General features: G+C 38.2%; 3 protein-coding genes across 5 annotated transcripts; 1 reads left to right on the top strand and 2 right to left on the bottom strand.

The window, feature by feature from the left end:
- Positions 1 to 13,119: 13,119 nt before the first annotated feature.
- On the bottom strand, positions 13,120 to 24,074 carry znf217 (zinc finger protein 217). 3 transcript variants are annotated; one of them, XM_084720367.1, is made up of 6 exons: positions 23,837 to 24,061; positions 18,578 to 19,912; positions 18,286 to 18,390; positions 15,993 to 17,381; positions 14,659 to 14,783; positions 13,120 to 14,526 (listed from the first exon to the last, which is right to left on the bottom strand). In XM_084720367.1, the coding sequence occupies exons 2-5, from the start codon at positions 19,872 to 19,874 to the stop codon at positions 14,671 to 14,673; spliced, it is 2,904 nt and encodes a 967-aa protein (XP_084576493.1). In that variant the 5' UTR covers positions 19,875 to 19,912; positions 23,837 to 24,061; the 3' UTR covers positions 13,120 to 14,526; positions 14,659 to 14,670. The 3 variants fall into 3 exon arrangements, with proteins under 3 accessions (XP_084576493.1, XP_084576492.1, XP_084576491.1); XM_084720366.1 differs by having other exon boundaries at positions 13,120 to 14,783; positions 23,956 to 24,074; XM_084720365.1 differs by having other exon boundaries at positions 13,120 to 14,783.
- A 13,809-nt stretch (positions 24,075 to 37,883) lies between these two features.
- bcas1 (brain enriched myelin associated protein 1) lies at positions 37,884 to 59,894 on the bottom strand. Its single transcript, XM_084722052.1, has 15 exons — positions 59,825 to 59,894; positions 58,502 to 58,992; positions 53,193 to 56,947; positions 52,117 to 52,132; positions 49,925 to 50,104; positions 48,897 to 48,953; positions 47,325 to 47,360; positions 46,806 to 47,021; positions 46,609 to 46,689; positions 45,111 to 45,173; positions 44,356 to 44,400; positions 43,763 to 43,801; positions 42,677 to 42,796; positions 40,592 to 40,810; positions 37,884 to 39,106 (listed from the first exon to the last, which is right to left on the bottom strand). Exons 1-15 carry the CDS (start codon positions 59,892 to 59,894, stop codon positions 39,026 to 39,028), a joined length of 5,469 nt encoding a protein of 1,822 aa, XP_084578178.1. The 3' UTR covers positions 37,884 to 39,025.
- A 3,807-nt stretch (positions 59,895 to 63,701) lies between these two features.
- On the top strand, positions 63,702 to 69,181 carry pfdn4 (prefoldin subunit 4). The gene is made up of 4 exons (XM_084720364.1): positions 63,702 to 63,814; positions 64,541 to 64,648; positions 65,359 to 65,499; positions 68,626 to 69,181. The coding sequence occupies exons 1-4, from the start codon at positions 63,785 to 63,787 to the stop codon at positions 68,755 to 68,757; spliced, it is 411 nt and encodes a 136-aa protein (XP_084576490.1). The 5' UTR covers positions 63,702 to 63,784; the 3' UTR covers positions 68,758 to 69,181.
- Positions 69,182 to 72,089: the final 2,908 nt, after the last annotated feature.

Raw genomic sequence — 72,089 nt, 5'->3', positions numbered from 1 at the left:
CATGTTGTCGTTTTTGCATTACACCACCACACAGAATAACAGCGCGATCAAATGTAAATGTACTGCAATCAGATAATGGCTTTAAGGGGCGCATTTAAAAGGGAAATACAGGCCTGAGCATCACGACTTCTTACTTTTTTCATTTTTCTTTTTTTCAAAGAGACACTGTTTGTCTTCCTTCTTACCAGGAATGTGGTGGAAGTGACAGATCTGAGATGGGTTTACTGGAGTGGTGACAGAGCCAGGAGGGGACCTACTGCATGTGGTCTGACTGGGGCTGGGTACCCAACTCAGTACTCTGAGGGGTAGCGAATAAATTGCAACAGTACTACCGAGTACTGATTCGCATTAAATCAATCTGTGCCAAATTTTGGTACCTAAGAGTGCATCTGAGCGAGAGAGGAACTAGAGTGAGTGAGGACAACAGCAAGGCGAAAGCAGACTAGAGTGGTTAAACTTTTCAAAACTCAATGCAGGGAACATTTTCTGAAATATCTGTGATGTGAACTGCAAAGCAGGCAACCGCCTGCAAAGCTGGAACCGAAGTCCCTCCTGTGACCTTTGACCCTAAAAGTGGCACTGCATTAAAAACTGCATTAAAACTGCATTAAAAACCCACATAATTGTTTAAAGGACTCGACATGGGCTTTGGAAAACTTTGGAAAGCTGCTGTCGGTAAACACAGTTTGTTGCTGCATCTACAAATGCAAATTAAGCCTCGAAAGTGAAAGCCATATATCAACAACATCCAGAAACGCTGCAGACTTCTCTGAGCCTGAGCTCATCTGAGATGGACTGACGGAAAGCGGAAAAGTGTGCTGTGGCCTGACGAGTCCACGTTTCAATTTGTTTTCGGAAATCACGGACTTTGTGACCACATGCTAGTGCCCATGGCATCATGGGTAACTGTCACCAGAAATACCGTATATCAAGCAAGAATGAGACAGAATTTCACTCTAAAATGTCAACAATTAGTGTCCTCAGTTCCCAAACACTTACTGACTATTTAAAGGAAGAACATTAAATATCTTGTCTTTGTATTAAACTGAATATAGGTTGAAACGTTTTTGCAAATCATTGCATTCTGTTTTTATTTATGTTTTATGCAACATCCCAACTTTTTTGGAATTGGGGTTGTACTTTTTTTTAATTATTATGAAAGAGAGAGTAAAGTACAGAAAAAAGGAAACGTCGGGTACCGGTGCTGAATTCCAGGTACCATGTATCAGCACAGTATTGGCTCAAATATGAATGGTACCCAACCCTACTTCCCACTCTGATCAAATCATGGGCTACAAGGGGGCTCCTGCAAGACCTCCCATCTGGGGATATTATACAGGCTTGAGTATGGGCTGTGGTAACGGATGACCAGCGCGCACGTCCCCTCATCACCACAGAGGTCAATCTCTCCGGGACAAGAGCAGCAGCTCCCTCCAAGGTGATTATTGATAAAGGATGACACGCCAATGTAGACACAGGAGAAATTATACTCTGGGGCCAATCACTGCTCCTCTCTTGTTTCTGGAGAGGGAGACCTTGCTTAATGTATAAATACTGTGGTGGGACACTATTCCCATACCTATTGAGTGACTATAAAAGAAACGGAGTGGAAACCATCAGGGATGCAGGGAGCCATGTCAGTTTCCTTTAGACACAGTCCTCCTAATATCTTTTAAAGGAAACAATCATCTTTCCTGATGAACCAAAATGTCCTATAGCAGCCAAGGTCAAGTACACTGAGCCTTCAGACACACACACACACACACACATGCACACACACACACACACACACACACACACACACACACACACACACACACACACACACACACACACACACACACACACACCTAGACACACAGCTACAGTAAATGCATCGTGTTCAACTGTGCATTATGTCCTCTCATTTCCCCCTCTTTAGTCCACTACAGGGTACGTTTCGATCTCAAGGTGCTGAAAGGCAGATGCTTCACACAAAAGTGGTGGCTCAAAATATCACATTAACATCGCTTAATATAGCCCACAGGTGGTTCTGTTTCAACCTGGAAACAGACTGTTTGTCTTTGTAATCACATCTTTGGACTGGAGAGAAAATTAACTCCTCCTATGTAGAATTTATTGGAAGGAATGTTTGATTACACAGTATAACATAGTTGTCATTATGTACAAATACAGATGTATTTTTGTACATTATTTGCACATAAAGATGTTAAAACACATGTAAAATTATGATGAATCAATATATAAATATCTTACACTTGGTCATTCATGAATTTAATTAAACAATGTGGTTTACTTAAAGGGACAATTTGGATTTTTTTTTTTTTTAGGTCTGGTTGTATGAGTTGAAGAAGCAGCAGGAGAACCTGTGTCAGAAGCAAAGCAATGCACCGCTTTGGACAAGGTCAGCAACAAAATATATTTCAGCCACCTAAAAAAGGCCCATCCAAAAAAAATCTGTGTCAGTTTAAGAGCATGTTAGATTTCTGATTAGCTAATATTACTCTCAAGATCCGTAAATCCCCATTCAACAGTGATATTGGTCTGTACGACTGGCATTCAGTGGGTCCTTACCCTCTTGTAGTTGCCTCTTTCCAAGATGGTGCCACAGTTTTTGATTTTAATGCATGATGATATGCTTGTTATAGTAGTGGAGACAGCAAGTCTTGAAATGTTTTATAGAATTCGTTAATATATCCATCTGGCCCTGGACTGTTATTGTTTTTGAGTGTTGAGATCACCCGTTTGATCTCGTGTTCCTCAACCAGCTCATCTAACTCCTCAGCCGCTGATCCTGTCAGTTCAGATAATTTTATACAGTTTAAAAATTCTGCAAGTTTTGCATCATTGGAACAAGTGTCCGTATTCTCATATAAAGATTTGTAGAACCCTGAAAAGGATTCTGCTATTTTATCTGGTTTTGTGACAAACACATTGATCTAAATGCTAATAACCAACTTGACCTGTTGCCAAATTCACAGTATCTTTGGTTAGAGAATCTTAAAGTTCCCTCAGTCTTATCCGATAGTAGTCTATTAAGTTCTCTATGAGTTACATTTAGAACATTTATAAGATTAGTTGGCACAGATTGTTCATGTTTATGTTCTAGCTCTTTTATTTTATCTTCCAGTTCTCCCTGTTTAGCTTCTTTCTTCCTTTCCTAGCACCTGTAAATGAAATAATACGGCTCCTAATGTATGCTTTAGTATGCTAGATTTACAATATTTTCACCGCTTTACATTGCCATCAGACAGCCTTTTCTGACAGGAAACCGGTCTTATATAAGCCACCAGACTCCACTGGCAAAAACAGTCATTTTACCTCGCAGAACACAAGAGTTTCCGGTCATCTTTTAGTTGGTTTGTGTTAATTTGCACGTAAACAAACTGATTGAGGCAGAGACAGGTGAGCAACTCTGATGTTCTTTTAGGTAAAATTGCTGTTTTTGTCAAAGGAGATAGTGATATAGGGGTGGATTCATTAGAAAAAAGCTGTCTGACTATGAGGTAAAATGGTGAAAATATTCTAAAAATAGCACACACTGAAACTGATATCGATTAAGTTGAGTTTTATATATTTTAAACACCCATGAGGACAGTCTCACAATAACAATAACCGCTCTTCTGCAGGTAATAAACTGGCAAGTACTTCATACAACCCCACTTCAAAAAAATCTGAACTATCCCTTTAAAGCTCCCTTTTCAACAAGTACATTTACACAACAATAATACATACTAAATGTTGAATGTATAGTGTAACACACTGAAATGTTTACATCATAATAGAGTTCTGTGTAAGAAGAGAACAGCAAAAGTACCGTGTCATCAGTTGCTCAAAGTAAATGAACACTTTCTTTAAGGAATAAATAGATGACAGCTTTGTTAATACAACATAACTTGGCAAGTACTGCATGGATCACATTTTCTAAATGATCTGGATAATGTGGGTGAGTCATGCACTTTTTTTTTTACAGTCCATGTTCTAGTTTTGTGGATTTTTTTAGGTCTTACTCAGCAAAGATTAACTCAGCCTGCTTCTTGGGACGGGCCCTGATTCTAATGTACACTACACAGTTCTGATCAGCAGGAATTACAAACTGATTTTGTTGTATAAATAATCAATATCCAACAGAAACATTCTCTCTATGAAAGTAATTCATAGTTACAGCACGAGAACAAATCAGCAGAGTATTTTGCTTTTCTAAATAAAGGATGATGGATGGATACACGTTTGATTAGAGTTTGGACCGTTCATACATTCTTACATTCAAATTAATGGCATCCTTATGATATCAAGCACACGCAGAAAAACCTTTTCAGGTGAAGTTTAGCATTAGAAAATGAGTTTATAATTTCCTGGTATGGATTTTAAGCTTTCATAATTATTAGTAGTGATTATAAGATATCTTATAATGTGTTATAAAGCATTTTAAGTGTTTACAAACATATACAGCAGGTTTTTAACTGTTTATAAATGTACGTTAAGTTGCTGAAGAACTATGATTGTACATGATTACCAGGGGTGGAAGTAACTAATTACAAATACTCAAATTACTGTAATTAATTATTTCAAGTCATTTAGACTTAAGATTTGATTTAATGCTGCTAAGTAAATATTAAGAATAACAAGAATACTTTGTATTTTTACTCAAGTAATTGAGTTGAGCAATATTTTTGTAATGTAACGGTACTTGTACTTGAGTACAGATATTCAGGACTCTTTCCACCACAGATGATTACAACAAATACTTTAATAAACACTTATAAATGTCCTTATAAATATTTGCTCACAACGACATTATAGTGTGTTATTTTGATTCATAAGCCATTTATTAAATGTTTATATACCTCTCATATAGGCTTAATAGTAAAACGGTGTGTTGCTAAACAGAGTGCAGAACATAACTGAGATTTTTTTAATTTGGAGCGAAACAATTATTTCTTATAGGCAGTCTGCTGATAATGAATATGTCTTGAAAAGCATCTTATCATATGTGATAAATATGCTGTATTCCGTGATCTAAGCTGCAAAATAGCGAGCAGATAATTAGGTGACATTGCATGGATATTTACTGCACTGTAGCTTGTTGATGAGGACTGTATGACGGGGAAACTCAGGAAAAAACAGTTGCTTAGGAGGTGCCATGTCCTACCAATCACTCTCCCCTTCTAAAGGGGCTCCAATGGCACCTGAGGGGGAATCTCATGGCTGTCATCCCAGAAAGCCTGCCGCACTGATGCCTGCTTACCATCTGCTCCCCATATGAGCAAAAACAGGCAATTGTCTCAGAGAAGGCACCTCAATCACACTGTCATTGAACTAATATACTTTAACATGTTTTTCAGGGTAGGTTTGGACAACATGTTGGTGGAATCTGCAATGCTGGAAGTCGCTATTTGGCTCAGGGAGATAACAATAAATGATTGTGTGTGCACGCGGCGTAGGTCGAGTGCGTTTGAAATGTATATCACAGCCCTGCCCTGTCTCAGCGTGGACTTGGCATCTGACAGTGAAAAAAGCAGAACAGTGGGACCCTGTCAGTGTTACACTTCCTGTAAATAACCCCTCCATGCCTTTGGTTTTATCATTCCCTGCAAATGATTCCAGGCCCCTCCAGAGTCGACAAGAAATAGCATTATTTTATGGCATGGAAAAAAGAGGAGATAAAAAGAGGAGCCAGGGAGAGAAAAAGGGAGATGGGGCTAAAAAAGGTCCTTCAGGGAACATGGTGTAAATGAAGTTCCAGGAATGACACAGGCGAGCAATGAGGCGTGGATGGAAAATATACGCTGCACATCATCGGATAGAGATGCCAGTGAAAATGGCTTCATTGAAGTGTCAGCCCTCATCCATCAATCAATCATCCGCAAGAAACAATAACGCTGCGGCGATGGGGCAGCTTTTATGGGGCTTACTCATGGGTATCGGAAACAGCACTTAAGTGTAGTTCTGACACTGGGAGAAAAACAGAGGTGAGGTGCTCGGCTTATTCCACATGCAGGTAGAGCAGATAGGAGGGGGGAGGGACTAAGTATACAGTGCCCTGCTGCCTGGAGAGCGCTGGACAGACGAGTTTTTTATCTCCTCAACAGCTCTGGATTTCACCCTTTGTAACATCCGCTTTGTCCCGATATTGATGTTATACTTACAATAAATGTATTTTGCATTATTGAATCATTTTTAGAATTACTGATCTATTGATAAAGAGTCTATATTAAGACCAAATGTTGCTTTGAGCTAAGCGCTAACATCAAATGTTTGTGACCAAGCTGACACCGACTACGTCACATGTTTTGCTGCCCTGATTGGTTGTAACAAACTTTGAAATCATCTAAAAGATTTTACAGGGGGGCCTACAAAAGCGACATATGGGTAGGCACAATTTGAGTTAGCTAATGTAAGCAAAATGCTAGCTAACTGGCCAGTTAACAATTGATGTAGATTAGCTGGCTTGTTAGCTAGCATTTTGTTAATGTTAGCGATGAGATGTAACTAGCTAGCTAATTATTTTAGTTGATTTGCTGGTGAGTTAGCTAGAATTTTGCTAACATTAGCTAGCTTAAGATGTGACCGCCGTATGTCACCTTTACAGGTCCCTCAGACACAACTTTTATCTTTGAGCTTTGATTTTCTTTTCAACATCGACGAGCCTACATGTAGCTTAAGTACAGGAAACAAGAAGGAGAAAGATGATCGAGGTTCCAAAAGGGGCGGGACTTAGGAAGGGTCAGTTGCAGCCAGATGCATTTAGGTCCCTTGGAAATCAAAAACAAACTGAATTAGTCTGGTGATGCGAGGCCACTCAGGACCGTCAGTGTCCAGATCCATCCAATAGTTGCTGAGATACTTGTGTTTGGACCAAAGTGGTGGACCAACTGACTGTTCACAATATTTGCAGAATACAACAGCTGCCCGTATCTTGAACCAGCATCTTTCAGTTTCACTTCAGCTCATTGTTCTTTTATACTTGAGAATGCTGTGATATCTGCTATATCATGTATTAGCCTGTATATAACAACCACCCAGAATAATCATGTGTTTACTTACAAATAACCTCAGCGCCGAAAATACAGCAACTTTCTTCAAGGCTATATCGATGTTCAGCACTCTGCTGACATAAAAATAAACAAAAAATGCTAAATGGTCCAACAGTCGCTTTTGCTGTATGTGAGCCTTTTGATTTCCCCAAACCAAGTCTCTTGATGGCTTCTCAGCAACATGAAACATGACACGTCATCCATTATTCTGTACATGTGCCTTGCTATCTCAGCCCGCTCCATATGGCCCCTGTTGTCTCCAGACACCCAAATCCCTTTCCTTAGGCCAGGGGCTGTTTTTGTGGGAACCATTACATTGCTCCTCTTCCTCAGAGGAATGGGGTGACGATGATGAGCAATCACAGCCAGAGCAGACTTTCTGCCTCAAATTCTGACAGGATATTCAACAATTGACCGTATCCGCTTTGTTGGCCCAATTGCTAATTCATGCAAGTTGACAATCTGGAGGCAACAATTATGAGTGATGAAAGGACTGAAAATAAGAGGAGAGAGCACTTAAGGGGAAGCAGAAAAAACATGAAGTTTACTTTACAGGGAGGGAGGGAGGTAGGAGATTTGATAGCCATACTCCTGGAGAGAAAGAGGATGGAATTACTAAATACGTCCTCTGTCACAGATGAACGTAGCCACAACTACTAAACATAACCTCTTCTAAAACCAAACACTCTGAACAGATGAATGGATGGCAATGCAAGCATAAAATGCCATTTGTGTACTGAATTGTGCACTAAAATGGCTGCTGCGTGAATCCCTATCACACAAAACCTAATGTGATGAAAGGAACTCGATAAGGAGCTGTGAGGACCTCAGGTGTTTTACGCCAAAGCATTCTGACAAAAAAAAAATAAAATCCCAAGTGAATTTGCATGAAACATGGGTAATTTCTTGGGCTGTCCTTGTCTAAATCCCTGTGCATAATTGGCAATGAGGCATGGTATTGGGAAATAAAAAACTTAAGATGTGTTCAAATAGATTAGGCTCTAATCATCAATAAAATCTGTTTTCTGTAATTTGCTTGAATGTACCCTTTCTTCTACTACATTACTGTATCGAATCAAAGATTGTTTTAGGCCCAGCAATGATGCAGTGTTATGAAAGGAAGGCCTGCAGTGCCATTCATCTGCGAGGACTAAAGACGTAGGTAAAGGTCAGGACAAATGTCTGGCAGACATGCCCAAATTTTAACGTTTCTCGAGGGCCCAAAATTACAGAGAAAATCATCCAGAACTGAAAGCAAAAAGAGAAAATTCAAAGTGTATCTTTGCCTTATCAAAGGGACTTTTGACATGCAAACCCTCGCAGCCTTCTGGACACGGGGATTGAGAGTAACGGGATGCATGTCATAAGCTGTTGTCGACTTTCGTTCTCTGCCATGCGTTTGCACTAAGTTTGCCACAGTGTGGGGGAATATGAGGGTGATGCTAAGTGAAATGCTCATTTTGCGTTTGTGATTACCAAGGCCCATGGGCGATATGCACTAATGTGAGCTAATGCAATAGATTACACAGTGCTGGCCCAGGGGAACAGACAGCAAACAGATGTGGTCTACTCAAAAAGGGGAGGAGGGGGGGGTGGGGGGGTGGAGGGAAAAGAAAAAAATCAAAGTTTAAAGTGTTCGATGTGCTGAAGATTGTCCCTCGCAATTTGTTGTTTACAGAATGCACCGCCGTGATAGGTTTTGTCAGTCTTCTCCTTTTATAGATATGTGAAAATTCAACAATGGTGTGCTCATGTCTCGCAGATGTAAGAAGCTGTTACCAAACTTCCCTCTGGAAGCTTTTTCAAGGAGTAAATGCTCATGGAAGCTCACAAAACAAAAAAAAAGAAGAAGAAAAAAAAAGATGCACTGCTCTGAAACTTTCCACCACACCACCGTCAGTGATGTCACACCAGGTGTGTTGCGTTTGACAGCTGATAGGCAACACCTGTGTCACATATGACCAATTAGAGTGTGACCACAAACGCAGCAAACACAAACATGGCAGTTTGGTCCTGTTTGGAGAGGTGTTCTTTTTAAAATGAAGGTAAATTTGTATTTTAATGTCTACTCAGTATCAAGGCTAATAAACACTCCTGTATTTTGCACTTTAGTTCTGTAATTTCATTCACAATTTGGGCACAATGTAGAGATTTATCATAATTGCACTGCATAGGTCTGCTCCTCAGACTGAACATGCAAAGCTTTGAAACCAGAATCTGTCAGGGCTGTAATCTACACTTTGTAAATACTGCCATCTAGTGGCCAATCCGAGTCATTGACGGGAAAAGACAAAATACACTACAGATTTGTCAGATTTGTACCAATAATGCATTGTTTAAAGGATTTCTGTTGTAATCAGGTTTGGTTCAGATTGCTCTGAAATATAGTCAGTTACTAAATACAAATTACATGGTAATTTTTGTAATTAGTAACATAATCCATTGGTTTACAAAAAAAATGTAATCTAATCTGATTATAATAGGAATACTTCAAAATCAAACACTGAAAGAATTCCTCCCTTTAATAAAAAACTGATCGCGGTCTTAGAGTTCCATTTCTCTTTTTAAAGTCTCAGAACTTTTTCAATACATTTTTGCATAGGGCTCTTTTTTTATGGAGCACTTGTCTACAAAAAAAACTTCTATATAACCAGAAGTGCTTTTTGAGTTAATAGAGTACTACTCATCATCATCAAAAAAAAAAAAAACAATTTTGAAATTGCTATATTTTGAAGACATAATCAAAAAATGTAATCAAGTTAACAATTTAACTATAATCTATTCACACATTTTTCCAAATGTAATCTGGGCTGATTATAGTATAGGACAGTGACAAAAAAAAAAAAAAAAAAAAAGTGAGCCTCCATCTGCTTGCCTGACCAACAGCCCTCAGGTTAAAGGGATAGTTCACCCAAAAATAAAAAAAACAGTCATTATCTACTCACCTTCATGCCAACTGAGGGTCGGGTTTACTTTTTTAGTCCACAAAACACTGCGGGAGTTTCACAGGAAAACAGTGTTGCAGAATCTCCCAGACAATGTAACTGAAAGACGACCAGTTTTCAAATGTAAAACAAAAAAACAGAATAGAAAATAAAATGCCTCCACACTGTCTGAGACTTGGATTATGCCAGACAAGCAGTATGGTGGCGTTTCATGGTTTGTTGTTGTTGTTTTTTATGTTTGAAAACTGGTCACCATTACCATCACTGGTCACTCACATTATTTGGGAGATTCTGCAACACTGTTTTCCTGTGAAACTCCAACAGTGTTTTGCAGACTAACAAAATAAACAAAAATCTCAACTGGCATGAGGGTGAGTAGATAACTGAATTTTAATTTTGGGGTGAACTATCCCTTTAACCCCAAAACTCCCTCCTCATGTGAGCATCAATTAAGGTAATTAAAGGTGTGCAGTTACTCCCAACCATTACAAATATCACAGCAATTACATTTTTATCCATTTTAAATAATTCAAAAACATTTTAAATGATTACATTATTACTTTATTGTAAACTGAAAATATTCCTTCTAATTTCTTCTAAATCAATTAACTTAAATCACTGTTGTTTTACTGTTTCTAAATTAACTTTATTTATTATCTACACCAATTAATTGCATTTAGGCTCCTACAGTATAGTTATTATAGTTATTATTTTGTAACCTGATTACCTAATCATCATAACGGAGGTATGACGCTCATGCATGTCGCCTAAATTGTTTTTGTTCCTCTGAAATTGTTATTGCAATAGCATTCAAGTCACAGTCCATGTATGATATAACTGAAATAGAAAAGGTGAATTTTGGGGGGATCTGTAAAAACAATCTAGTGCTGAATTTATCCAAATCCAGACCAGTGTGCAATCTGCAATTAAAGCATCATTTTCTGCAGAATGTCAAGCAAGAAACCAGGCTAATGGTCCTGACTTTGAACCAGCAGCTCTCTTGGTCTCAACACATAAAACATGCATATAATGTTGTTTAAAAACGGGGAAAAGGAGCAAGCATCAGCATAAGTTGTTACGTCTACGAAAGTATGCGTTTTCCCAGTATTTTATTTCTGGTGCTGAAACCAAAATCATATTTCACATTTCCACCACTGAATACCCAAAGGTAAAAAGGAAGCACACACGGATCTTCAGGACAAAGTTGATTAATCTCAGTTTAACCTATTTATTCCAGCCATGCCCTTTCAGCCCAGTGCAGAGGTTTTCAAAGTGGGAGACGGGCCTCCACGGATGGGGGGTTCCAAACAGCTTCAGGTGAATGAAGTGAAAATATTACATTTACATTAGTTATCAAAAATGAGATTACATAAAATAGCTTAAATGTGTGATTTGGTTACAGAGAGAGGTCAGAGATACAGTATCTGGGAATTTTGCTGTTTTTGCCACTTTCCCAAAGACAGAAACTAATAAATGCCTTTGAACAGACTGTTTTTTACATGTTTGGTGTAGTCTGAAGTTGTCAAACAGCAATATTTGTCTCTGCAGCTCAACTGTTGTGCGCCTGTGGGGTCAAATAACATAATCAGGATCCCCTAAACATCCAGGAACTGAGTGAATCGAGAGCTTCGACATCAAGAACTAAAAGGTACATTCTAACCACAACCAGCCTTTGAGGAAATGACGAGAAATGAAAATCAAAGCACTTCCCTAATGTCACTGCTCACTGAATAAGAAGACCTGAAAAAGCAGGAAATATACTTACTATGGCACGCAGCAACACCATCGTCACGCTCTGATGAAGGCCACGCCGGGTCGAAACATGAGCGTGTTTGTTGATGTGGCCAGAAAACACTGGTGAAATTGAGATTAGTCAACTTTGTCCTGAAAATTCTGCGAGTGCATCGGTTTTCTCCCTTCATCCCTTCAGATGTTACGAACATGGCTGAATCACCGGTTCTAACACGCCCTGAATACTGCTCTGTGGCTCAGATCAGAGCCTTTTATCAGCCCACATCAAATACATTTCTAATCCAAAAAGTTTCAAACTGCAAATGAAACAGTAACATGATGTAATTTACATTTCTCTCTGGGCTTCACGTGTTTTAAAATGAATGTGCCAATCCTTTAATTTTTGTTCTTATATTCCTGCAGTATTTTTATTGTTATTAAACCCTCTTTCTACCAACATATTTAACACACAAGGACTACTGACCCTAAAAATAAACTACTAAAAGCGCTGATTAAAAAAGAAGACATTCATATGATCATGAAAAATGGAATAATGAAGAATAAAGCACCTGTGAAATATGACAAAAACCATACCTCTGGTGTCTGGATTAGGGTAAAAAAAAAACTGTTGATGTATAGTGATGTATATCTGAGTGTGCTAATGAACATCAGGAAGACCAGCAACCACAGTGGCAGAAGCCAATAAGGATCCTCTCAATTATAAACACTGCAGAGCAGGAGTCTCAGACTGCCAGTCCAAGGGCCATTTCCTGACCCCGCTCCCTCCGGCTCGCAACATGATGGCCTGCACAATTATCTTTTTTTTTTTTTTTTGTTATGCTGTTTCATACAATTCGACACTTTATGAAAGCACAAACAAAACCAACAGTGTTGAGCTAGTCATTTTCATCAGGGGTATTAATGATAAATTCCAAAAAACAGAGGAGTTGTTGTGGGTATGTTCGATGCAAAGCTAACTGCATTTTTTTGTTCTCTGTCACAGAAGTGTTAGCAATGGAAATAAAAAAGTAAATATATATAATAATACATTTTCGGACATATTGCACTTTCTTGTCCTACTTGAAGTGACCCTCCTATGAGGTGACGATGTGACACGTGGCAATTGGCCCCAAGTCAATTTGAGTTTGAGAGCAGGATGTAAAATTTGCAGGAGGTATAATACAACACATAAAACAGCTGTTTCAGCTACAGGCATGTGTGATCCATACCTGGCATATGTCCAAATTAAAAACAGGTTTGTCTCTTTCTCAGCAAACATCACCAGTTACTTTCTTATTGGACGCACGTGAGGCCATCAAACTGCAGCCGATCGTGTGTGTTTCGTGCTGGGTGGATAGTGGGTGGTCGGGTGCCCACCAGTGACGTAACAAACGATGCCACAGAGCTTTGTCGCCTCTCACTTTATTATTGAAATGTGTCATACAAATCTCAAACAATATTTTCATTTTTACATAAGTACATGTTATGTGAATACCAAACAACAACAACAAAAAAAAAAGAAATAACTTAAACCCAAGCCTTTCAAAGTGGCAAAAATACTAAATTACACAATAGACTAAACAGCTTGTACACGAGTTAACCTGAGACTTGTTGTTCACAGTGTGTAATTAATCAGTATAGCTGCTTTTGTTTTGTTTTTTCTCCAAACTACACAGCCATACCACGTCTAACTGGCCACTTAATTACCAACCAGGACTGACTGCTGCCACTTTAAACACAAAAACACTTCCAAGACTCTGCATAGTAAAAACAAACTCCTGAATAGTGCCTAAACATCCAAATAATACAGCATTGCCATTTAATGAGATTTGGTACATTTTACAGCTTATGGATCTGAGGCACCATTAAAGCAGTTGATTTGCCTCTTCTAGAGGACAAATATTATCTACGAAATCTGTTCTGTGTTTAAAACTGGGCTTGTAAAATACCGAGTGTATCAAAGAAATCCACAACCCAAGTCGTGTTGCAGTTAATCACGAGCCATCAGTCGATTTGGCCTCGGCAGTAGTTGTTCTGTCACCAGATGAGTTTGTGTTTCATGTGGTGCCTGACAAACACATGTCCATCTAGTTAAACTCCAACTCGAAACATCTGTCTGTAGTCTACGAGACGACCGGGTGTACAGTAGAGGCTCATCTGACAGCAGCTTTACAAAAATAACAGTGTCAAGAGCACAAAATGAGGTAGACCCCTTCAACATACACAGGACTTGTTACTGTGGCCTGTTTGTAAACCACGGGCCTGAAGCCATCAAGTTATTCCACAGAAAAACCCCAACACCCTTCAGTGCCTTGGGAAAGGAGGAATAAAAAATAGACTAGTGCCTAATTACCGTCTGGACATTAACAGTTAAGTGACCAGAGCAGCAATTTGTCGCACAAATTATATTTTTTTAAGTTTTTACTTAATATAATTTTATATACTGAACGCTTTAAGGTGATATTTATGTTACCCCACATATACATTTAACTGTTGTGTCATAGACACTAATAGATATCCGGACATTAGTGTGGGTCAAATATGAAGGGAAAAATATCACAGTGCACACCAGTGGAATAATATCTTCAAATAGAGGTGATCTGCACTTTTTTCTATTCAACAAAAAAGAAAACAAATATACACTAAAGGCCTCTGAAATGTCTATCCAACACAATTTTCCTCTATTGAAAAAAAAGAGAAGCAAATTAGGGGAGCCTAGACCCTTTTTGAGCACAAACCACCTCTCTTAAATACGTACATTAAAGAAACTTTCCAAGAAGTTCTCCAAAATAAGGTAGCAGCACAGTTCAAATCTAGAGAGAAGGAGGGAAAAAATACTTTCAAATATCACTTGATTTATTCATATAAAGACAAAGTCAGGGTTTGAAAATCAAATGATGAAGCTCTAATTGTATGTTCTTTGAATTATTTTTCAACATTTTTACCTTGGTGACACTTTAGTTACTTTTGTCAGTGGTCCCATAGCGCTGATTAGGGAAAAGGCCTGAGGGGTCTCTCCTCTGCAGGTTGGGCAGAGTGGGTAAGTGTTGGTACAGCACAGTTCTGCCCCCTGAGAAGAAATCTTTTAAGTTACACTACAAACTGCAAAGAATATGCAGATATAAAGTAGCCTGGTTTGTAGGGCTGCAACTATTAATTTAATCCATAAAATGTCCAGAAATTGCAAAAAATGCTCATCACAATTTCCCTGAGGCCAAAAGACACGACTTCTTTGAACTGGTTGTGTCTAGAAGGAAACCCCAGATCTCGACAGTGAGCATTTTAACCCAAATCATGATCTTTTGCTAACCCTAACTTGCTGTGCGTTCCAATACCCATACTACCTTACTATTTAGTATGCCACAAAATGATTTAGTACGTCCCAATACATGGTAAGTCAAATGCGGTATGTCGAAAATAGCAGGATGTCCTACTGCATCTGGTAGAATTTTGTGGTATTCATGCCAGCATGCTTTTCTGGCTATTCTAACCCACAATTCTCTGTGATGGGTTTATAGCAAGAAGATCAAAGTTCAAGGCGCAATGTTATGAGGACGTACTATGTCCCAGTCATATGCATACTGCATGCAACAGTATGTACTTTGTAAGGGCAGGTGCAGTAAATGATAAAGTAAAAAGAAAAAGTATGCATTGTGGAATGCGGCCAAATGTTTACCTCTCCTGCACTGTAGCTTGTATTTTCCTGTTGTATCTTATTTTTATTTTCTGTTTAACTCTTTTAATTGTATTGAAATGTCTTTTTATATTGCCTGAAGTTCCTTTTACATTTTGTCTTCTTGCAGTTTATGTGTTATGTAAAGCACTTTGAATTGCCTTGTTGTTGATATGTGCTATACAAATAAACTCGCCTTGCCTGTTTTAATCACAGCGTTGTCACATTATAAGACATAATTAGTTTGTACAAGGTGCACAATAAAGAAACAACGTTCACAAATCTTATGGGAGTTTTTTTTAAATCAGGCATTCCCTTCTAGACACAACCTTTTTAATTGCTTCTTTTGTCCAACCAACTGTCCAAAACCTAAGGACTCTTCATTTACTGCCCTAAATTACAAAGAAAAGCATCAAATCCTCACATTTAAGAAGCTAAAACAAGCAAATATTTCATATTTTTGCTTGAAAAATACAACAACTGATTAAAGGATTATCAAAATATTTGGCAACAATTTTTTTTCGATCAACTAATCATTGCAGCTCTACAAGTTTGAATTTAAAATAAGCTATGTGCCTCTCCTGAACCAGCTGACCTAATACGTACCTGCTCTTGGGTTGGCCAGGCCTTGATGACTGGGGTTGGCTGGTGTGCTGTGATACAGAGATGCCAGATCATTGGGTGTGTAGGAACGCAGAAGGTTCATCATACCCCACTCAGTGTCCAGACCTCCTCCCATAGCCGGAGATGTGGTCTTCAAAGGACCCAAGTTCTCAGAAATTGTGGATGGACCAGACCCTTGAGATGTGGGTTTCACACTTCTCCCTGAGATAAGCAGTCTGTTGGATCCATCGCCTGCTGGTGCTCTAAAACCGGGCTTGTCACCGACGTCAGCTTCCCTACCAGTAGGTACCACATACTTTAATCTCTTGTTTGAAGGTTCACCAAAATCCATCTGAGGGAGGCTCCCAAACCGGCTTGACAGGCACAACCTGGCAGCATCTGAGTGCCAAATGACGCCGCTTCTCGCCGGGTAACTCCTCTCACCGATTCCCACTCTGTCAGGGGGGGCTGGTCGATCCAAAACGTACTTTCCTCCTGTGCTGGATTTCTTCAACAGCTCCATATGCCTGGAGGATTCCTGACTGGGGTGTGCATCAGTGTTAGGTCTATGGCGCTGGGACTCCTGGACGACATCATGGGTGGGTGCATGGATAGGGGAGCGTTTAGGACCATGAGGTGGGTTGACAGGCGTCTTTTCTTGTGGCTTTAGCTGTTGAGGTGGTGGGGACTTGGTCCGACGAGGGTGGCGCCGGTCAATCATCGGAAGTGGGGTGACGTCTTTCCCATCAAGCGCAGGCGGGCAACCCGTGAAACGTTTTTGTTTCAAACTGCCTCCGAAACCACTCTTTTTTGTACTGTCTGACTTGTCTTTGTGGGTCAGCTTTTTGTGCATTATTAGGACCTCTGGGTACATGGTTTTATATGCACAAAACGAACAGGCAATTGGGATTAATGTATTTCTGGGTTCTGCACTGGCAGGGATGGAGAGAGACACTTTTAAGGACAGATTTAATGGGGCCTCAGAATTCTCATCTTTTATCTCCTGCCTTTCCATCTTCAGGTTAACAGGTACGGGGCACTTTACGACATCATCAATCGGGGAGTAAGCAGACTTAGCAATTAATTTCTCATACTCAGCATTCATTTGGACGAGTGGTTTGCCAAGCTTGCTACCTATGCTATCAAATCTGTCCTCTGGTGTTCCATTGATGCACGATCTTGCTTCAGGAACCCAGGATTTAGATCTAGTTGCAGCAGGATTATCGTTGTCATTTGCATGTTTTACATCATTAGGAGAGGGCGCTAAAGGCGCAGGTCTGCTGGGAATGTCCACATAAGGTTTGTCCTTGTGACGCCGATCCAGGTGATATTTCAGCGACGTCTTCTGGGCTGCAGCATAGTCACAGTAAGCACACTTGTACGGTTTTTCACCTGAAACAAAAAAAACAAACAGGTGAGTTTTAACATAGTTATATATAGCATCACTAATTCTGTAGCTTACAATTCAAACCGAGTTAAAGGAACAGTTTGAATTTTTTTGAAGTGTGGCTGTTTGAGGGACTTATTGCTGGTCAGTGTGTTACCTATAGTGTGATGGTGGTTGGCACACCCCCAGTTTTGAGAAACAGAGAGGAGTACCAGCACAGAAACTAAGCAATTTACTGCTGTGTGCAAGGTCAGCAGAAAAAAACATTTTAGCCACCTAAAAAAAATCATTATCAGGTTGTGTACACAACATTTAGCATATTTTCACGGCTTTACCATGCTGTCAGACAGCCTTTCTCAATGTGAAACTGCCAATATATAAGCCACATGTTGCGCTTTCTTTCTAAATATAGTGTAACCTTAAACTGATGAGCCATTTTTAAATGACCAGTGTGTAAGATTTAGTGATATCTAGCTGTGAGCACACAGACTGCAAACACCATGTCTTAGTTTCCCCTTCCCAGTGTGCAGACAAACATGGCGGTGCGACATGGCGACCTCAGTGAAAAAGGACCCACAATGTGAGTAGATATAAATGGCTCACTTTAAGATAACAAAAACACAATGATTCTTGTTTTCAGGTGATTATACACTACAATAATATTACATTACATTTCTGCCATATTCTACCAATGCATGCATATAAATCTTGCACTGTAAACCTTTGAATAACTAAAATAAGTCTTGCTGACCCTGTCAACAGAAGTACATTGTTCCTCTGAGCTGTTCCAAACAGGGGGCGTGTCCCCCAGTGCCTGATACACCCCCACATCAAATAATCTAAACAGTACCTTCAATGGATGCAATTTAATTTAAACTGATCATTCAAGCCAAAATGTGCTGAATATACCTGTGTGAGTCCTCAGATGAACTGTGAGGTAATAACTTGATCGGAATGATTTGCCACAGTAGCTGCATTCTTTTGATCTGCCTTTTGATCGATCAAAATCTTCACCTTTGAAAACACAAACACAAATGCATAAATAAATACATAGAAAGGAAGTGAATAAATATAATCACAAAAAATGTGTAATTATCCCTCTCATCAGCAGAGGGGGCACTTGGCAACATAATTCTTTGTATATAAGAATTCCTAAATCAAAATAAAGACAGTATGAGTGACGCTTGCGCTCCTAAATTACCTGGACCGAGGTTTTCTGTCAGTGCTGCCTCCTCAAAGCCCTCCTCAGAGCCTTCCTCTGCCTGCTCCAGTGATCCTGCTCTTGACAGCTTCCCATCAACAGACGTTGGACTCTCCTCACCACCTCTCTCACGCTTGTGGACTCTGGAGTGAAGGACTAACTGGTGGTAGGTCCTGAAGGTTCTCTGACATTCCTCACAAGTGGTTGGCCTTTCTTTGTCTTTATCTTTTTGCATTAGAGACCGCCGCCGTGGCGCTGGGTTTTCTCCTACAGTCTGAGACCGCAGCTCTTTCGTAGCCTTGTCTCCTTGTCCCTCAGACCAAATATTATTCAGCTCCTCCTTATCAGAGCCGCATTCTTCATTGTCTGTGCTCGCCTCCTGGCCAATATCTTTTGTAGTATTAGGACCAACTGCTATCTTTCCCTTCGTAGCAAGCTGCCAGGCCTGATATGTGTTGAAGGGATCCAGCTGGGGAATCCATTTTGATGATCTCTCGTGTTTCAAATTATTTCCTGTAGACCGAGGCATAAGTCTTAGACTATGAAGAAATGTTTCCTGTTTGGCAAGGGATTCAGTAGTGTCCTCCATGTTCTCCTTGTCTTTTCCAGGCTCCACCTCTCGATTATGAACTTTACTATGTTCAACCAAACTGTCTTGGTCAGGGAAGAAAAACCCACAGACCATGCACATCTTGTAAACTGTGACGACAGGCTCTGGAACAGGGTCTTGGATGACACCGTTGATTGTGCCGGGGGACTCCAGGTCTTGCTGGGCCTTGCTCTTTGCTCCTGGTCTTATATGCATCTTCATGTGATTCTTCAGGAACCACGGCTCTCTAAATCGCCGTCCACAGACGTTACAGCAGTATGTAAAGTAGTCCTTGTGCTTCCTCATGTGGGTTTCCAGCTCACTGGCATCTTGTGAAATCTGCCCACACACGATACAGCTGTGAACCTCCTCTTTTTCAGCAGGGAGACTGCTCGGTTTTGGCCGGGGCCTCTCTCCCGGGATCCTGAATTCTGCTTCGACGCGAAGCACAGTCGGTTCAAAGAAAGTGGTGGGGTGCTGTGATAACACGTGGGGTCCTAGTTCATCCTGATGAGAAAACGTCTGGTCACAGAACATACAAGATAATGGCACACTTCCTCCTGATTGCATCACAGCCTTTTCTGAGTAGGTGGTGTGTGGCGTCATGCTAGAGCAAGGCCCCGGGATGTTTGCATTGTTACTAATAAGAATATCTTGGGCAAGTCCATCAGGGCTCTCCACACACTGCAGTAACGAGTGAGTCGGCATTGTCCTCTGCTGTGCGCACTGTCCAGATTATTAGGAACCTGTGAACAGTGGAAAAAAGTCCCTTTAGGCACAGCAGAATATCAAAACATGATCAGGCACCTAATCAAAGATACAAGCTGTTTAAAACACCACACAGAAAGAATTGCCTTTCCTCATACTGAAACAGGAAATGTATCTTTTTAGCAATCAACTACACAGACAACTCATTTCCTCTGACCACTGATAAAACACATTTAAACCTTAGTATGTTTGTGAGAAATCAACTACAGTATTTGACATATTTCATATCATACTAACTTAACAGGTTCATAGACTCATTCCAGCTCACATTTGAATGAATGTTTTTACTATGCTGTTTCAAAATGTGAATGGATTATAATAGTCACTATTAAATATTAGATAATATGCTGCAGTTGAGCAATAATGTATTCAAATACCACCACATCAAACAATTAAAGAAATATTTTGCATTTTTCTGGACAAACACAACTTTTAACTTCTTGTTTTACAGTTTTCTGTTGATCGCACCCAGAATTCTTAGTTGAGAACTGTTATGTGGACTTAGTTTGATCAATAACGGCAAATAAACAGCCAGACAATATAAATAGAGATTAGCTGATCGAAAGAAACGTAATCGCTAACTACTTTGATTATCAATTGTTTCAAAATGTTTTGTCATCTTTCAGGCAAAAAATTTTAAACACTTGCTGGTTTGAACTGCTTAAATGTAAGGATTTGATGCTTTTGTTTGTCATCTATAAAGGATTTGGATTATTAGCTGGACAAAAAAGCAACTTAAAGGTGTCACTTTGGGCTCCGGGAAAATGATGACAATTTTCTGACATTTTACAGACTAAACAATTAGTACAAAAAAATACACAAGAAGATTAATTGATGATAAAAAATAATCTTTATTTGCAGCCATACACCTAACGTATAAAACTCTGATTTTGTAAGTTAGACTAGCCTATACTGATCTTTGGCTGCCTTGTTGACTCACACATTGCACATTTACAGTTGTTTGCTGTAGGTGTAGGTTTTGTTTTGCTCTTGTCTTGTGACCGCAGGGGCTGCCTCCTTGTGGTTTAGTCATAGTAGCTCTTTCAGCATGTATAATTAACTGCTTACAGAGAGAGAGAGTGATTAAGTTTGAGAAATTCAGATCACACTCTTTGTTTGATTGGTATAAGAGGGGAGTGACTGGAGCAGTAGGTTCAAAAGCTTTCTGACAACAGCAAAATCATACAGCAGCCCACGGTGGCACATCAGTATCTCCATACAAGTTTTTGTTTTTTTACATTAACCTTATCAATCAACAATGCGTCATCAAAAAAAAGTGTTACAACTGATTGATATAGCTGATAAGGGGGGAATTCCAGTGAGGTGGAGTACATTTATTCAAGAACTGTACTTAAGGACAATTCTAAGGTACTTGTACTTTACTTGAGTATTTCCATTTTATGCTACATTATACAATATATCACAATGTTGAAGACTAAACTTGATGTCAAAAAGCAGTTTGTAATCTGGTGAGTTGGCCACCAAATAGTGATTTTTCCATCTAAAGATCTCAATTTGTTTACACAAATGCTCAAATTATCATATGTATCACCAAAGATCAAAGTCTAGAGAAAAGGTAAAAAAAAACAACTTAAAATTAGGCCAGCAACTAACAATTATTTTCATTATGAGTCATTTTCTCAATTAAAATGCCAGAAAAAATGCAAATAATTGTTGAATCAGTGTTTCCCAAAACCCAAGGCTGAGTCCACAAATGTTTTGTCCACAACCCAAAAATATTCAGTTACTGTCAGAGGAGAAAAGAAACCAGATGATATTCACATTTTAAAAGCTTTGATTTTTTTTTTTTTTTTCTTTGTCAAAAAATTACTCAAATAGATTAATCAATTATTAAAATAGTCGACAAATAATCAATTAATTGCTGCAGCTCTTATTGTGTTTAGATATCTTATCAAAATTGTTCAGCCCTAATTAAGGATTTTTCATGCAGCAATTTTACTGTAATGGAGTATTTTTATATTGTTGTATTGGTATTTTGGTAAAGGATCTGAATATTTCTTACATCACTGGGAAATCCCATGTAAGCAGTTATTCATTTCCCCAGTGAATCACCTCTAATCTCAGTAATATAACTTTGTATTTTCCACTCAACCTATCGACCCTGCTACATTGTTTAGCTTGCTATAATTACTTTGCCTTGGTGTACTTCTGACTTAGTCCAGGAAGTTGTTCAAAGAAGCTCCACCTCAGTCAGCTCTAACAGCGACATGATGCTTACACACAGACGCGTCAGTATTTACAGAGTTCAGCAGTAAGGACTGTCCCAGGGCAAGTAAAATGTCATGTTGAGTAAAAAACAATGAACTATTCTCGTAACTGAGAAATGGCCGAAAATGCCATTTCAGCCTGTCAGTAATAGAGATTTCCTGCTTTTATCCATTAAATGACATATTAAACTGTACATCTTTGGGTTTTGGGCTGACAAAACAAGACATTTAAAGACATCACCTTGGACTGTGAGAAGCTGAGATGGACTTTTTTTTTTGCTATTTTCTGACTTTTTCTAGATGTAGCAGCCCTAGATTAAACATGGCAATTAACTTTAGTCTTTGCTCTTATTTGATAACCGGTAATAAATAAAACAACTTTAACATGGGGCAAGTAAAAACTGAGACTGGGCAAGTAGATTTCTGACCCACTTGCACAGGAAAAAACATTAACATTGAACACTGATTTATAATCTAATGTTGTCATATATACCTATACATATATATATATATATATATATATATATATATATATATATATATATATATATATATATGTATCAGTCACAGGGACCTAAACCAGCATTTTTACTTTAATACTTAAATTACATTTTGCTGCTATATATGTATAAACCTACTAAAAGTAGACAACTGTCGATTATGACCCAACTGGATCCGCATGCTTTGTGTGAGGCAGCGTTAGCTCCACCTCCATCAGCTACATCAGTGACATGCTGCTAACACATTGATGCTTCAGTATTAATAATCTAATTGTGTCATATATATAATAAATATATCAATCAGAGGGACCAAACCAGCACTTTTACTTACACTTAAACTACATTTTGCTGCCGATACTTATAAAGTTTTTCTTAAGTAAATGATCTGAATGCTTCTTACACAACTAGGAAATCCCAACTGTTAAGTTGCAAGTCACTTCCCAGTGAATCACACCTATTCTCCTCAATTTAACTTTCTATTTTTAACATAACTTAACGACGCTGGTTTACCATCTGTCGTTCAGCTTGCTATAATGACTTTTTCGTTTTTATACGTCTGTGTTAATCCAGGTGAGCACTATCAACTGCCGATAATGACCCTATTTATTTTTATTTTTTATTTTTTTTAAAGCACACGCATGCTTTGTGTGAGGCAGCGTTAACGTTAGCCACCTTGTTATTTAAGTGGCCACAACCCTCGTTAAAAAACAAGCATCAATTGTAACTTAAAGAAAGTCGATGGAGGCTATTACATTTCTATGTGTGCATAATAAGCAGAGCACGAGGTATTGGTTTCTGTTCTGATCGATATCAATCACGTTAACGTTAATGCTGCTGGCTGTTAACTGCGAGTGGGGACGCTTCAAATCACAAGAAACACATCAACTCAACTGCAAAACACGTTTTTCTTTTCTGTTTGTTTGTTTTTGAGGTCGACAGCGTTATTTTTCCTCAACAACAGACTGGTTCAAATTAATCACCACGTTACTTTGCGTACTTACGGTGCTGCTTTATGATTCTGTTTGACGCCAGATTGAAAAAAAAGTTAAACCACGATAAGAAAAGTTAGCGATACGCCGAGTTGACGCGGGGTCATTCGCACACTAACGTTAGCAGAACTACACCTTCTGTTGTCTCGACTCAACTGTAGTTCAACTCACCAAACAATACCTACCAACTCTCAGTTTCCGGATTAATAATGACACGAGCGACTGAACCCTGTGCGCTGCTGCCGCTTCTTCATTTCGTTACTCGCTGGTTGGTGTTGGTGTTGGTTAGAGGTGGGCAGCTCACCTATTCAATTGTTTGAATCATATTTGTTCTACTTGGCGAGTCCTCACTCCTCACTCCTCCTCCTCCTCCTCACTGTGCAGCTGTTGAGCTCCGAAGGCGCGCGCGCTCCTCCCAACGACTCTCTCAAAGGGAAGATGGAGCGCGTGCACGGCAACCTCAAAAAACCCATAGGCCAGTCACGTGGTCACGAATAACAGAAAAGGATTAGTAGGGGAGACTGGGGACGGTTGCAACTGCCCCCCCCCCCTATTTTTCTCTTCATGTACTTTCACACCTAAAATTCCACGGCTCTTTTTTTTTTTGAGACGGTTAAATGGATAGTTCACCCCAAAAGTGATTATCTACTAACCTTCATGCCGATTGAAGGTCGGGTTTAGTTTTTTAGTCCGCACTACACTGCTGGAGTTTCGCAGGAAAACAGCATCACCGAATCTCCCAAATAATGAAAGTGAATGGTGACATTTTCACATTTGAAAATGTCACCATTCACTAGTGCTCGTCTGGTGTAATCCAGGTCTCCTAAAGCCCCAACATGCCAAGTTGACTAAAAACAAGTTTTTAGCCTGAAGTTTGATGTTTGAAAACTGGTCAGCATTCACTTTACATTGTTTGGGAGATTTTGAAACACCACTTCCTTATTGACTAAATATTGCCGACCCTCAGTCGGCATGAAGGTGAGTAGACAATGATTGAATTTTCAATTTAATGTTTGGGTTCCTTCAACATTTGGTCCAGTTAGTTTTGGTTTCACATCGCAATTATCCAAGCGGACTAAAGCTGAGTTCCCCAAATTTTTTTCCCACTTTTTAAAAATGACAAACCACCGTGACCCAATTCACAATAAACCTTAAAAGTAGTTCTTTCAAGCATAAATGAACATTTCTGGCCTGTTTTTGTTTCTATTTCCACATCATCTTATATTACTTTGATGCTTTACTGAAAACATATGCACACGTTAAAACTTTAGAAACGAGATGTAAATGCATTTAGGCTGCGTTCACAGACTGTCTCATTGTTTTTATTTCCTCTCATCAGGAGCAACATAGGACATTTTAACCTAATTCATAAATGAGATAAGTGTATTTAGATGGAATTAGCAGAATTTCCTCTACAGTCTTTTATTTATTTGCAGACCCAAATTAATTCTCATGTGACCCACCTGTGGGTCCCAACCCAGTCTTTGGGAACGAGTGGATTAAAGGTATGTTACCTACGTGGGCTGCGCCTCCTTATATCTGACATTGATTGGTTTGTAGAGAGTCTGACGTCGGCGTGTTTACAGTTTGGCAGGTAGCCTGACGTCAGAGATGAATTAACAGATTCACAGTCATGTTTATGTCACCATCATATTCTTATCATGGATCTACTACCAGCAGAACCAAAGTGAAACGACAACTGAAAAGTGTCTGTATTTTTATGAGTTTTTTCTGATTTCGGTCCTTTTATCATTTCGAAATGTTTTTTAAAAGTATATAACTGTGATTTTATTCAAATACCCCCTAACATTCTAGGCTTATGGGTGTTTATATCGTTAATTATAAGATCATCATTTTATTAGTAAGCTATTAGCCCATTCATTGGTTATGTCTGTCGTTAAGCACATAAACACTTATTAAAAGGTTTTCAGGTTTAAGCTGTTTAAGCAGAGGGAATTTAGGAGGGTCAAATGATAATGATGTTAAATACAATGCTGTATTTACTGAAACAACAAGCTTCTTCTAATCTAGTATTACAAAGGTGTTTTTACCTGTGCTGTTGTACATAATGTTTCTTTTCCATTGTGAAAACTAATAAAGTTAGGGGTAAAATTAAAAAGGCGAACGGTTTTCCACATTTAACTTTACAGGTCAGATATAGGAAATATATCCGTCCAGGTCCTTGAAAATTCTTTTTTAACAGAACATAATGCAAATTGTTTTTATTTATTAGCTTTATAGACATCATCTTATGTATATTTGATCCCCCTTTTTAATGCAGGTTTAATATGTACATTTTTTTAAATTAAAAAGTTGTTTATAATTATTAAAAATATCAGTGAAAGTTTGCTGTTTCAGTGCCCTGATATCAGTTTGGATGATAAAGTTTATTGTTTAACTGTAAGATATCCTCCCTCCATTACACATCTCACTCTGTCACAAGTGTCTATTTTTGATGGATCATTACCAAAAGTGTGTCTATTTATATTCTATATTCTGTATATTACAATCAATATCAGACAATATCCAATTATCCCTAATATCATGTTAGCGTATCAGTCATGCCCTAAAACTTATATTAATTGCCTATACTATCTAACAATGTTTAAACATGACATATCGCTCACAATATTTACTTGAACTAACCCCATCCCTGGGGACAGTTGCAATACATAAAATATATATTAAATTTATTTTGTCTAAATAAGCATAATTTTCTGAAAATATGCACTGCTTTACAATAACATTATACTTTTTTTTATTTAGTAGTATTTATCAAATAACAGTTATTGGGTTTTCTTTGTTAATGTGTAGAACATAGGCCTATCTTTACTTAATGTGCAGATGTTACAGATGTTATTCAATCTCTTTTTATTTCAGTGTGACGATGTCAGGTTTAATTCCCAAGGCAACAAGCTTTTATTAAACATGCTGCATCTGTTTAAAAACTGTTTTTGTCACATTCCAGTGTGTGAACTGTTTTTATACAACTTTATTTACCCCACCAAAAAAAATAAAGAATTAAATAATAAATTTGTATTTGGGTGAAATATCATTTTATGGGCCCCATAATAAACAGGTTCAGGTTGAAAAATGTTTTAATATGGTTGCTTAGCTTGCAGCCTATCAGCCATTGTAGAACATTTTGTGCTAGCTAGACACGTTGACCTGGATGCATGCTAAACACACCACTTAGAAGTCAACAACTCAAACTCAGTAAATTTTGATCAATTACTATTATTATTATTATATAAATATATGTTTTTATTTATTTATTTATTTTATTTAAAAAGCTCAGGACAGTGTGACAAAAACACAGCTAATGAAATTAAGAATTCTATAAATGCAGCAGCAGATGTTGTGTCTTCCTGGTAACCGAGCGTGTTCAGTATGAATAACATCACTCTTGCATGTTTCTCACTGGTGGAACAATACTTGTTGCAGCTGGCCCATGTTGCAACCGTCCCCTGTCTCCCCTACACATACGAGTCAATAAAAATAAAAATAAAAAATACGTGCAGTGCCTGACTTTATCTCATATTTACTTTTAAGACACCCTGCTGAGTCCCTCCTACTTACCAGCTTCCTGAACAGGTATGACAGTCTTGAGCATTTGATCAGTGTCATGTGTGCTTGTATTTTAAACCACTCAGGATACCCTTCTATAACCAATAGATCAATACAGTAAAATGTAGCATTAAGTTTTCTTTTCTTTTTTTTTTTTTTTTTTACAGTGTTTAGTTCACTGCACTTCGGTATAACCTGTTGATAACGCGTCTAAACCTACTTTAATAAATGTGAAACTTGAGTTCGTGCGCTGATTAGAGCCACAGGCTACATAAACATAACAACAGCGCTTGATATTTACGCTGCATTGAACCTACTTGAAGTGTTATAGCCTTTTCTTCTTCTTCTTTCCACTCTCGCGTCATGCATCAGCTACCATGTGGAGGTGGGGGAGGGGTAGCCTCAAACTTTTCACAGTAACATGAGGGTTTTTGCAGAAGCAGGTTGGTTGAGTCATGAGAAAATTTCAGCTTCCTCCTATTTCACGGCATAAAGCATGGCGACTTTTATGTCCCATCCGAGTTGCTGTCACCTACACGCACACCTGATGAAGCCTGACGCTTAATGCACATGAATATGTTTGATATTGAACAGAGATGGAGGATTTCTAAAGCATGTTATGCAACAAAATGTCCAGTAAAACACACAGGCTAATATAACTTATATTATAATAATGCTAATGCTCATAATACATTATGACAGGGACAATGCTGTTCGGTTGTGAAGGAACAAAATACCTTCTGTGAATAATAAACTGATTTTTGTGAGATAAAGACCATCACCTACAGTAGCACCCACAAGCTAATGTGAAGTTAAACAGCAGCCCCTCCTCCACCCTCCAGCCCCTTTAAAGACACACCAGCTTAAATCCATACACCTTACAGTCAATGAAGATATTAAGTAGGTTTAAGTGTGCATTGTACACTGTGAAAAATAAGCTAAAACAAGTTGAGGTAATTTTGTAATGTTTCAAAGCAAATAATGAACTTGATATTAATTTAATTGCACTTGAGAAACCATGTTCAAAAAGATAAACACATTAAGTCGAACAAACATCTTCAGTGGCAGGAATTTTAAACCAATTTTAATTTCCTTTTATGATCGAAAAGTGCATGCTGGGAAGTCTGCAAATCATCATCGAAGCTCATTTTTTCTTGAAAAACTTGATTTAACAAGTTGATGGAACTCAAGCGCATTCATCAACTCTTGTTTCAGTGTATATCAATTGAATAAATTAAGATTATATATCTGGGTTAAGTCCACTAAATTCCTGTGTGATTTTTACAGTGTGTTGAGACACACACATATATATATACACACACACACACCCTCTTCCCGAATGGTAGCAATGTTTAAAAGGAAAAAAAAAAACTTTAGCTCATCAGTAACCACACCCAGCTGAGGAACAGCAGTGAACAAAGACACCATTTGCCAAAACCATCTCTGACATCAGGCTGTGCTGTTGCCTCATCCTCCCCTCTTGTATTCGACTGTTTAGGCGATATATTAAAAGTTGTTTTTACATTCTTGATGTAATCAAACAGGTCAGATGAGTAGAGTGCTCTTTATTATATGACAAGTCAAGTAGATTGGCAGGTTTGGCAGGCAAACTTAATGGAAGTGAATGTGGTTTTTGTGACACACACAAATCAAGCAATCACATGCCTATCACATATTAGACACAGGAGGTATTGTTATTTATTAAAGCATGCTTTAATGTTCATTTTATCTTATCAAATTCTGTCACACTACGGGTTAAACAGGCCACGTGTTTCTCTGAGCACCTACAGTGCAAATAAAGACATCCTGTGTGTGTGTTTTGCGTTAGTAAGACTCAATCGCTTGCATGTGCTGCCCGTAAATTAAAACATTTTCATACCCCCTGCAACACTCTGATTCAGTTTTTGGTATTCTTGCCTCACCCCGAGATCCTGTTACACAAACAAGTCTAGTATGTTAATCAAAGGCACCACATGTGACACATTGAGGCCTCCCGCTCATTTCCTATTGTTCTGTGACCACAAAGGCTCTGTGAAAGGCTATCAATCTGGAGGAGCAGTATGATGCCTCTCAGGATGATGAAATTGCCAAGAGATGTTGTTGCTTATCATAAAAACCACTCAGTGTGCAGTGTTGGAAGCGCTCTCAACTTTTACTTAACTGTAAAAATACTCTGTTTACAAGTAAAAACACCAAAGTATTAATAGCAAAATGTACATTAAGTATTAAAGTGTAAGTGCTCGGGCAGAATGGTGCCTTTCATAGTTATATTATTATGTAGAGCAGGCATATTCAGTTGTTTTTTTTGTTTTTGTTTTTTTGAAAGAAGTAGGGTGGTGTGACCAGATACCAACAAACCAAATGTGGGACAAAGAGTATGTTTGTGTAGGACAATGTGGGACATGTTATCAATAATGAGAGGTATAAAATTTAGGTCTAACTTCAAACAAATGAACATTTTGATCTTAGGCTTAGACCTCTAGCAGACAATAGACAAGAGATAAGTAATTTCCCTGTCTTTGTTTTAGGTGTTTCCTTTTCTTTGTGGTAGTTTCCATCATATTCCACCTACAGAAAATCTACATAGCCCGTGACTTTGGGGATACCCCTAATTTCCCCTGTTACCCCGTCTATCCTAGTGGTTTGACTCTTAAAAGCCAGAGCCAGTCAAAACGTGGGACATCATCTCATCATGTGGGATAGTAATAAAAATGCTGTGCAGTCCCTCATAAAGTGGAACAACTGGTCACACTATGTCTGACCTGTAAATTCAGGAGTTTAAATATGTAAAACAATGCACCTTTTAATTTTTTTTCTCCACTTTACTAGTTTTCACAGTTTGAAAAGAAACATTATGTACAAAAGTACAAGAAAAAAACAACTTTTTAATGCTAGATTAGAAGAATCTTGTTGTTTTAATTAACACAATGTTGCATTTAACATCTTTCAGCTTTCTTCTGCTTTGACAGCCTGTGTTAAAACCTTTTGATAAAATAGGCGTAAATGTGTTTAAAGCTACTACGAGGAGTTTTCTAACTGGTTATGAAACAATTTCAGTTTAATACTGATGCATCTAAATGACCAACATAAGCAAACAAGACATGTTTCTGTATAGTAATTCTTATTGGCTGGCACGGAAATCAGATGAAACGAGCAGTGAGTTTACTTTTTCCCAGACGGAGTTACAGTTAGCTGGTTAAAAGGAAGCAGCAGGAGATTTTTATTTAGATAATTTTATTTTTAATGGTGTATTTTGTGGTTATCACACTAATGTTTTTGTACACACAGGCCTCCAAAATGAACAAAATGTGTAGGTTGAAGTAATTACAGTGTTCTGTAAAATCAAGCAAATCAATCAGACTTTATTTGTACAGCACTTTTCATACAAACGAAATGTATAATGTACAAATACATCAAACACTGCCCCCCACCCCCAACACACACACACACACACACACACACACACACACACACACACACACACACACACAAACAATACCCCTCCCCCTCCACTCCCAAAGCAATGACTTTGTAATTAAAAAAGTACTAAAATAAGAAAAGCACTGATTAAAAACAGGAACCAGAACCAAACAGAGAAGTGAGGAAACACCAGACACAGGATAAAAACTGAAACACTGAAAAAGATAAAGTAAATAAATTAAAATCAATAAATGCATAAAACCTAGTGAATAAACAGTAAATTGTTCAGAGGAAAACAATCCAGAAAATACAAATTGATAAAAAAGTTAATAATAAATTAATTAATTAGCTAAATAAAATGATAAACCTACTAACAACAAACAGACTACATGTATAAATAAACAAGCAATAGATAGATAAATAAACAAACAAATACATAAATAAAGCTCAATTAAAAGTAGAAGGTCTCAAATTTACTTTTAAAATACTCTGGTACAAGTAAAATATTTATATTTAACATATTTATGCATCCCATTTATTTATACATATATTCTAGAATGAGAGCAAGTGTAACATAACCCAGTTCTCCCTCGGGATCATTGAAGTATTTCTGACTCTTATTCTGAAAAGCACAAAAGTATTAATAGCAAAATGTACATAAAGTACCAAAATACGTGTTATTGTGTTTCATAAATTAATATTTGTTAAATCTTAATCTTTAAAGTAACTTCAGCTGTCAGATAAATGTAGAGTGAAAAGTTCCTCAAAACTGTACTTAAGTGCAGTGCTTAAATAACTTTAATTAGTTAGTTTCCCCCACAGTCAGGAGGAGATGGTAATTTATGTTTAATCTGATTTTATGATAGATTCTTTTGCAGTTATTTAATGAACATTCATGCTCTGTGGAGGTTAATGACAGCAACAAGTGGGCAAACCTTGTTTACTTTTAACTGATTTAATTAACTTCGTCCTATTGTTTGACTTTATGCTAATGTCATTTCTCCTCTGAAATACTGCAAACTCATTGTCTCACGTAGTTTCTGTCCAAAAGAAGAAGCATACATGTATGTAATTCAGTCAATTCCAATTAAAGATAAAGTAGCATCTTTGAAAGACAGAAAGCTTGAATGAATAATTATGTATTCAGTAGACAGACAGCCTGATAGGAACTGGATCAGGGAATGGGTTGAGGGTGGTGGTGGGGGGGGGGGGGCTGTGGTTGGCTTCTTTTTTGTCTTGACGTGTCAGGAGCAGCTGACTGCATTGTTCTCCTCCAGATTCACAGCCTGGCTTCTTTCATAATCCTGGTGTCGCTCCTGAAAGACACTGATAATATATAATCTCCTCTCCTACCCCAAGCCAGTAATGTTTATTCAATGCAACCAGCTGTTGTGTTGTAGATCATCGGGGAAATTTTATCAGTCAGCAAAAGCATTCCTTCTCTGAGTTCTGCACATGTTTGAAATATTTCTGCTTTTGTCTGAAATTGAGAAAATGGGGGTTTCTCTTTGTTCTACTGCCGGTGCACTGCTGTCTGTGAAACATTTTTGACCTAAATCCTCATCCTTAGTTACTCATAAGAAACAAAAGACACATGCAAGTAGACATTATTATTTAAACAAACATGGTGAGATTGGTTAAATCTGTGATGTTTCTGTTGAATAATCTTTCAAGTTCAACAGTGCTTTGATTAATCTACTATCATTTAAATAGTCTGCTTCCTCTCATCATTAAAATTAGGACAAAATCTTGTAATTAATGATTCTCCTGACCTTAATCTCCTCCTCCTTAAACTTCAAACACAGTAACATAGACAGATTTGTTCTGTGTATAAAAATGAAAATCAAATCATTTTGTAAAAAGATATTTTACGAAAACAAAATAAGTCTGTAGTTCTGTACACAGAAGGTTGTCACTTCATCATACCGGCTCTAAAGATTCGTATCTGTGAGTTTGGGGTTGAAGTTAGAGCAGATTTGTCCAAATGTGAGAAATACTGACGTTTTGGGTAAAATGTCCCGAGCACAGCAAAATAAGAAGTTATGGGAGAGGTTGGGGTCTCTGCAGATGGGTCGTGGACGATGATTGAGAGGGAATATTTTCAATGAGTCTGTGCACTGTTTAATGGGAAAATTTTATGTTTTCTGGATTCATGACAGAGCCAAAAATAGAATAACCAAAATGAATCATTATTTTATACATATCACTTTCTCTCTCTCTTTCTTTCAGGAACCAAACCAAGTACAGAAAGGCAGCTGGAAGCATCTAATCTGAACATTTACCTTGAACACATCATAATGAACAGTGACGCTTTAAAAGTCAAATTACTTTTCTCAAAAGATAAAAACGTTATTATCTTTCAGTTGAGGTTAAAACATGATCATATCAATGGTTTGAAGATCAGAATAGTAATGTTTCATCATTTTAAATGGCATCCACCTCATTTTCAGAATTTCTCTTTTTCCAACATTAGTCATTACAAACATTTACTCCTTCTGTTGCTCCACCCCCCGCCACAACACATGCACACAATACATGTTCAACATCCTTTCAAGTTATCATCGATATCAACAGTCCATCAAACCCAGAGCTCATATGCAAAAACATATTTATCTGTAGAGATATCTACCCTTCTGTTTTTTTGTATAATGCTAATAAGTTTGACTCACATCCTGTTTTGTATCATTGGTTGCCCTCGCTCTTTAACACTGAGTGTTTTTCTGCAACATTACAGCAGTTCACTCAAACATTGTTGTTGAAAGATGGATGCTTGGATTTCCAGTTAATTACTATGCATTTTTGCTGCTGTCATTATTAAAAGTATTAGTCTTTTCATCAGTGTTATTCCCTTTATGCATTTCTGCATCTTCTAGATATCCAGGTCTGATGCTATGACTCTCTGTAGTATTTCTGACATATGTTTTTAAATGTTATTCCAAAAATAGCTCGTGTGTGCACTTCCTAGACATGTCTATTTGTGTTTTAGGATTTCTTGGATCAAACCGCAGACGTCTTTGTCCCTCCAGCAGGATGTGACATCCCCAACAAACCAACCCCTAGAAATCACTTGAGAGCATCTGCATCATAATGCCTCCCTGCAGGACCTGCTGATTCACCCTTGGTTAAAGTGAATGAGACTGTCCCGAAGAGGCTAGATCACTTATCAGATCAGATTCAGTGATAACTGCGTCTTCTCACCGGTCCCTGGAACTGTCTCACCCTGATGTTTCACTACAGAGCAGACCTGTTACTGGCGAGCAGTGCCGTGATGCACATTAGTGCTGACAGCAGGCCTCCTGTCAGGCCTCCCTGCCCACTGTTCCCTTGTTCCACCCCCTCTGAGCTCAGTGCATTCACACAGTCACATGCATTGTCCTGGGATGAACTGCAGCAGCGTGGTGGTCAAGCAGATCTTGTGCAGTGTACAGACTGTTTGCACGGTTAAGTTCATACCTATATAACTGTTTTTATTTTAACAAGCCCCTCGGTTCATTTTTGTCTGTGATTGTGCAGCAGGGACTGACTCATGAAATTTGATTGCTTTCATAATTGTACAGAGAAGTCGTCCCTTTTTAAAAGCTGCCACTTCTGGCATTCTGCATGTTGAGGCATGCGGCTGTTATCTCCGCCTGCACCATATTTTGCCACCCAGATTCATAAAAGCCTGAGTGAATTTCTTAATAACAGCATAAGAAAGTGAGGTTCGGTGTGGGCAGTATTAAGCTTTTCATTTTAAGATAACATTAACAGAGAAATATGTAATATATTCACTGTACTAAATCACAAAAGTACCATAATATGTCATCAGAGATTAAGGAAACATACTAAGTTGAAATACCACCTTCTCAGGCAGGAACGCTACAGCTGGCATGTCCTCCTTCCCATTTCTATTCTAGTGCAGAAAGCCTGTTTTTGTACCCCCATTTCATGTTTATTGGAGTTAAACATTAAAGCCAAATGACTTTGTATCTGTTTTTAAGTCGTAAGAAATCATCAATAATCATTTAGACACACACACAAGTTGCAGGTTGCACTGTGCAAGAGACATAATTACCACGCAACTTGACAGTTACACAAAGCAATTAAAAAATAAATCAAAGTCTCATGCAGCACAATTTAATAGTTAATTTCACTAAAATTAGCCGGCTAGATTTGTATTTTATTTTTTTTTAAATAATGTTTTCTTGCTACATTATATCAAGTGGGAAGTGTCATTTTAACTACAATTGCATCCTTGTTACTTATTTTATATCATTTTGTATCAATTTAGACCTGTTGTATTGCTTTTTGAACCGTCACTGGCTGGCTACTCTTTTCATAATAGCTGTCCCAGAAAATAGGAAGACAGCTTAATTGATTCAAGGAAAAAAAATAAAAACTAAAATAAATAAACTGCTGTTTTGTCTGACATTAGTATGACATTGTGTCTTGACATATAACTCTGATTCTCATCAAAATATTATATTAAAGCATTACTATAACTAAGCTAGCAGTAACCATAGTCAGCCGCTAACTGCCTTGCTCACATCTGATCATATTTCCTTCTGAAAACCTTTAAAAGGTTGTATTCTTTTATTTTATTTATTCGTTTTATCAATAAGCTGTTGAAATCAGTTGAAATCACGATATCAGTGATCTGTTTCGTGAAACTACTTTCACAAAGCTGAGAGTTTTGCAACCACTGCTGCTGAATCTGAAAGATGTTTCAGGAGTTTTGCAGAGAGCTTTACCCCGTGTAATCCATCTGCAACTTACTGTAGTTTCACCTTAGTTTCAATCAACTGAAACTGCATGAAAGTTTGACCGTGTGAAGCCAGCCTAAGACAGGCTCCAACAAACGGGATAACAGGCTTAACTTTACAGTGACAGACTACTGACAGAAACTGTTGATCAGCCTATAGTATAAGACTCATTGTCGGTTGTCTTGTCAAAATATAATGTTGTGTTTATCTCTTCAGTCTGCAGGTAACCTGACTGAGGTTTGAGTCTGGGAAGGCGGGGGGGAAACAACTCGCTTCAACCATAGATTGTGTATTAAATTGAGATTCAACCTGTTTAACATACCGTCTATGGCTCTAACTCAGTGTTTTCTCATTTTTGAATGCTATATTGCTCCTTTAAATGTTCCTCATGGCTTTATGTTGGGGCTCTTCACACATACCAGCAATACCGTGAGCGAAAACCTCACACTGCATCTTAATTTGAAACACTCCTCAGGGGGAAACGACAGACAATGGACCACCGCATGTTTTATACAGTGCAAAACGTACCTCACTTTTTCTCCTTCAGTGCCGTGGCAATTACTTTGATGCACAATTTAAAATGATCACACCTATTATAGAGGGTAATGCAAGAGGAGTGTGTCTCATTGATAACAAAGGAGCAGTGTGAGTTATAGCTTCGGGGGCCGCGACTCATCACTTAATGGCGGGTGAATGGTGGGTCTCAGACATTACTATCTAAAACACATCCTTCCAGAGACTTCACACTCAGCTATCCATCATAGAAATTACATCATAAAAGGTAAGAGAAGATTTGAGGGCTTCCTTTAACTGAAATATACAATTCCTTGGATCTTGTTTTACATCTTTTATCTCTAAGGTGTCTCATGGACTCTAAAAAATGTATAAATTAGTATTCAATGGTGATGTCCAGCAGTCATCTCTGTGTCGTGTCACAGGTACAAATGATGGCCTGCGTGCACCGCGGTCAGGTTTCTGTTTTTGCGACCATGTCTGTCAGATAACTGTCACTTGTCTGTCAGTGGTACAAATAAATACAAAGAGGAAGGAGGCTTAGAGTATTTGCCTCTACGCCCAACATAGCAAGGTATGACTCACCGTGTGTCACACCTACATTACAATGTGCTTTAACTTGTGTGTATTACAATGATTTGGATGTCAATGGTAGAAGAATGTCAAGAATGTTTGTTCTATGATTGTCTCTCTTGCTGTCTTTAATGTCTTACTATTGCTATGTACTTAAACCTGCATTGTTTATCTTTTTGTTCATATTGTATGTATCTCTGCACATTCATACCTACCCCTCACTGTTTATAGATGCACATTACTCTGCACTTGTTTTTGCACCACTGGTGAGATGCTAATCTGCATGTCATTGTCTGCATTTATGTGTAATCTAATAACGCTGTCCCCCGAAAGTCCAAGATTTGAATCATCAGGCGGAGACCTCTGTGTCAATTGAGTTGAACAGTCATTTTTCTGTTTTTTTCTTTGTCAACCAGTGTGCATTACAATATCAGGATGAAACAGACGGAAGCTTACAAAAAGAGAGACGTGACAACATGCACTGTCAGTTAACTGGTAAGAAACGGTGAAACGGGTGGTCAATAAACAACCTTCTCTCATTTTTTTGTGCACAGAGCTAGGCAACAGCATGACAGGTTGTAAACTGAGTCTCAAAATCTTCACAAACAAAAAAAAAACAACTGTGAAGGAAGCAGAGAAGAGTGATAGAAACGGAGCGCAGGTGATGCGCCGTCAGCCACCTCAGCGCACTGCAGAGCGTGCAGGACTGGTTACGACCTGCAGTGGCCCACTGTCAGCAGCAGATTTGATATAAGTACTGACAGTTTGAAAATCTGATGTTTTCACATCGCAGATGATGAAGAAAGGCATTAAAACATAAGTCTTTCAGATCAAACGTCCTGAGTCGCATATTTTTGTAGTCGCTGCAACATCCAGATATTCTTGATCACATTCCTCAACACCAAAGGTGGAACCTAGTCATTGTCTTGAAATTCAAAAGTAAGTCTCAAGTCTTTGGACTTGAAGTCCAAAGTCAAGTCCCAAGTCAAGCCAGGCAAGCCCCAAATCAAGTGCCAATTCAAGACTGACAGGTCCCAAGTCAAGTACCAACACCCAAACAAGTCATAACGTGCGCTTCATGAAATGTCATGTAATTTTAACAATGGAACATTGTCTTGACGTTAAACCCTCCAACAAACCTGGAAGTAATTTTCAACCTGAATGTTTTTCATACTGCAGTTATTTTTTTGTTGACCACCACATAGTTTTTGTACACAAGTGAAATTATGTTTAGAATCACTTTTTCCAACTGAAGCTCAGTTTTGTAATGTTACTTCTTCATGTTTCTCTCCTGTATTTTGATCGGATGTTTGTCAGATTGGCTCAAACAAAGTAGATCTGGTGAATTTAGCATCGACTTGCTGTGAATGAAAAGTGTTCATGTTAGCTGATTCAGAAAATGAATGGGAAATAAATTGAGTCGTGGCACACTTTATTAAATAAGACTTTATAATCTCTGGGCTTGCAGGAAGGTATCAAGTCAAAAGGCTCAAGTCTGAGTGAATCAAATTTGTCCAAGTCATCTGACTGGAGTCCACACCTCAACTCCACACCACTGTAATTTACACTAATGAAGAACAGAGGAATGGTCAACATATTTATTGTCTTCAGGATAGCTGACATTACATACACGCATACAAACATGCAGGCAAACAAAAGTATTAATTGCACACGTGCCAAACACAAATGACACCACAAGATTTCCATTAAATTACACAACACAAAGTGCTGCAACCAATTAAAAGCCAACTGACTGTGATTTATGACGACTGCAAAACGCACCACAAGGACACATTTGCACTACGACACCATTTTGCTACCTCAGATGCATTTGTTAACACGAAGACGTACAATCAGCTCCCTACAGAACAGAAAAGATTGTGATTTCCCCATATGTCCCAATACATGACTGTTAGTATATGTATGTATGTGCTTTAGTCTACATATAGCTTACATAAAGTTAAAAAATCTGTAAGTGCATTTTGTTATATAAACATGCTCATCTTGTCAGCTCTGTTAATTTTAATGTAATATACATTTAAGTGTTTTTTTTCCTCAATATCATTTCATATTAACCTCTGCATTGCCACAGCTGCATGATTCCTCTGGTATGAAGCTGAACTGTAAAAATAAAACCTATATGACAGTGTGTTTTTAAGTGTTTTTGACAAATTAATTTAAAAGCAAAGCATGGTCCTGTCTATTGCATGAGCCCAGTATGTCAGAGAGAAGTCACATTAAATGTCTGTAGAAAAGTTTTCACACTCACATTGCTATACTTGTCAGGACATTTATATGTCCAAAAATATATATATATCTCAACAACCTCACCTTTGACCATTGCTAATCACCGCTAACTCAGCCCGCTTTCATCTTTCTCGCAACTGCTAACTTGCTTTTATCCTTCGGGTTACTTTCCTTTCATATTGCAACTTCTAAACAGTAACAAAAACAAAAACTGTAGTTAAAGTGGGGATTGAAAGGGAGATAAGAGAAAGAGATAAAGATTGAGTAAGAGGAAGGAAGAGAGACAGAGTCTGTACAGTGTTGGTTTTGGTTTCATTTGGCCTTCTCAGCCGCCGGAGCGACGGTGACTGGCTCTGTCTGGACGCCGGCATCTGTGGAGTTACGTTTCTGACCCTGAAATTTAAAAGGAAAAGAAAAAAAAAAAAGACGTAAATGTTTGTACATTACTGTACTAATCTTTTCTTCAAAGAGACACTACACACTTAAAACGGCTACAAGGAACTAAAAGTGGTAGCGCTTCCTCCTCTGTAACCACAAAATATAACGTCAAAAATAACATTATCTACATAAAAAATCTCCTGCTTCCTTTTAACTACTCACTGTAACATTGTCTGGGAAAATGTAAAGAGAAGCTCAGTTCATCTGATTTCCAGGGAATCTGTGTTTATTTAGGCATCATTAAGTTCTCCTTGAAGTAGATTTAAACATGTTTTTTGAGCTGCAAACTAAAAGATATGACTGTACTGTGATGAAGCACATTTAAACTAGTGTCAGTATTGACATTTTTATCAATTAAATTATGATATATAATAAAAATCTGCATTTCATGGGTTAAAAATGGCTCATCACGCCACCATTTACTCATTTAAATTATCCTGAACCTGGCAAGGCCAGTGCTGACATACACTTATCCAGATAAGGGAAAACGTGTGCTAATGCGAGGTGTAAACACTTCATGGTTGTGGAATGTGATCAGATCTGCCAGACCACATCTGGAGGCTCGCATTGTGTTCGGATCTTAGGTAGGTGTAAATGCAATCCGTGCAACAATCTGGATATTGTGTCCAGATACAGATCCCATTCTACTGTTTGGGACTCATTTACGTCATGAAATTCATATAAAATAAGAATGTTAACGCCACGTTATCAGAGGTGGGCGGCTTTTTACTTTTGTCCCCTGGCCACTGTCAATCAAACAGAAAAGATGACTCCTGGGTGTATCCATCAGTGTATATCACTCAGGACAGACATAACAAGACAAAACAAGCAGGAGAGGGAGGCTTGACTATTAGAAATGTCTTTCAGAGGGCTACTCTTTACTTCTGAGTACATTACAGAGCCTGTACTTTTTCACTTTTACACACCTACACCTACTTCTACTTGAGTACTGAATGTTTGTACTTTTGCCTCCTCTGCCCTCCTCCCCTCTCAGCCCCTTACAGCAATTTTTAAATTATGCAGTGGGTCAGGTTACACTTTAAAGAGCCATGTCATCCATTAATCAAATGCAAATAAATATCTAATGGATTACTCATGAATTCAGATTTTATTCAAGTTTCCTAGTTCTTTGTTTATTTCCAGTGGTCACTCCTAATTGTCTGTATCACTTCATTAAACTGCATGACTTGGATTGTATATGCATCCCCTGACTCCAGTCTAACTTTTAAATTGTAAGTTATTAAAACCAAACTGTGCAAAACATTTCACAGGATGTGTAAAATGATGGGCAACTGTTCGATGAAAAAGGGCCCACACCTTTAGTTGCTTAATGAGCTGCTGCTGCCATCTAGTGGAGATGAAGCTGCAACATGTTGTAATATCCAGAGCATTCAAAATCAAAGTCTGGCCAAACAGTGGAGGGAGTAATGTTCTCCTTACCAGAAACTTTAAGATCAGCTGGACAGAGTTCCTCTTCTCAAGTTTCTTGGGAACACTGGCTGCATCATCTGCAGCTTGGGAGGCTGCTGCAGCTGGTTTGCTATCTACAGCTGCTTCTGATGCCTTGGCTGCTGCTTTTGGCTCCTCCTTGGCTTTGGCCGCCTGACCTGCCTCCGCCGCTGCGGCTGGGGCAGGGCTCGCCTTCTTGGGGTCAGCAGCCTTCAAGTGTTGTGGTGCATAATGAAAGAGTGAATTATTCCAGTGAAGAGAAGCTGGGAATCCAGTGTCATACACAATATCTTATGTGCTCTACTCATTAAGTGCAGATGGACTTTGAGATGACATCAGATGTAAAATTTGAAGTGACATTAAAGGAGCAATATGTAAGACCCTTAAGTTTAAAAATGAATACTCCATACTAAAACTGTATTTGAGTATTAGTTTAAGTAATGTAATGTTCTGAATGAGTCTCATTCAGCTTCCTGCTCGATGGCCGTCTATTTTTGCTGAATGAAAAACTTGAAATTCTCTTCCTTTAACCTGCTAATTCAATTTCAGTAAAAGTGCATCAGATAGGTTTCTCATTGTATTGTGTGTCTATTTATTTATGAGTTATTTCTGTGCAGGTGAATTGTCACTTACAGTGGAAACAAGGCAAATCTAATGCAATAAAATCATATTTTGTGTTTCTAAACTCACTTAACTAAACCAGCTATCATTTAGTCAGTCAGGCTAACATTAAACTAAAATAATGCATTGAGGTTACAATAAAAAATGCTTTTCCTGAAACCATATGATTGGTTGTTATGGAGCAGTTTTTCACTTTTGGGTAAACCTGCACTATTTTACAAAACTGAGTTGGAAAACTGCAAACTTTTAAGTTGACTTTTCTTAAATTTAAGTTGCATTACAGCAAACTGTCATTTTAAGAATTTCAGTTATTACGTATATCTGACTTTTTAACTCAATTTGGAAAAACCTAATTCAAGTCAAGTCATTTTTTTAAAGTTAATCCAACAGTTTTTTCAGTGCCATCCAAATAGCTAGTTGGAGACACAGACGGTATGTTAAATAGGTTGATTCCCTATGTAAGACATGATTTATGGTTGAGGCGAGTTCTTTTCCAACGCCCCCTCCTCCCCAGACTTGAAGCTCGTGCACACTGCTTGCAGGCTGCAGCAACAATGAATCTATACAAGTGCAAGCAAAATTACAATTGCACGATGATAAGCAACAATGAGTCCAGCACTCGTCAGCTGTTTATAACTGCCAGTTGTCTTTCAATGTAAATCTGAGTTCATTATCCCCAAAACAAAAGCCCGTTGCTCTGAAAACACTCTGGAGTTGGAGTTCGGTGACTTCCTGCCTTACAGCCTGCCAGACTCCAATAACAAATAGCTCAATTTAACTGTTACAAACATCCGCTCCTCCTAAAACTCCTCATAAACAGATACTTAATCATTCGGAGCATTAATTTTAAGTCTAACAAATGTGAAATGGGCAAACAAAAACACACATTCTGGACCTGAATGGAAACTTCCAAGAAGGACGCTGCGGCTGGAGAAGCCGGTTTTTCTACTTCAACATGTTTCCTCATTTTCTGATGGCATCATGGTCATTTTATGATTAAGTACAGTAAATACGTTACATATTTCTCCTTTAAGATGCACTGGTTGTTAGGATCCAGTGTGCCGTAGTGACTGCAACGTTGTGAGGGATGATTATAGAAGCATTGATGTGTGTTGTTATGATTTTCAAATATAATAAATAAGAAATGGATAAAAAACATTTCTGACAAAAAAGCTGTTTTAAAGCAAGGTTTAATTCCAGATGCAACTGATGAAATCACTCTGGTTAATAATGCATCTATTCTCGAGAGGTTTCTCTGTATTTACCACGCCAGCTGTTCTCCTGAGGAGCCGAACTCCACTTGTGGAGGCTGCCTGGACTTTTGTTGTCATGTGGTCTAACAGTACCTCAAATTCACATTAATCTGTTACTTTCTGTTTAGTAATTCCACTACAATTCATATTCACTGTCAGATATTTCAAAGATCCATAAAGGCTTAAGTGAATAGGTCCTTACTTTAGGCTTGAAGAGAGACATGAAGCCTGATTTTGCTGTTTTCTTTTCTTCCTGAACTGGCGGTGGTGGTTCCGGCTTTGGAGCAGCCTCCAAGGTGCTGGCTTTTGAGGGATCCGCCTTCTTTTTTCAAAAAAAAAAAAAAACAGAGAAGAAAATACATATCATGAGCTATTTACAAATTAAATGCATGACCGTCATTGGAGCTGACAGGATGTGGGCAGGAGCTGCCACCTGCAATGTGAAAGAAGAAGTGAAAGGGGGGGGAAAAATCCAGGATCAGATCAGAAAAGGAGGCAGACAAATCTGGTAAGAGCCAGTCCCTGTAAGAATAAAGGAGCCCAAATCATCATGTACAAAGTGAAGACTGTCATTGTCTGTAAAAAAAAAAAAAAAAAAAAAAGACAGAAAGAAAAAAAGAAAGAAAGAAAATAGGAAAGGGAGTGTGTCCTTGAATAGTTTAAGACTTTAATATGCTTAGTGGCTGTCTTGCCAAGAGATGAGAAGATTGATACCTTTTTCTTACACATTAAATATGATGCAGGACATGGTTGGCTTAGCTTAGAGATGGGGTGAGAACACACTGGGAGAAGGGGCAGAAATTACTGCCACCTGGGTGTCATTTTTCTATCACTGCCAATTGGACCTGCAGCCGATAAATACCTGTGATTACCCACAGTGCCATTTGTCCCAGGAATGATTGCCAATCGTTCCCCTTCCCACTGAAGACAAAAGCCAGAAGGCATTAGTGAGTATTTTGTCCCCTGTAAAAGTAGCTTAATGGTTTAACATGCTATGTGTTGTTTGTTCAGTCCATACAAAGTCAAAGTGGAAAGTAGAAACAAGAATTTGTGTTTTTATGGGATATAATGTGTTTATTCATTCGCTTTAGAGGTGCTGATTGACAGCTTTTATTACCCCTGATTCCAGTCGTTTTGCTAGGCTAAGCTAAGCTAAGCTAAGCTAAGCTAAGCTAAGCTAAGCTAACCAGCTGCTCCCTGAGGTACTGTATGAATTTCTAATTTTCTGTCATCTCTGCAAGAAAGCGAATAAGCGTATTTCCCAACATGTCGGACTCCTTTATGTTACCTCATCTTCTACCACCGGCTGTGGTACCTCTTCCACCGTCTGCAGGGAAGGAAAAATTATTTTTTTCTCAATCAATTCAAACTTTGATTGAAATGTAATAAATCATGGGCCGACTCGTCTGTCATGATGTAAATTTACAACAAACAGAAACTGGTGATAAAATGTGGATTAATTAATCAAAAGATGAAAAAATGATTAGTTTGTTTTTTGTTTTTTTTTGCACAGTAAATGCCTAATTTCATGTGTGTTAACTGAAATGAATGAAAGATTATGTTTGGCTCAGCATATTAATCGTTACATCTGGTACAACATCATGTCAGAGGCGCCTGTAGAGCGAAGAAAATTAAGAATTAATATTCCCAAGCACCTGCTGATTTTCCTGCTCTTCTACAACTGGCTGTGTCACCTCCTCTGCTGTCTCAGGAGGTTCAACTTTATTTTCACTCTGAGCAGATGTAAATGAATCAGAACAAGTAAAATCAACCTTGGCAATTTAGAAACATGGAGATGTGATATAATCAGAGGATCAGAAGATTATTCCACTCCCTGAAAGAGACAAAAATCCCAAGACGGAGACTTCTCCTTTAATTTACCTCGACTTCTACAACTGGTTCAGCTGGCACCTCCTCTGGTGTCTCCTGCAGAGCAAAATTACTTTTAAGATGGACACGTGAAAACTGAATTTACTGCATATAGCATATCTGTTATGAACTTCTTTAAAGAGATAGTTCACTCAGAACTCACCTTCATGCCAATTGAAGGTTTAGCTTTTTCACAGTTTCACAGAAAAACAGAATCTCCCAAACAAATTAGGTGATTGGCAACCAGTTTTCAAAACTGAAAAAATAACCAAAAAACAACAACAACAACATAAAAGGCCTCTATACTGCTCATCTGGAGTAATCCAAGTCTCCAAAAGCCCACACACACGAACGTGGCTCCAAGCTTAAGATCTACAGTGAAGATTTAGGCTAAAAACATGGTGTAAATGATGCCTTTCAAAACAACTTGACATCTTGGGGCTTTAGGAGAAGCATGTTTTGGGTTTTTTTCTTGGTTTATTCCGTTCGAAAACTGGTCACTATTCACTTAAATTGTTTGAGAGATTCAGCAACGCTGTTTTCCTGTGAAACTCCAGTAGTGTTTTGTCTGAACTTTCAATCTGCATTAAGGTGAGTAGATAATGACTTTTGGGTGAACTATCCCTTTAAATGAAAGCAAGACCCACTGTACTAGTGAGAGGTTTGCTCAAAGACTATTGAAACTCACACACACATTAATATAACCGTGAATGTGAGCTGAGAAGCTGCAGCTGAGAAGGTTGAGCATGCTTTCTGCAGTAGTTTACCTGTACTTCTACAACTGGTTGTACTTCTACTTCTACTGGTGGCTGTGGTGCCTCCTTGATTGTCTGCAGGACAGTGAGGGAATTTTTAGTTGTGAGTTAAAACCAGAGGAAGAGTTTAAACTATGAAATATGTTAGCATGTTAATTGCTAAAGTTAAAAGAATAGCTTGTGCTTTCTTGTCGAGAGTTAGATGAGAAGATCAATACTACTCTCATGTCTGTGGGCTAAGACTGTAGCACAGGTCAGGAGGTGATTAGCTTAGCTTAGCATCAAGTGGAGGGGATGCAGCTAGCCTGGCTCTCTCTGAAGTTCACAAATAATTGTTGTCCTCTATAGAGGTGTTGGTACTGTAGGAACAGAGTTGTTTTCCCCTGTTTCTTTAGCCTTTATGCTAAGCTAAGCTAACTGTCTCCTGGCCTAGCATCATAGCTGACAGACATGAGTGTGGTATTGATCTTCTCATCTGACTCTGGGCAGGTAAGCAGAGTTAAATGAGAAAATCAATGCCATTCTCATGTCTGTGAGCTAAATATGGAGCAATAGCAGGAGGGGATTAGATTAGCTTAGCATAAAGACTGGGAGCAAGACGAAACAGCTAGCACAACGTACTCAAAGGTCACAAATAATTGTTCTCAGCCAGGCAAGACAAATAAACTGTGTTTATTAGTGAGCTTTACAGGCATATATCTGTATTTTGAGTTGTTTTCCCCTTTTTCCAGTCTTTATGCTAAGCTAAGCTAATTATCTCCTGGCTCTAGCTTCATAGCCGACATGAGAGTGTTACTGATCATCTCATTTGACTCTGGGCAAGTTAGCAGACTTATATGAGAAAATCAATACCTCTGTCATGTTTGTGAGTGAAATATGGAGTAAAGGTCAGGAGGTGATTAGCTTAGCTTAGCATAAAGACTGGAAGCAGAGGGAAACAGTTAGCGTGGCTCTCTTCAAAGCTCACAAAATAATTATTGTACTCAACAAGACAAATTTCAGATTCAATAATTTATGTTTATTAGTGAACTGTAAAGCTGCTGTTTGGTAGGCATATTTGTCTATTTTGAGAGGAGCCAATCTAGCTTTTTTTGCCCTGTTTCCAGTCTTTATGCTAAGATAAGTGGATTGCTGTCTGACCTTTGCTCCATGCTTAGATCACAGACATAAGAGTGGTATTGATCTACCCATGTGACTCAATGCAAGTAAGCAAAAAAAAAAAAGTGTATTTCCCAAATGTATTAAGACTGTAATGTGTCATCATGGAAATATGGACAGTGGTAGAAACAGTAGAGCTAATATGAGGATTATTTGACCAAAGTCACACTACTGAGGAGTCACTTTTTCATGTTTGGGAGTTTCGAAACAATTTAAATACTACTTCATATGATTGCAGCCGGTTCCAGTTTGATAACAGCAAATTGTTTGGTTTCTTCCACCTCCAGGTAAATGAGCTTATTAGTAACAGGATGAGCGATGGTCAGTTTGAGAATATGATAATCTACTGTACCACTGCTGCAGTCTTGGCCGGGGCTTTGGCTCCACTTGCTGAAGCGCCCTTGCCTTTGGGTGCCTTGAAACCTAGCAGTACCTCAAATTCACATACAGTATGTTTCACACTATGTTATAATCTGGGACACACCGTGGAACCATCCCTTAAAATAATAATTATCTCATCTTTCAATCTCCAATTTGCGGTTCATTTACCTTTGGACGGAAGAATTTGCTCAAAGCGTCTTTGGCTGATTTTCCTTTCGAGGACTCGGGCTCCTTTGCAGCAGCTTTTGGTTCTTCTTTTGCCGGGGCTTTTAAAGGTTTGGCAGCTGGTTCTGCTTTGATATCCAGTTTCGGTGGCTCTGGAGGAGGTGGTGGTGGGACCGACATTGCTTTGGGCGCCGCAGGTGGCTCAGATACTTGTGCAACCTGTTCAAGAGAGCATGTATTAAAATAATGGTTTGCTACGGAAAAATATAGGAAACTGTCCTTTAACATCAAATATATTTCAAGACACACAATGGCAGTTTTAGGTGAGGTATGATAAGAGGAATGTAAAGCAGTGATCAAGTTTTTCATCCAACATAAACTATAAAAATTCAATTATTATGGAAAATGCAACATTAGCAAATAAAATGGCCTTTCTGGAGGTTAACTGAACACAACTGTATCAAATAAATATATCCTTTTTTAATGAAGTGCAAATTAAAAGTTTTTTGGCAATGTGCTCACAGTAGTAGCTGCTGCTGGTTGACTCTCCTTCTGGGACTATTTGGCAACAGAAAAAGGAAGCAGTTAAAGAGATGAAGTTAAACTGAAGCAAAAACAAATATCTGTAAAAAAAAAAAAAAAAAAAAGCCCGAGTGCATGTCCTAAAAATAATTGGAGAACCTATGTGTAAAAAATTATTTATATTAGGGATAATTTAATTCAAGCACAAACTGAAATAGAGTTAGACAGATATATTGGCCTATCACAGCTGTATTGATAGATGCATTGATTGATATGTGCCTATATGAAAAGGTTTAAAGGTTAAGTGTGAAACATTTAGGAGGCTCTTTGGTCAGAAATTTAATATAATATTCATAAGTATGTTTTCATTAGTTTATAATCACCTGAAAATAAGAAATGTTGTATTTTTGTTACCTTAGAATAAGCCATTAATATCTACATAGACCGTGGGTCTTGCAAGCATGGTGCACCGCCATGATTCTACAGTAGCCCAGAGCGGACAAACTAAAGGCTTTAAGTTCAGCCTTTCACGTTTTTTGGGGCCACTGTTGTTGTTGTTGATACTGAACTACTGCAACTAAATCCTACACAGTGGTCCTTTAACAAAACATGTCTGTTTTTATTTGTTAGCTTTAAGGGCAGCATTTTATGTAAATTTAATCTTTTTTCTTAATTCTGGTTTAAGATATACATAGATTTTGCGCTATTTGTGTTGTTTTACTTATAATTATTAAAAATACTGGTAAGTTTACTGTTTCAATGACCTGATATCATTTTGGACAGTAAAGTTTATTGTTAAACTGTAAAATATCCTGCGTCTATTATCTTTGTCACAACCACATTTATTTTGCCAAAAAATGTCTGCAGAATTTCTTTACACCCTAATATTACAGAAATGTATGTGATGGGGGAAAAACATCATCTCAGTCCTTACGGTGAGGCCTCCTTGAAATAAAAAAAAATTAAATAACGAGACAGTATCTGGAAGCAATAGCATATTATCTCAAAGTAATGAGTCTATCTCAACATGAAAAGTTTCAGAGTATCATTTAGATCAGCCATTCCCAGACTTATGAATGCCAAGACCCAGTTTGAAATCTGAAAATCTTCTGCATCCCACACAAATTTTTAAGCTCAACTCTGATCAACACATGAGACTAATCGCACCAACGACCAGATATATGTTCTGCTATTAATGTAACGGGTAAAATACGGTGTAACACCTGTTAAAAAAGGACAAATAATGGCTTTGATTTATTAGTTCTGATTACTTTTTTTTTAATTAGTCAGATAAAATTAATTAAAATTTAAACTTAAAAAGTTTTTTTCATGACTTCTCAAGGCCAAGCAGCAAGTTTTTCATCACATTAACAGAACACCCTTGTGTTCAATATACAATCCATATATATTAACAACTAGTTAAATAATCAACTGAGTTTTCTAACCCAGCTTTGTAAATTAAAATAAGCATGATATAAAAATGGATGTTAATAGCAAATCAAATAAAATAGTTCTAAATAAGTCAGTTAACCATCTGTGATGTTTTAAATGTGATGTAATGTTTCTCTTCACCTGATCTTTTGTGGCATCAGGAGCAGCTGTTTCCTTTTTGGTTGTCTTGGGAGTCACCTGTGCAACAAAGGAAACAAAATCTTCAGTAACCCGATGATGAAGTTGAACAAAAGAACGAAATGCCTACATATCCTTCAAATGTTAAATATGCACACTGCAACATTTCATACAGTTGGCAATGAATCTGCAGAGTAAAACTTTCAGAATCAGCGCATGTAGCTGATGTAACAGGAACAGAAAAATAATTATTTAAATAAAACAGACGCCTTTCATGAATGCAGACATAGGCCTTTATGATAAGCTAACCGAGGCACAGAGTGCACACTGAGGTCCCTGACAGAGCACATACAGTACATGCGCTGTCATTGTGACAGCCATTGTGCTCCGGAGATGGCGTAGGCCTGCCCTCGCTCTATCTTCACAAATCTCGACTTCCAACTGCACAGGCCTCCCTTGTGAGCTCACACTATGGGTTGAACAATAGGCCACCACATTCCCGCATGTTCAAAGACTTGATTAGCATGGGGCTAGGGCAATGGTAACTCTTTAAAACGGCATGACTCCGAAAGACAGCACGATGAAGAGGAAATACAATAGCTGCTTGTTGTAGGTTTTCCGTCAGGCTCCGTCATAATGGCAGATTTAGGTTATGGATACGGTCACTGTCCTAAAAACTCCCTTTTATTCATACCTCAACATAGAATAAGAGGAATCAAAGATGCAATAATCAAATTTAAACACAACATCTTGAATCTATCATTGGATTTATTATCAATGATTTCCATTTTATCAGGCAAATTACCAGTGGCAAAAATTAAAACACACATTAACTTCATTTTTGTTGCTAAAGCAGCTGTTTGCCTTCAGTATTAGTTTGAAATAACAAGGGTGGATTTGTTTTTTGTGCTTCTGATTGCAGCAGTTATTCTTTTTTTTTTTTCCTCAAGCAGTCTAATTTTACAAGAGGAGCAATTAGAAATATCAATTGCATTTAAAGTACACTTAATTTCCCAAATTCTGCCACTTACTAGTGTTTTGAAGAAGTTCATAACTGGATTCTCTTCTGGGTTACTGTCCTCTTGGTTTTCCACTGGTTCGCTCTCTCCGTCGTCAGTTTCAGGAGCTTTTTCCTCCTCTGGACCTGCGTCTAGAGTCACACTTCCTGGCTCCGTTAATGATTCTGACTCTGGCTGTAGGTTAACTGTCTCCTATACACCATCACAAAGAATTAGCCTTTGAGGATTATGTTAGAGCAGCAGAGCTGATATGCAAGCACTGAGTGTCTTAATCGCAGCATTGAGATGGGAGCACAATTCCAACCATGCCTCTGCCTACTCGGGGCATTGTCAACAATCAGCCTTTTATTAATGTGTGTGTCCCACCCCTCACTCATTGATATTCAACAATGTGTGAGAGTTATGCTCTGAGAAATGTCAGGAAACTCAAATACCTTGCTGTGTCCTGAGGGCGAGTGTCTTTTAACTGACCAACCCTGATTTTAAGATGATTTTAGTGAATCTGTTCACTTCAGTTTCCCTTCAGTGTGGCCTGATTAAAATGCCATATTCCTTTAAAGGGTCAGTTCACCCCCAAATCAAAAATACATATTTTCTCTCTGGCCTGTAATGTTGTTTATTCACCTAGATTGTTTTGGTGTAAATTGCAGGGTTTTGGAGATATCATCACAGAGATGTCTGCCCTCTATCAAATATAATGGAAGTAGATGGCACTCAAACTGCCAAAAAAATACATCTGAAAAACTCAACAGTAATGTCTCTTTCTAGAAATCATGACCCGATAAAGAGAAATTCACAGACCTTACTTAAAATAGTTATATTTTTATTATTTATTATTTATTATTTAATCACTCGTTTGCTATACATACTGTTTTGTGTATGGTTTTTGTTTTTGTGAGTGTATTAAAGGGAACTTGAACATCTCATTTAACAATGTTGTGTTGTGAAATGATCAATAAATTTCATTAACCTTGTAAAAAATTAAAAGTAGACATTTAAAAAACTGTTGGCGTAAACTAAGGCCCCACCTCTCACTAGACAGATGGCCAATCATATCTCAGGTTAATGGACTGGCGCTTGGGGCAGCCAGTCATATTTCAGGTGCAGCCAGTTCCCCCTCAGCTTCTATAAATGCCCCTGATTGAGAGCAGGTTCATGAAGGAGCTATTTTCTTTGTACAAAACCATATCACTGTGCAGAAGGAAGGAAGCGTGCATCAACTCATGGAGGAGAGCCATGTGCTTGTAATAGCGCCAGATGTAAACATTAATGGCGTCCTCTTTGGCCGAGCTGTATTCTTAGCACCACTGAGCTAGCTAATGCAGTGAAGGAGTTGCCGGGTCTAGTTTGGTAATCTCACATAGCCAGACTTCTCTCAGCAGCACTCAGGGCTGGAAAAAGGTCTGGCTCCACATACTATGATTCTGCTATAGGGGAAATTCTGTTCTTGTATTTATTTAAACCAGGAGTCTGCAATCTTTACAATAAAAAAAAAAGTGAAAATTTGTCCGCAACTATTAAATTCTCTCTTATGAAGATTTTTTTTGGCATCCATATCTAACTTATGGAGACTCAAGACAACACGCCACAATCACAATTTAGAGAAAAAGGCACCAGGCCATAGACATAGGCTATGACACACACTTTAGTTGATGGAATATTAACTTTTTTTTAATCTGGTGTATATGCTACATCTTTTTCCAGTTTGCAAATGTAAGAATCACTTTACACTGTAAAAAAAAAAATAGTGAGATGACTCAAAATTTCCAATCAATGTACTGCAAAAGATTTTTTGAATTTTGAGGCCAACTCAAACTCTTATGTTTTGAAATAAACTTAAAAGAGTTTTGCTGACCTATAATCTTTAGTTGAGATAATTTAATATTCTTCTTTACTTGATACTTTGAGTTTTAGAAACTAAAAATTCACTTTAACTTGAATGAACTCAAATTCACTCTGGACTTTTTAAAATATAATATTTTGGGTTTCTACAACTCAAAGATGTAAGTATCATAGGAAGAAATGTAAATTATCTCAACAAAAGATTGGTGGTTGGTAAAACTTCTTAAAAACTTAAGAGTCGGAGTTGGGCTCAAAACTCAAAAATCTATTGCAGTACACTGGCTTGAAATTTTGAGTTGCCTCAACTTTTTCATAGACCTACAACAATGAAACATAAAAAAACAGTTAAGAAAACCAGTCACAATCGCAGCGATGGATCTGCAAAATAGTGTTGAAGGGAACTTGTTTTGGTGGAACATTTGCACATGAGGAGGTGAGCTCTGGCACGATGCTACCTTGTTTATGTTCATATCATTAGCGACCCAGGTGCTAATTTGCCATTTTCAGCATGTAGGTTGTTAGCTCAGCTGACTGAAACAAGGACTGAATCAAGTGTTGGGCTCATACCCGTAGCAAGAAAATAGTTCCTTCATAAAAGTACTGCAACAAGGTCTGTGAATTAGTAACTGAGTCACCGAGTGAGTAACTGGGTCATGATTTTTAGAAGGAGACGTTGCTGTTGAGTTTTTCAAGTGTTTTTTTTTTGTTTGTTTTTTGGCACTTTGAGCACCAGAAGCCAGGGGCCATCTATTTCCACCACATCTGATAGAAGACTACAGCTCCAAAACTTGACAACTCCCACCAAACACTTTAAATTAATTAAACTGGACTACAGGCCATTGAAAACATCTATTTTTGATTAGGAGGTGAAACGTCCCCTTAAACAAAGTCTCTACTAAACAAAGACCAAAAAGCATACAAATAAATTATGAATGAATAAGACATTTTAAAAGCACTTAAATTGAGTGTTTTAAGTTTTTTTATTTTATTGGAAAAAATGTCAGTACTTTAAAATGTGAGCTTTGTGGTGTCCATATATACAAACAGATGCACTTTGCTTTATTATAAAACATACAAATCATTTTGCAGTCCAGCTGAAATTAATACTGCAGACCAGGAAACATATCATACCCTAAAGGGGTAGAGAAGATAAAAATATGTGCACATCCCATTGTCCACTTGGATGGTCGCTGGATCAAAAAACATAAGTAATAAAGTTAAAACAAATAGATCCACACACCAAATAACTTCCGTAAAAAAAGGATTTTTATAACCTCTCATTTTTTATAGCCTTGTGCTCAAAATGTCATTGTCAATAAAAATCCTTTCTTATGGGAGTTATTTGGAGTTCAGATCTATTTGTTTCAACTATCCTAAAGAGGTAGACCAATATTCAGTACAAAAAAAGTGTTCCAACAAATATTCAATATTTTATTGCTGTACTTCCTTTGGAGCCACATGAATGGTAACAGTAATAGTGTTTCCCAGTGAAGACGTCTGTAAATCACCAAGCATATATGCTGATTCTTTAACAACTGATGCACAAGCTGACTGCAACCTAACAAGCAAAGCATCCATGTCTGTACATGGGACAGTGATATTGTTAATTTCTGCACTGTCTGTTGAATCTGATGAGTTCACACTTGATTCATTCCCTGCCTTTTCTTTAGTCTCTCCCACTGGTGCTACCTCCTCTGAAGGCACAAGGGTACATTCAGCCACAACATTTTCTGTGATGATTTCTTCTACAATGGTCTCAAGAACGGCCTCAACACAACGCTTTGCCACAGGCTTAGCTGAAGTGTCAACTTGAAAGTCTTTGGAGGTCTCGTCAATGGCAGCTAAAACAAATCCAGAATTATCCCTTTCATTTACTATCTCTTCGGTAACTTCATCCTCAGTTGTTTCACGGATTGCCACCGGCACTTTTGGCTGAGTAAAGCTTGAACTCTCATTCACAGGTTCCCCTGAAATAACAGGATTGGAATCAGTTGGTTTTTCCACAGCGACCACAGACGGAGCGGCTGTCTCTTTATTAGCATCTTGTAACAGTGCTTCAGCCGGGACAATGTTTTTCTCTACAGGTTCCTCTTGGACTGAAACACAAGGTGCAGACTCTTCTGTGGCGTCCATTGGTGGCACACCTGCTTGCTCATCTGCAGGTCCTTCAACTGCATTTTCAAGATTGGAATTAGTTGGTTCTTCCACAGCGGCCACAGCTGGAGCAGCTGTCTCTTTATCAGCACATGCCAACAACACTTCAGCTGGTACAACGTTCTCCTCAACGGGTTCCTCCTGGACTGAAATGCAAGGATCAGACTCTACTTTGGCGTCCATCCGTGGCACACCTGCTCGCTCATCTGCAGGTTCTTCAACTGCATTTTCAGGATTGGAATTAGTTGGTTCCTCCACAGTGACCACAGCTGGAGCAGCTGTCTCTTTATCAGCACATGCCAACAACACTTCAGCTGGGACAACGTTCTCCTCAATGGGTTCCTCCTGGACTGAAACACTAGGGTCAGACTCTGCTGTGATGTCCATTGGTGGCACACCTGCTTGCTCATCTGCAGGTTCTTCAACTGCATTTTCAGGATTGGAATTAGTTGGTTCTTCCACAGTGACCACAGCTGGAGCAGCTGTCTCTTTATCAGCACATGCCAACAACACTTCAGCTGGGACAACGTTCTCCTCAATGGGTTCCTCCTGGACTGAAACACTAGGGTCAGACTCTGCTGTGATGTCCATTGGTGGCACACCTGCTTGCTCATCTGCAGGTTCTTCAACTGCATTTTCAGGATTGGAATTAGTTGGTTCTTCCACAGTGACCACAGCTGGAGCAGCTGTCTCTTTATCAGCACATGCCAACAACACTTCAGCTGGTACAACGTTCTCCTCAACGGGTTCCTCCTGGACTGAAATGCAAGGATCAGACTCTACTTTGGCATCCATCAGTGGCACACCTGCTCGCTCATCCACAGGTTTTTCAACTATGGTCTCAGTAAGTTCAAGCTTTTCTGCAGTGGCTTCAACAACTGATTCTACTATGTTCTCCAACACCTCAGTGGTTGCGTGTCCTTCACAAGGGTTTGGATTTTCAAGACAACTTGCATGGTCCTCCACAGACTCCTCAGAAATGACAGGATTGGAGTCAGTTGGTTGTTCTTCCACAACAACCACTGATGGAGCAGCTGCATCTTCAGATGGGGCAATGTTCACCTGGACTGAAACACAAGGCTCAGACTCTTCTGTGGGATCCATCAGTGGCACATCTGCTTGCTCAGCTGCAGGTTCTTCAACTATATTTGCAAGAGTGGAATCAGTTGGCTCTCTCACAGCAACCACAGATGGAGTTGCAGTCTCCTTTTCAGTACCTTCCAACAGCACTTCAGCTGGGGGGACATTCTTATCTATCAGTTCTTCCTGGACTAAAACGCATGGCGCAGACTTTCCTGTGGCATTTGTGAGTAGTTCTTTAACTATGTCTTCAGTAACGTCGAGCCCCTCCAAAATGGCTTCAATAACCACGTCTGGTATGCTCTCCAACAGCTGAGCAATTGCAATTTTTTCACTAGGTATTTCTGAGATTGCAGGATCTTGTTCAGGTGTTTCAGAGCTTTCAGCATGTGCCAAAACATTTTCAGATACTTCAGTTTTTTCTTCCATGGGTTCTTTGGAACCTCTAACCTCAGTGGCATCTCCTCCGGTAGCTGATCCTTGGACAGTGGTGGCCTCCTCAACATTTTGTTGCACCACGTCAAGGTCATTTGATAAAGCATCGATAGCTTCTTCAATCATCTCCTCTGCAACTGTCTCACAACTTGGCTTCTCTGGAATGGTAAGGCCTGCCTCTCGTTCTCCCGAAAGCGGCATAAAAGTTGTAGCAGTGATGACCTCTTCCTCCAGGAGGATGATATTATGTACTACAGGCTCCTGAGGAGGGGTGGCACTAAGTTCTAGAGAGAGAGCATGAATTGCCGCTGCTGGTATCACCTCAACAACGTCCTTGACAATGGTGGGACTTGGTTCTGCTTCTTCAGCTGTTTCTGGTGCCACATCTGCTGTCACATCTTCACCAACCTCAGCATTCTTCTCATCTGTGATAATAATTTTAGAAATGGACTCAGATTTGACTCCATCATCAGGAGAATTTAAAGCATCTTTAAGAAGTTCTTTGGTAGTGTTAGGCTCATTGGAAGGAGCCTCTACAATGATAATTCCTTCATTTGTTCCTGGTGCATCCTCAACTATAACAGCATTATCAGCAATGACCTCTTCTTTGGCAGACTCCACCATAACTAGAATTTCTGTCGCGGCAGGGACAGAAAGTTCATCTACAGGCACATCTTGCTTTGCAGGTGTAGGATTTGTCTCCTCACAAACAACCTCAGAGATTGTTTCCATCACTGTGGTCACTGGCTCTTCGTCTAGGGAAGGAACGTCATTTGCCTCCCCGGCCTCAGGAGTGACAGCATTAGACTCAGGTTCAGCGGTTTCAATCAGCACTGCTGCATCAGACATGTCTCTGTTTCTTTCACCATTGTCCTCAGTAATTACTTCATCTGCACTTGGGTCCGTTGTGTTAACAGCAGCAAAGTCAGTAGTTTCACAATCAGCAGCAAAAACAGCCTCAACACAGTCTGCCACTACTTTGGGAAGGCTGGAAAAGATCTCCGATGGCCCCGTTTCCTCAACATTACTTTCCTCTGCAATTATTTCAGCTTCTACAATGAATTTGTTTGATTGAAATTGCGGTTCTGCAGGAATTTCTGCCTCGGTTTCATTCACAGTCTCTTCTGCAGGATTGCTTTTGGTGTGGGCAACTTCAAAATTTTCAGTAACTTTCACTCGCTCCGCTCTGAATACCATATTCTCATACGCACTCTTCTCCGTGGCAATCACCTCCTCTGTGATGATCCCAGCTGTCTGGTTGTCTGAAGGTTCCTCATTTGCAGTCTCTTCAACAGCCTCCTCAGCAATGACAACATCAGATTCATTCAGTGAATCTTCTTCCCCTGGGTCCTCCGCATTAGTGGCTGTATCGTCGTCAGCATCACTAGCTTGTGTTGAAATATCGGCTTTAGCTGTTTTGTCCATATGTGTTGATGTTACAGCTTTTTGATGTAGATATTCAGAGTCCTTCCTGTCCTCTGTGATGATCACGGCAGCAGCTTCGTCTCCACTTGAGCCCGACCCCTTTATCATGAAAATCAACATGCATGTTTAGATAAAATACAGATTTTTTTTTGGTTCACGGGACACATATGACAACCACGTGCTTGATCACACTGTTAGTGAGTTAGCAGAAAAACAAAAACACCTCTATACTGTAATGCCCTATAGTACAACAGTCCTTCAGTGAATACTTAATTAAATAGTTTGTGGTAATTACAGAGGTCGTAGTTTGTGGTGTTCTTGTACTGGATGCATTATATTGTAAGGTGTTTCCATTTATTTCTTGCATTTACTGCTCCATAAATATAAAGGAATTGAACAAATATTGTAAACACCTTTCAATATAATGTTGTCAAATACTACAAAAACAAAGCATTAAAACACAAAACTCAACATACACCTGAAGTCGTTGAACTAACAACAACTGAACATTTTCAGGTAAGGCTGTATTTATTGTGGGGGCTGCTGTGCTCCAGAGCTTTACATCGTACAGATGTTTGAAGTTTTTCTAGTCTCTCAATAATGTAATTGTTGCATAATTATAGAAATTATCCTCTCTCCTCTTTGCAATATGTTTTTGGAATGGTTTACGCACTGCTAAGGAAATTTAATCTAAATGTAAGTGATTTCAGGCAATTTGGCAGGCTGTTTTAGAGATTAGAGCAAAACACAAGAATCAGAATAAGGATAAGAATTTGCATGTTTCTATGTGTTCCTTACTGTCAACAAATCCCATGGAAAGACCAAAACCAACAGTGCAATAGCCCTCCTGTAAATGCTTTCTGACTTCCCTGTCTGAGGCAAAATCTTCAAAATTGCCATAAAGATGTTTTTTTTTTTTTTTAAAGGTTTAATCATTTTCTAAAAGACCTGGGCACTGTAGTTTTTTTTTATCAAATGCTACTCAAACAGGAATAAATACTGCTATGGTTGAGCACTATTTTCAGTCATGGATTAACACACATTATTTCCGGCTGCAGGATGGTGGCAATCAACACAGTCTCATAGCAGTTTGTGAAATAGTCACAAAGTTTATCTATTAGATTTGTGCACACGAAGACGACTTTTTCTTTTCTTTTTTTTATGACACTCAGCACACCTTTCAAACTAACTGATTATCCAACATCATTCTCATTCTGTTGTCAAGTTAGCAAAAATAAATATGCAACATCCTGTTGCGCTGTCTTGGGTAGCTTTAGGCACTAAATCTGCTTGGTTAGGTTTGATTAGTTAACAACTGTCTCCTTAAAATCTTCTGAATGTCCATTTCCTGTGTGAAAGTTCTGTGTTTGACCATGAGGACAAATCTATAGATTACCTTTGGTGACTGTTTCATGAACTGCTGTGATATTGGGCTAGTGCAACAGTTTCATGACTTTATGTTTTTAATAACTTTTAAAACAACAAAAGAGCTCTGTGGTACAAAGGAATATGATGTATCAGGCTTTTGTAAGCAACAGCTGTTAGTAGGATCATTGTTGGTGTTTCTCTTTTCATGGGGTTTGTTGACAATAATATAAATATAGTGTATCATCAGACTTAGTCTGTATGAATGAACATGAAAAGTGGACTCACCGGCTGTGGATCAGGGGCAGGGACACTTGCATCTGTTTGATCTTCATTTGAGGCCTCTTTTTCTTCAACGCTCTCTTTTTTTTCTTCAGCACTCTCCTTTTTTTCTTCAATACTCTCTTTTTCTTGAACACTCTCAACCACAGCTGGAGGTTCTGCTTTCTTTTTGAAAAGTTTGTCAAAAAGTTTCACTTTTTCTACTTTAACCTTCGTGGCCTCTTCCTTCTGGGTTTCAGTGATTTCAGAAATAACCGGAACTTCAGCAGAAATCCCTGGAACTTCAGCAGAAATCACTGGGACTTCAGTGGAAATCACTGGAACTTCAGCAGGAATCACCGGAACTTCAGCAGAAATCACCGGAACTTCAGGAGGAACAACCTGTGCGTCTGCAGGTGGACAGGTCGGTTCGATGACCACATAATCAGTTTCTGATGATTCTTTCGCGACTAAAGAGAGGGGGCCGCCATTTTGCTGGACTGCGGTCTCACCATCAACTGCAAAAAAAAGGAGAATCTATTATTAAAACATCAACAAAAGGATTTGTTTTTAAAAATATAAGATTGGAATCTGCTATCACCAAACTGAGTGACAGTTCTTTTAAAAGACTAGTGTGCAAGATTTAGTGGCATCTAGCGGTGAGACTGGAGATTGCAACCAACCGAATACCCTTTGCCTCACCCTTTGCTTCCAAGTGAGAGGGAGAAACTACGGTGGCCATGAAAGAACAAGACCCACTGTTTATATAAACAGCTCATTCTAAGGTTATGAAAAGTATTATACTCCATTTCTGACATATTCTGCCAATAAATCTGCCAAATCTTACACACTGGACCTGCAACACACAACCAACATAATTTCTTAATAGTGAAATGCATGCAGGCATGATATCATGAGCAGTTCTCCATGGAGTAAACATGGGCTAGTCAATGTGAGAAAGTGATATTATCTCCAGGGTCAACATTAGCTCTTAGACAAACTAAAGTGCCAGTGGGAATCTGACTGCATTTATTGTCAGTGCAGGGACACAAACCACACCGTGACAAGTTAAACAGTCACTACTCATCAATATCTGTGACTACGCCTATAGTTTGCATTGGAAGGCTCAAGACATTGTCCAGCTGGGAGTCACTGTGTTTACAGAGCATTTATAAGAGTCCAAAGGACTGATCCAACATAGACAGGCAAAGATCAGCTGATTTGAGCTGAGTCAGACAATAATGTACACCGTTTTCCCATAACACATGATTAAGTTTGAAGAAATAAAGAACGGTAAACACAATCCTGAGATTATCCAAATTTGGAGAAAAGACTTTGAATCTAACTCACCATTAATCTCCAGCCCGCAGGGCGTGATGGTCGCTGAGATGCCCCCCGCGGATCCATTTCGATGCTTCATGGAAAGTTTCCCATTCTGTAAAAGACAGTACATATATATATTTATATAATACTACTGGACTATGTTGGCTCCATTGTTCACAAGACATTATCTACAGTGGGTTACATGACTTTTCTATATTTGCACATCCTCTCTGCAGTGGTGGAAAGAGTACTGAAGTACAAGTACTGTTACATCGCTAAATATTACTCAGTTACAAGTTGAAGTACTGGTGTTAGAAATATACTTAAGTACAAAGTATTCATTATAAAAACTACTCAGAGTTTTAATTACTTTTAACCGTTGATGTCACCGTCACTTCTCCAAACTAGGGTTGCAAATTTTGTGCGTTTTCCTGAACCAATAGTTGAAAATGCTAACAATCGATTAATCATTAATAATTTATTAGATACAAAACACGTCTTTTCCTTGTTTTCATTTTTTTCTGTTTTTTTTTCTTTTGATAATTTTTTCCTCATTTTAAGTCTAAGTTTAATTTTCCTCATTCAACAAATGATGTGCGATTACTGACATGTCTATTCATTAAATATCCATGAATACAGCTTTTAACTGGTTATATTCTTAATGGCAATTTATTGATTAATGATTAATCCATAAGATCGTAACATCCTCACTCTAAACATTTTTCACAATTTCAGTTTTTTTTTTCTATTCTATTATTATTAGTAGTAGTAGTATTATTACTATTATTATTATTTTCTTTTTATTACTTAATTTACTGTTGTTTTGTAAAAGATCATCCCAGCTAAAGTTTTTCACACTATTATACAACAACTGACATCTTGACCTTTGAATGACATGAAACTGAACAATCCTGAATTTTGGAAATAACTTGGGGGCTCAAACTTTTAGTTTTTCCATGCGCATCTTATCACTGATTCAGAGGCAGCAATGTTACAAATAATACATGTCAACTGTAGCAAAAGTGGTTTGTTTACCTTGGTTTGCCCTTTGCTTTTGGATTGCTCGTTTCCCATTTTTTCCAGTTGAGACCTACAGACACACGTGTTTTTGCTCGAACTCAACTGAAAGAAATTAAATAGATTAAAGAAAACAAACAAAAAAAAACAGATACAGCTATGTTAGATTAACATGTGAATATGCTCTGCAAATAATGGATAACTTCTTTGAGTGATGACAAACTTCTGTATCATTCAAATATCTTACCTTGTTCCACTTCTGCAGGTCAAGCAGTGATATCCTCCTTAAGACAAAAAAATTAGAGTGTCTGTCACTCTGTCAGGGGTGGACTGTCCGCTCCTGCCCAACTACTGTTGGCAGGCTATTTTATGTATGCTTTAAATGGGTGGGGCTGTTTTTTAAGTGATCAGCTGGACTTCCTCCAGTGAAAAAGCCCGCCACTCGTCCAACAGAGTGAGCGCTGCTGCTCTTTAGCACATGATTAGCTCATGGTAATCTCTCTGTGAATACTTCCGACGACATCACAGTGAGTGAGTTTCATTCCACTCAATCACACCGTGATAAGGTGCTGAACGCAGTGAACTAATGTTGACAGATGTAACTGAGAAGCATAACAGGATGTGTATTAAGGATACAGGCCTGGCACACACTTCTACACTGTCACAACAAAAATAATCATGTTTGTACTTACAACCCTTTTGTCTATTTTGATTTTTGAAAAGAAAACTTTAAGATTTCATTACATTTATTTAGCTTTTACAGAAAGCAACTAAATGCAGCAAAGCATTATCAGTATGTTGTGGATTTTTTTTAAGATTCAGAGCAAGTTAATAAAAGGAAAATTTAAAAAATAAATCAAACTAACTTGCTTTGATGATGATTAAACAAGCTTTTTTGAATTGCAAAGATCAAGTATCTGTTTAATTATCACAGGTAATCAAACTCTGTAATTAAATCATCTGTCTTCCACATCATCTGACTTCCACACCGTCGGGTTTAAATGTCTTTGAGGGCCTGTCAATGCATCAATACAAACGGGAGACGTTCGGGGATAAAAGACAAACTGGCTTTGGTTCATCAGCTGATTTCTTCCTTCTTTTGTTTGTCTCGTTTTGATGTTTCGTTTGGTGCTTCTGTGAATAAATACACTGCAATCAGACTGATAAAAGCTCCTTAACACTCATTTTCTTTTATTAATTATAATTTCTAAGTAGGATTCAAGCCTATTTATGCAAATCGGCCAAAGCACAAAGTATCTGAGTGTGTTTTACCATGAACAACTTTGTGTTTAAACACTTAAAATGTGCAGTATTTATTGAATCTATTATGACAAGGCTTGGAATCCACAAACACAATGTCCCAATTGTAGCCTATAGGCTGCACATTGAGGTGGGAGTTGGATTCCCCTGTTTGGATTGTTGTGCACTTCTGACTTCATGCCTGCAGCTGAGAGACCTCAAGCAAACTCTTTATGATGTACCAACGCATGACAGCCCACTGGTTTTATTCGTGGAACGACCCTTCCCAAAAAGGCCTCCGACTTTGAAGAAATGTCATGTCGAAGCGTTACTGAACTCAGGTCAGAACGGTGCGGGTTCTCAAGCCAGGACTGATGTCCAGTTAAGGTCAGGGTTATGTTTGATGTGGTACATTTCATCACATCCATCAATATCTTCTGCCGTTTGTCTGAATTGGATTAATGGCACTCCAGCTTTGTGGATGAATTATGTAAATATTTGAGCTTGGGTGTAGCACTGTTGGCTGAGTAAATATTTAGAGAACAGCAGTTCCGGTTTGATATAAAAACTAGTCTGACATATTGTAAGCAAGCCTGAACGTTTCTTGAGATAATAAATTAATCTGGTGGTATTTAAATTTATGGTGAGATTGATTAGTTTAGTGTGTTATTGAAGGGTTATGTCGGGCTATTACATAACCTGGTTTGCTTTAAAATCAAGTGTGTGACCAGAGGACAACCACAATATGCTGTTAAATGGTTCTAATTCACTATGAGTCACACTCGGAAACCTATTAGTAAATATTCAATAATGTCCCTTGACTGTTACTTGGGAAGTTACAGCGAAAAGAGCTTAAGAAAGTAGAATATTTTAATTTTTTATCACATTTCTTAAAACAGCAAAGGAAGGAATGGGACTGACCCTTTTGATTGATTATTTCTAGTAAGTGCTAGTGCTCATTGATTAGCTAAGACTTTATTATCTTCAAACCCATGAAAAATAAACACATTCAGTGGGGGGGGGGTTGCTTAAGAGAAAATCCTATCAATCTGGGGTCTATGGTCTAATATGCATCTGTTGTGAGCCCTTGAGATGAAACATTTTGAGTGAAATTATAAATTTAAATTTACAACCTAAAATGCAGTTGCAGCTATTAAATTTAAAGTGTCAACATTTGTACAAACTAATTCGGTTAAGAAGTGGAGTTAATTTGAAAATAAAGAATTTCAAAGGAAGATCTGTGGGTGTTTTCATGTTCATGTTATCTGAAAAATATTATTGTTTGTTCATTTAGTGAGAAATCATGGCTACAAACCTTTAAACATTATAAAGTTGAGAACAGATGTTTAATTCCATATAAACTTCCACATATTAGAAATGAAATCAAATTAATGCACAAATTTTCATTCCAGGCAAAGATTATTTGCTGTGAATTTATTTAAAGTTACCACAAAGAGTTTTTAACTGGTTATGAAAAGAGTTTAATACTGATGCATAAGAACATGAAAATAAGACCATCCACAAGAAGACTGGCTGTACTTAATGTCTGCTGCCAAATAGAGTCTCATTGAAATCAAAATAAAATAAAATAAAATGAAATGAAATAAAATAAAGTAAAACTGCTCCAAAGCAAGTTGAGTGTCTCTGTTGTATGTTTTCCGTCCCGCTAGGTGGCGGTATAGTTGTATCGTTGTGTTGACTCGCTGTCTTTGTGCAGTCGAGGAAGCCAAGATGGCAGCCACCACCATGAAGGGACCTGTGGTAAATTAAAATTAGAATACGTTTTGTTTTCTGAGCATTTCGTCGTTGTTTCACCCGGGACGCAAATAAAAACAGTTGAGGTGTATGTAGGGAAAAGCTCACCTTTATTGGTGGTAGTGATATTTAAAATCTTGGTCACGCCCTCGTGCAGCTCATGTCAGTGATAGTAGCTAGGAAGCTAACACTAGCTAACGCGCTAAGTTATCTAAATTTATTCTGCGATTAGATAACCGAGGGTTCACCAACCTAACGACGACAAAGACAGTGATGACAACTAGCTGAATAGCTGACGAGGGCTGTGATAGTTGTCATAATTGATAGGACCGTAACTGTTACTGAAACTGTCGTTTATAGCTTGCTAGCTAACGTTAGCCTATATGTCGTAACTAGAAGAGAACCCTTTATTCGCGAAACTATCGCGATATTTACACGCGTTTTACTTCGTCGTCTATTTTTAATAAACTAATTATATTTTATATTGTGTCAATGCTGTAATTATAATGTAGTTGTTTTTAGGTACAGAAAACACTTGGTTAAGGATCGTGGGTATTGCCAAAATAATCGCTCTCGCGAGATCTTTCGCGGGTGTGGGGTTCCCTTCTCTTCTTAACCAATTCTATCACCATTCATATTTATAGAACCAACAGCGTTTGCTATGTTTGGATTTACTTAACCAGGGAACATTAAACACATATTCAACTCATTTGCTCTTTCTCTTGTTTGCAGGCGGTCGAAGATGTGAATGTCACTTTTGAAGACCAACAGAAGATCAATAAATTCGCCAGGAACACGAGTCGGATGACAGAGCTGAAAAATGAAATCGAAGCAAAGAAAGTAAGAGCCGTTTTGCAGTGAACACAGTCATATCACACACACTCAGGTTCACTGTGTGGTCAGCTGAGTTTAAGAAATATTCTGGACAATTTAGAAATAATCAAAAGCTGTGTTCAGTCCTGACACTCTCAACAGACTGACACAACTAAATTGAATACACTCAGTTGCAAGTTTATTAAATTGAATGCAGATGAATTTACAACAATCCTACTTTCGTGATGATTGAAATGTTCTGTTTTTGTTCAACTGTTTTAAAGAGGTGTTGAGTAAACTTTATGGTCATTCTTCAAGGCTTCAGATTTGTGGTGTTTTGGTACTAGTAATCTTAAAGTGATACGTATACAAATAAAGTACTTAATTCGTTACCTTGTGAATGGAAGCATTCTTGAAAAAATCATTTTCAAATACCCCTGCTAAACTTCACCACATGACAGGCTGCATGGGTTGTAGCTGCTGTAGTACTGGGCCAGTCACACATTGTATTAAATCAAGGAATGATTTCAGTGATTGGCTGCAAGAAAAACCATACAAATAGTTTTTTTTTCTAGATGTAGGTATTGTTTGACTAGAGAAGTATTAATACTACTTGGCAATGGGTTATTTTGGTTGATGTCTTAAAGGTGTTAAGTACCCAGCCCTACACAGTTAGGTGTCGTCTGAAGCCACGGATTTACTAATACTGATTTGTTAAATGATTTGTTTCCATGCAGAAATCACTGCAGAACTTGCAGGATGCCAGTGATGACCTCATGATGTTAGACGACGACTCTCTATTGATCCCTTATCAAATTGGCAATGTCTTTGTCAGCCACACCCAGGAAGAAACACAAGAGATGCTGGAGGCTGCAAAGGTGGGATCTCTTAATACCTTTTTCATACTCTTCACACTTGTAATCATTAGTAAAAGACCCTCACTGACCCAAAGCCATTAAGTTAAAGGACTGTGGAGGAGAATTTAATATATAATGATAGACATACTGCAGAAAATAATTTGATTAGTAGTTTGCCTGTAGAAAAATGGTTGTAAAAACATGATAGTGCTAATATTGCTGTTTTAAAAACTTGACTCTGGTCTGATTTAAACCAGCAAAATGTCAGCTCACAAACAATTATTTCCCATCCTTTTATCTCATTGTTTTGATGCAAATTGTCTTGTAGCAAGTATGTTGGAAGCCTTTTATTTAAACAAATTTTTTAGTTTTACAGAATTAATGTTTTTAATAGGTTCCTTTCCTCAGCCAGTTGGATTGAAAATAGAACCAGACCACAAGCTTTCTATTAAATTATATCGAGTTTATTTTTGCACAGATTCCTGCCTCTGGTGTAGGATTACCTAAGCAAAATAAAATTGTTAAACCTGGTAGAAAACATGCTTTCTGGCACTCATTTGTCAGTGAAACACAGAGATAGTGAGCTTCCTGCTTTCAATTGGGATGGGATTTACCCACGTTTTGAAAGGCTCTTTGATTGTCCCATTAGACTGTGTTTTAGATGAGTGAGTAGCTGCTGATTAGAAACATTAAAATGACATCTAGGTTGTAAGACAGCCAACAGAATTCTAAGTCATGTCAATGTGAGTGAAGCCTGAAGCGTTATTGATAAATATTCATGTAATGTTCGCACAGCAGAATCTTGTTAAAATTAAAGAAATTTGTCCCTGCCACGCGCTGTGTTTTTTTAAACTGAAGAACTTTTGAAAATCAGTTTGTTCATATGACTCACAGGTACAAAAGAAACTGAAAATAAAGGCTTTCACATCCGCCCATTTATGCACCATATTAAAATTCATTTTTCCGTACTTGGGCTTTGATGAGGAGACTGTCATTGTGGCCCAAAAAAAAGTTGCAAAAAATACAGTTAAGGTGTGCACAAAACGCTCTCACTGAGCACATGGTTTGACAAATGAGGTTGTGGTGTAGTTGATAATTGCTTTCAGAGCCTGGACAGACTCTGCTCAGTGGGCTTTCTTTTAGAATTACTGCTGAGCTGCTTTAAAATCACAAATGTGGTAATTTTTCTTTGTAATGCAGTGTGAAATTGTGTATTGTTGCCTATATTCCTGCAGGAAAACATGCCACAATCTGTTCAATGAAAATATGCATGTCACAATCTCCAAACATGTAATAGATTTTGTGGACGTGAGCAACTTTTGTTGTTAAGGAAACATTTAAGTCAAATACATTAATTTCAAAATGTGTTCACTCTTGGAAATTGCTGTTTAGATCAATTAATACATTACAAGAGAACGTTTTTACACATGTTGTGTTTTCATAACATGTTCACAGGTCAACACGTACTCATGTGTCACAAATCCATCTTCTTTTAGCAATTTGACAATTAAACATATTTACATAACACATTTGCTATGTTACACATGCTGCATACGTTCACTACGTCCAATAGACAAAATAAACTGACAAAGTGTCTAGAAATGACATGTTCTCACACTTATTTTCAATTTTAAGCTGAGAAATACAACTGTACACCTTCTGAATTCAAGTTTCTCTCTTTTACCGAACTAAGACGACCTTAATTGGCTCTTTAACTCCTCGGAAAACACGCTTTATTTACTTTACTTTACTTTATTGTGCTGCTGGATGAGAGCGCGGTGCAGAGCAGAGGCTGTCACTCTGCAGACTGTTACATTAGCAAAATAAAATGACAAATACCGCCCTAAAAATCAGCCAAAAAAGCAATTGGCGATGGATTCATCATCGATAGACGGTATATTCATCCAATCGTCCAACCATAATATTTACTGTAATAAGTCGTAAGATGCTTCATCCTCTGAAATCATTATTCCGGCCTCTAACTTGTGTTACTGTTTGCCAGTTTCACGTTAATTAGAGTTCAAATTAATCCTGAATGTTATTGTCTGTTTATGAGTCGTAAGAAATAATTAATCTTGTAGAAGGAGTTGATGCTTATAACAGTTAAATTGAGCAATAAGTCAAAGGAGCCTGGCAGGAAGTCACTAAATTTTTGTAGCTGTGTGTGCTTTTGCTTTGAGACTTCGCTTTGCATTGACATCAACTGACAGTTATAAACAGCTGATCCACCAGCAGTCACTTGTTAGCTAGTCTGGCTCTTTGCAAAAGTAGCACGATCGGCTTATCAGTGCCGCTACATCTCACTAATTACATGTTTTATCTTGTTTTAATCTGTTTGATTAAGTATAAAAATGACAAGTTATGGTTTCCAGGAGGTTTGTGTGCTGGACTATTTCTTGGACAGACACAGTGAGTTCATAGAGTCTCCAGTGGATTTCTGGCAACCTCAGGGTGACAGCAAGACTCCAGACATGAGAGTGATGTCGATTGTGTCATTCTGCTCTCGGCAAGTGAAAACCTGTATTTCACATAATGTTAAAACTACTCCTCATGCAGTGATAGTTGGTCCAGTAAGAAACAGTCCAGAGCAGTCAATCAGGAAAAGACAGTGCAGGCTGGCGCCGTCTCAGGCCTCTGTGTCAGAAGGCTTCGTTTAGCCAGATGGCAGCCGCCACAAAGGGGCACTTGAGATCCTCCTTGGTGCACCTTAGGGAGAAGAGCTGCGCAGTTTCAGGGCTTCGAAGCCGTGAGACCACAGAGAGGGCGGACATGGACCAAGAGGGACGTCAGATTAGAGCTTGTCCTCTCCTCTGTCACTTCAGGAGCTTCCTGTTTGTCCTTGTGTTTGCTGCTGTTTCATCATACAACAAAGCACCCTGCACAGGCCTGCGCTGATTGATGTGGAGCAGTCTGCTACACACACTGAATGACAAACACTTTGAGAACAGCTTCTTATATACATGCTAATTTTACATTTTTTATGTCCTCATCACATTTTCTTCTTCTGTGTTTTCACTGAGTCAACTAGTTGGAGCGATTTATTAAAACCGGTGTAATGAAATGTCTCAGACCCCTTGTTTCTTGCTTCACGTGCAGAGATAGTTGTGGTTGTCATGTAACTGGAGTTTTTAAACGTTTTATCAACAGGAAGCACTGGAGCAGGAGGTCAAAGGCCTTGAGGAGCGAGTGTCGGCGATACAGCAAGTGCTGGGCGACCTGAAGGTCCAGCTCTACGCCAAGTTTGGTAACAACATTAACCTGGAGGCAGACGAAAGCTGAGCAGTGAAATGGACATTGACAGCTGCCCCGGTGTGGACTTTTTCATGCAGCTCTCGTATCCAACAGGCAGAGCATTTGCCAAAAAAAACCCATCCAGTAGGATCTCGGCATGAACGGCTTATATTTGTAGCTTCTGGCTTTTGTTTACACACACGATGTACCAGTCTTCACTTTAGTTCTGGCAAACAAATTCACAAGGACAACAAAGGTAAAGATTTGAAGATAGAATAAATGCACCTAGTTTCTAACATATTTTAATTGTTCCTTTATTTAATGTTTTTTTTTTTACTGAAACTGAAGTAAAAACCATGAACAGAATAGCCATGTTGTACTTTACAAGAACTTGTTTTCATTTGTGAACTCACTCTGTGTTTGTCGAGCCTAAAGGTAGGATGAAATTAAGTAAATGTCTCTCTTTGGCACATCCATGTGCTGTGCTGTCTCTGAACACTTATAAAGCAGTCTGCTTGCAGGTAATTCAGAGTTTTTCAAAATCAAGGTGATTAAATTAGCGCCATCTGTTACTAATCTACATGTTTGTTGACTTTAACAAACGACTTAAAAGGAGAAGCTGAAACGGAGCGACAATCCGAGCTAACATGCATCCAGGATTTTTATAGGATTGACACATCTCTTATTACCTGTCAACATGACAAGACTGAAATCAGAGGTTTTAAATGCCTTCTGTTTGGTAGTAGTTTTCAAAAAGCTGTTTTTGGTGATCTAAAACACTGTGTGTGAGTGAAAGGCCAAAAGCTACGTTTTTAAAAAATACTTGTGCACATGTGGGCAGGGCCTTAATCCAGTTTGGTTTTATTGGTCGTACAGTAAAATGTTTAGGGCGAGAAGAACAGGTCAGCTCAACTGTAAGAGCACTAAATAGAGATAAAATAAGGTAAGAGATTTAAATAAATATTGATTCAGGTAAATAACATACATCTCTGTGGTCATGATGTATCTTTAGACATTTAGAAGTTGTAGACTAACCTTGAAATCCACAGAACAGTCTGACAGAAAGGTGAAAGAAATATAAAAGCCTGACTTTTTTTTTTCTTCAGTCTTTCTTTTCATTGAATGTGGGTGAGGTGGAGACTCGGTTGTGATGGAAAAAAATCTTCCTGGATGGATGACACAGGCATCTCATGCAAAACCAGACAGACTGGGACAAACAAGTCTGGTCTGTTGTTAAGAAGCGAAAATTGAATTCAAACTGAATCTGCACAGAAAACTGACAGGATGTTTTCAGGTGAGATTTCAGTCATTATACAGTGTCACTACACGGATTTTGCCAGTGGTGGAAGAACTAGTATTCAGATACTTAAGTAAAAGTACCAATACCACAATATAAAAGTTTTGCATTTAAAATCTAAAAAGTATCATCAGCAAAGTGGAGTTAAAGTTCAAAATGTAGTATACATTCTGCAGAAACAAATGCCCTTTTATGCTGTTTTCAATTAACAGATTTTTAATGTTTATGCATGAATGTGAAGTGGAGCTAATTTTAACTACGTTACTCACAGTTAAACCCAGTGGCTCCCAATCTAGGGGTCGTGCCCCTGCAAAGGGTCAAGATTTAAATCTGAAGGATCGCGAGGTGATTAATGGCCCAGAAAAAAGAGAATCTCTAGTTTTTTAATATTTGTTTTTTTTGTGAAACACTAAATCATTTCTTTAGGTCTCAACAACAACATGCCCTAACTAGATGCTCCTGATTTGTAAATGGTTCCTGACTATAATGTTGGGAATTACTGATATAATTTTACATGAATCGTTGTATTTTAAAAGCTTATCGTGTCCATTTTAACGTACAATATGATTCTGAAACATAGGTTGCTACTATACAAGCTACACAAACTGTCAAACAAATGTAATGTAGTAAAGAAAAGTCCCATATTAAGGTAGAACAAGGCAAAATTCTTATCTGTAAACCTACTTGGCAATAAACCTGAAAAGTAGTGGAGTACCTCATAATTATATTTAAATACAGCACTTGAGTAAAGTTACTTTCCATCACTGGATTTTACTTTGCTTTGTGCTTCATTCTGACATTCATTACCGTCCACATGTATTTGATTTAAGTGGTTATAACAAGTGCTAAGATTAGCTGGAAGTGCTGTTTGGCCAGAAAGTAATTCTTTTTTTTTTTTTCGTAAACTAAACAAATCAACAGTTTACTTCTAAAAGGTTTTCAGACACAATTCTTATTATGATGGATGATTCACAGAGTTAACAAAATCTCCACATGGTTTAGATAAACTGATGATTGGAGAGGTCGGCAGCTCAAAAGCAACTCTAATGGTAAACTTGTGAAACAAAGGGAGGAAAAGAACTTCCTGTGCGCACATTAGATAGAAATAAAATGATCAGCGCTTGTGATTCTTCACATGTAAATACGTACAGGACAGAACAATTTGTGATTTATTTATCTTTAGTTGATCAAAAGTACAACGTACACAGGAAACTGTTTTACAGGAAGTTGACAAGCAAGAATACCCAGAAGTCACTGCTCCATAATCAATCACTGGAGCAGACAGAGGAGTTTTATACCCTATTTATGGATTTATATTTATTGCTAATTTAAAATAATTAATTTAACTAATTAAAATGATATATTCATATATAATAATGTTTAATTTAACTACATTACTTTAGTAATATGGTCTGACTATTGTTGTGATTGGTGTTACTGGGTGACATAATATAAACATTACATAACAGTATTCTTTATATAATCAACATTACATAATAATCTGTAAATAACCAGCAGATTAATGTCTTTTGGAATGCAACATATATCTTGCAAATGAATCAAATCACATTTAATTTAATTACATTGCCTGCATTTCAATAGAATATGTTTTATAATACGTCAGTTTTTTTGTTTCAGTCATGTATAATTTCCATAGTTGCAGTAAAAGGAATCTAGGCGTCATATGTTAACAGGCTAATGACCGCAGGAATGTGTTGGTGATGTTGCAAGACGTTCCAAATGGAGGACTTTTTTTTCCCCTTAACTGACGTTCCCTGAGCAGGGAGTTTTGTGTGTGTGTGTGTGTGTGTGTGTGTGGCGGCGGCAGCGATGATGCATGGTGGACGTTCAGGAGATGTGGAGGAAACCAGGACGGGTTGTTTAGGAGATTATTTGTGAAGGTAAAATAATAAAGCACATAGAACAACACATTCATGGGTAAAAAGAATTGTTCTAACAACCAAAATTAGATCAAATCAAAGAACAAACAAAAGCGCAAACAATTATGAAAAAGTCAAAAATCTAATAACCAGAAATTACACCACTCATAGTAAAATAAATGTATCATGAGGTTTTTTTTTTT

Source organism: Lutjanus erythropterus, chromosome 6 (assembly GCF_056507025.1).
Source record: "Lutjanus erythropterus isolate fLutEry1 chromosome 6, fLutEry1.hap2, whole genome shotgun sequence".
In the NCBI taxonomy this organism is placed as follows: Eukaryota; Metazoa; Chordata; class Actinopteri; order Lutjaniformes; family Lutjanidae; genus Lutjanus; species Lutjanus erythropterus.
Note: the sequence above shows the minus strand (reverse complement) of the source record. Positions and strands in the feature narration are given on the sequence as shown.

Excerpts from the sequence above, each read along its gene's own strand:
- znf217 (XM_084720366.1), bottom strand. The coding sequence starts at position 19,874 with ATGCCGACTCACTCGTTACTGCAGTGTGTGGAGAGCCCTGATGGACTT. Across the intron at positions 18,391-18,577 it reads GACAGAAAACCTCGGTCCAG|GTGAAGATTTTGATCGATCA; the intron begins GTAATTTAGGAG and ends GTGTTTTCAAAG. Across the intron at positions 14,784-15,992 it reads CCTGGCCAACCCAAGAGCAG|GGGGCAGAACTGTGCTGTAC; the intron begins GTACGTATTAGG and ends ATTTCTTCTCAG.
- pfdn4 (XM_084720364.1), top strand. The coding sequence starts at position 63,785 with ATGGCAGCCACCACCATGAAGGGACCTGTG. Across the intron at positions 63,815-64,540 it reads CCACCATGAAGGGACCTGTG|GCGGTCGAAGATGTGAATGT; the intron begins GTAAATTAAAAT and ends TCTTGTTTGCAG. Across the intron at positions 64,649-65,358 it reads ATGAAATCGAAGCAAAGAAA|AAATCACTGCAGAACTTGCA; the intron begins GTAAGAGCCGTT and ends GTTTCCATGCAG.
- bcas1 (XM_084722052.1), bottom strand. The coding sequence starts at position 59,894 with ATGAAGCATCGAAATGGATCCGCGGGGGGCATCTCAGCGACCATCACG. Across the intron at positions 48,954-49,924 it reads TGAACTTCTTCAAAACACTA|GTGACTCCCAAGACAACCAA; the intron begins GTAAGTGGCAGA and ends TTTGTTGCACAG. Across the intron at positions 46,690-46,805 it reads GCAAATTCTTCCGTCCAAAG|GTACTGCTAGGTTTCAAGGC; the intron begins GTAAATGAACCG and ends TGTGAATTTGAG.